Below are 69,424 nucleotides of genomic sequence, written 5' to 3'. Positions count from 1 at the left end.
GAATCAAACTGTACCTTGACTTGCATCAGACGATGGCTATATTGTCTTATTGCTTTCTGGCCCTATTCTATGTAAATGACCTGAGAATTACCATATGAATGTAACACCTGGAGGTTGCCTGGGAGAAGAGGAGGGAAGAAGGGGGAGGGGAAAATAAACACGGCAGTCTAGTCAGTCTTTGCCTGGACTGCGGACATCCCGGACCTAGTGTGTCTGTCTCTCTTCTTTTTCTTCCTAGTCCTTGTCCCCTATTTCAGGAACCCCAATCTGCGAACCCTGGTTTGCTGCCGGTTGGCCCCGGCATCTGGCGCCCGAACAGGGACCCTGAAAATCTGGGACGAAGGTGAAGGACCCCTCCCTGTGGTGAGTAACACATCGTAGGACTATTAAGAGAGTATAGTCAGGAGTAAAAATTATGGGTCAAGCTAATAGCCATGGGTTATTTCTACCGATCTTAACAGGCCTATTTGAAGCCCACGGAACGCGGGTGGAAAAAGGGGTGCTTCAGAGCTTCCTACAGTTTGTCGAGGAGGCATGCCCGAGGTCTATAGAGGAGGAATTCCAAAAAGCCTGGCAGCGGATAGGAAAAAGAATTCTAGATTATTATGATGTATATGGCCCCGAGAAGACCCCAATAGAGGCTGCTACTGTATGGAGTTTAGTAAGTGAATACATAGATCCTCTACATGAAAATGCTGAACTTAATCTTGAATTAAGGGAACTTTATGAGTTAAAGGACCCTTCTGAAAAACCTGAGGCTGAGCCATATGCCGCAGCCCAAGAGAGTCTAAGTGAGATCTTGAAAAGGGAACAACAACCAGTAGATATTGAGTATCAGAATTCAGGTTTGAATATCAAGGAGGAAAGTTATGATGAGTCAATGGAGGGCCGAATGGCTACGATGGAGAAGAAGTTAGAAGAAATCCTACATTTTCTATCGAAAATGGGGACAGAGCAGAGAGCCCCCCCAGAAGTAGGAAAGAAATATGACCTTCAGGCCACTATGGTGTCTGATTCTAAACCTTACCCCTCACACCCACCGCCTCCGGCTGCAGCCTTACGGCCTCAATCCCTTTCTCAACCTTTAGGCAAGCCTAAAGGCCCTAGCAACAAGTCCCTTTTAACAGGCACTACAACCAGGCACAGTGCATCGCAATTAAACCTGACTCAGGCTGCTAGAGAGAGGGAAGGTATTTCAGGGCCTCGATGCTTCCCTAGTTTAGTTGATTATGATGAACAAGTAAACCATCAACCTGTTCCTGTTAAACTATTACAGGATTTAAAAAATGCCTGCTCCCAATATGGGCCAACTGCCCCTTTTACTCAAGTAATATTGGAGGCCGCGTGTGCTGGTATTGCATGCCCAAATGACTGGAAGCGGCTTGCCAGAGCATGCCTTAGTGCGGGAGAGTACTTATTATGGGAGACAGAGTTCACTGCACAGTGTCGGGCTAAAATTGAAACAAATAGGTCTAAGAACCTGCCTTACACTGTTGATCAGTTGTTAGGAGAGGGAACCTATAAAAACACCAAAGATCAATTGGGTTATGCAAAGGAGGCCTATTTACAAATAAATGCTGCGGCGAGAGAGGCTTGGAAAAAGTTACGCAATTCCAATCGTACAAAAAATCTAGTAGAAGTTAAACAGGGACCAAATGAGCCTTATCTAGAATTTTTGTCTCGATTAATGGAGACTGCAGACCGCCTAGTACAAGATGAGAATGCAAGGGAGATTATAGTTAGACACATAGCCTATGAAAATGCCAACGCCGCCTGTCAGGCAGCTATCAGACCCCATAGGAATAAGGGAGGAATCACGGACTTTATTTCACTGTGTGCTGATATTGGACCCTCCCATGTACAAGGCCTTACTTTAGCCGCCGCTCCTCAAGGAAAGACTGTTACTGAGTCTCTAAAATATAGAGGTCAGCGGCATTCTCGGGCTGCTAGACCCCCAGGGCGTTGCTTCTCTTGTGGACAAATAGGACATTGGATGACGCAATGCCCACGCCAGGCCAGGCAAAAGAGAGAAAAATCACCTGGCACATGTCCACGCTGTGGTAAAGGGAAGCACTGGGCTAAAGATTGCAGGTCAAGAACAGATCGCAATGGCCGCCCGCTTTCGGGAAACTGGAGGAGGGGCCAGCCCCTGGCCCCGCAAAACCATGGGGCAGTCCCTCCCTCTTCTCGGCCACAAGTGCATCTTCTAACAACCCCCCAAGATCAGTCTCCGGCCTCCTCCGTGCCACCCCAGGAAGTGCAGGATTGGACCTCTGTTCCTCCACCTGCTCAGTATTGACCCCAGAGATGGGGACACAAGCTCTCCCCACGGGGGTCTTCGGCCCCCTTCCCCCGGGAGTGGCTGGATTGCTGTTAGGGCGAAGTAGCTCAGCCCTTAAAGGGATACAGATTACACCTGGCAAAATTGACCAGGATTTTACTGGAGAAATCAAAGTTATGGCCTCTGCCCCGAAACACGTGGTATCGATCCCAGCCGGTCAAAAATTAGCACAATTAATATTTGTGCCTTTACCTCCCGGGGAGACTGCTAATTCCCCATGTGGACAGAGAGGATTTAGATCTTCTGATATCTATTGGGTACAAAGCATAAAACAAGAGAGGCCTGAGATGACTATATTTATACAAGAAAAGCCCTTTAAAGGAATATTAGACACTGGAGCAGATGTGTCTGTGATATCTAAAAAACATTGGCCAGCCCAATGGCCCCTGACAACCTCTATGACTTCCCTACAGGGGGTTGGGCAAGCAACTGACCCACAGCAGAGCAGTGCGATCCTTGTTTGGAGAGATGAGGAAGGGCACTCTGGTCATTTTCAGCCATTTGTCTTGGATCATCTGCCAATTAATTTATGGGGTCGTGATATCATGGAAAAAATGGGAGTGTATATGTTTAGTCCTAGTGCTGCGGTCACTAAGCAGTTACTTGATCAAGGCCTCCTCCCCTTTAGGGGACTAGGCCGAGCAGCACAGGGGGAGCTAGAGCCACTCCAACCCCAGTCTCACCCTACGAGACAAGGATTGGGGTATCCCTTGACGGGAGCTGTCGTTTGCCCTCCCCCACATGCTGATCCCATAAATTGGCTCTCTGAACGACCGGTATGGGTTGAACAGTGGCCTCTTTCACTAGAAAAGATCATTGCAGTACAGCAGCTAGTACAGGAGCAGCTGGACTTGGGGCATGTGGCCCCTTCTAACTCTCCATGGAATTCTCCAATTTTTGTTATAAAGAAAAAGTCAGGTAAATGGAGGCTGTTACAGGATTTGAGAAAAATAAATGCCACAATGGAACTGATGGGGGCCCTACAGCCTGGCTTGCCTTCACCCATGGCAATCCCAAAGGATACTTATAAGATTATTATAGATTTGAAGGATTGTTTCTATACTATACCCCTGGCGCCTCAAGACTGTAAGCGCTTTGCCTTCAGTGTCCCCTCTGTTAATTTTAAAGAACCCATGAAGCGATATCACTGGCTTGTGCTCCCACAGGGCATGGCAAATAGCCCAACTTTATGTCAAAGTTTTGTGGCTAGAGCCATTTCTTCCACTCGTGAAAAATTTTCTTCTGTTTATATTGTTCATTATATGGATGACATCTTGTTGGCTTGTTCTGACCCTATCGTCGTACGACAAGCCTTTGGACAACTAAAGCAGGATCTGAGCCTCTTTGGCCTTGTAATAGCAGCTGAAAAGGTTCAGGAACACCCGCCTTTTACATATCTAGGCCATATATTAGGCCCACACTATTTTAAAAGCCAAAAAATACAATTAAAAACTTCACACTTAAGAACTCTTCATGATTTTCAGCAATTCTTAGGAGATATAAATTGGCTTCGGCCTTATCTAAAGCTCTCCACAGGAGAGTTAAAACCCCTCTTTGATCTCTTAAAAGGAGATACCAACCCTACATCCTTGCGCGAATTAAATCCTGACGCCAGGAGGGCCATCCAAATTGTAGAAAAGGCAATTTCCCAGCAACAAATGACCTATTGTGACTATTCTAAACCCTGGGGAGTTTACATTTTAGCTACTTCTCACTCCCCAACTGCTGTATTGTGGCAGGATGGCCCACTTTTATGGCTTTATCTACCATCAACACCCGGCAAAGTGCTGACCCCCTACTACGAATTGGTAGCTAATCTGATACACATGTGCCGAGTGGATTCCCGTAAATATTTAGGTCAGGAACCTCATTTTATCTGTGTCCCATATAATTTACAACAACAAGATTGGCTATTCGCCCATTGCGATCCTTGGGCCATTGCTTGGGCCAATTATACGGGAAAAATTTTGCATCACTACCCGTCTAACAAACTTCTCCAATTTGCTGCGTGTCATACGTTTCTATTTCCTTCCATAGTACAGGCCTCGCCTTTATCCTCTGCCGCTTTGGTATTTACAGATGGATCCTCAAATGGAACGGCTGCTCTGACCATTAATGGGAAAACTCAATCTTGGGTTACAGGTTTTTCCTCCGCCCAAGAGGTGGAGTTAGAGGCTGTTTTACAGGCACTCGTCCTGTTACAAGACGAGCCCTTTAACTTATACTCAGACAGTCAATATGTAATCCGTGCTCTTCAAGTCATAGAAACTGTTCCCTTTATTGGAACTACTAACTCCAATATTCAGACCCAATTTCGCCAAATACAAACTTTGCTTTGTTCTCGCAACCACCCCTGTTTTTTTGGCTTTGTTCGAGCTCACACTAATCTTCCTGGCCCTTTAAGTGAAGGCAATGCGGTCACTGACTCCGCCACCAGAGTTTACTTAACTCAGGTTGAACTTGCTAAGCAGTCACATGCCATCCACCATCAAAACAGTCGAGCCTTGCGCCGACAGTTCAAATTATCTAGGGAAGCAGCGAGGCAAATAGTCAAGACTTGCCCCAACTGTGTCCCTTTTTCACCAGCCCCCCATTTAGGTATAAATCCACGAGGACTGCTTTCTAATCACATTTGGCAGATGGATGTCACGCATGTTCCATCATTTGGCCGATTAAAATATGTTCATGTTACTGTAGATACTTATTCTAATTTTATCTTGGCCACCCCCCTTGCTGGGGAAGCCACTAAACATTGTATCTCTCACTGCATTCGATGCTTTGCTGTGATGGGGATTCCCTCGCAAATAAAAACAGATAATGGCCCTGGCTATGCAAGCCGAGCATTTCAATCCTTCTGCCGTTCCTATAATATCACTCATATTACAGGCATTCCTTACAATCCTCAAGGCCAAGGCATCGTGGAGAGAGCTAATGGATTATTAAAACATCAAATTGCTAAAATACAGAAAGGGGAGTCGTATCCCGCTACCCCTGTGAATATACTTAATCATGCTTTATTTGTTTTAAATTTTTTGAATTTGGATTCAAATAATTTATCTGCTGCTCAGCGATTCTGGGAAAAAAGAGAGCAGCGTGCTTTTGCCTTAGTAAAGTGGAAGGATCCCCTAACTGGTGCTTGGCATGGACCCGATCCTGTTCTAACCTGGGGTCGAGGGCATGTATGTGTTTTTTCACAAGGAGAAAATGACGCCCGCTGGCTGCCTGAACGCTGCGTTCGGATCGTGGAGAGTGACAGTGGCCATCCAAGCAGCGACTCACTGGGCCTACACCCCCAACCCTCCAGTGGTGCATCCTGCGACGTGGAAAGGACCTGAGTTATTTGTGCATGTCTATTGGGACTGCTACTGATCCACTTGTTCCACACATTCATATGAGCTGTGTTTCTCCTCCTTTTACTATTATGTAGGGACCTTTTAACATATTCATTGACTCTACACAATTTAATATGTGACATTATTTTGTCTTTACCATCCCTCTTCTTAATAACCTTTTTTATAAAAGATGCCCAGGTGAAAAGCAAAGGCCTCCAGAGGTAAGTAGAAGTCGGCCGACCCCCTGTATGTCTGTGTTTTGTTTTATTTTTTTTATTCTATTTTATTTAAAAAAAAAAAAAAAAAAAAAAAAAAAAAAAAAAAGGGGGTGCACTGTGGGCCTAAAATAGAGGCCTGGGTGGTCAAGGGACGCCTTGACCCCCCTTCCCCTTCTGAGTTTCTTGTCAATATCAAGGCATACCTGAGAGTCCCACCAGCAAGACATGTCTAAATCTAAAAATAACTGTTTGGTGAAAACATTCATTTGAGCTCATGTTTTTTGTGTTAAGTGTATCTGATTGAGTCCAATTTTCTTGTTATATGTCAATGTCTGATTATTTAAAAGTCTCCGTTTGTCTTGTTCGTGTTACATATTTTTCCTTGTCCAGTTTTGTCTTTAAAATTGGTACCATTTCTAAGTATGGATCCTTATGGTTTTTCTGTGCGTACTCAAGCACACATCCTTGTTATTTATTTGAACATTTCTGGGCCTGGTATGGCCCCTCCCAATCCGCTGCAGCTGAGGTGAGCAGAGGCCAGACAAAGCAGCTGCAGGCTTCGTTCAGTTTCCTTTTTCCTACAACCTGCTGAAGTGACAGTCTAGAGACACTTGGTGACAGGACACAGACTTGTCTTAGTTCTCCTAGGTTTAAGACTCCCACCCAACTTTCATCTGCAAAAAGTAATATGTCTGATATCAGAAACAAACTCTGGAAGAATAAATTTCAGCTAAGTTGCCTTGTTAGAAAGCTTTGTTTAAAAACAAAAACAACAACAACAACAACAAAAAACCTGGTTGTCACCTCCAAGAATAAGCTTTGCAAAAACAACAACAACAAAAACAACAAAAAACAACAACAAAAAAAAAACCCTCATGGTACTAAAATTTCCGGAAAATGAACGGCCGATATTAATTTTGCGCGCTTTAAGATCTTTGAGTATGAATGTGTGTACGAATGGGTGTGAGTGAACATGTTCAAGGTTAAATTGTCAGCATGCTGTATAAAACAATGGTTGAGCTCATTTGAAACACAAAAGCAATTGGGTAAATCTAAGTCTAAACTTCAAGAAAATTAGTAGGTTTGAATGTTTCCTATGTCTCAAAGGATTATTGCATTGTCTTAAAAAAAAACTGGTAAATATTTTTCTAGATCCTGAAATCTGCATTTTATTGCAAGGCATACAACTGTTTACATTGTAAACATTGTATCCTGTTTAGCACAGAGATGTTAGGGAATTTGGAATTTATTACTTTAAGTTAAAGTTTGGAAACATGTATTAGAGATTTAAATGTGAAATTGTTCATTAACGTCAGAAATTTTGCCTGTCTGTCTTTTCTTGCAAATCTGATGGTAAAATGTGGATAATGTGATTAGTATTTTAAAGGAATGTTTAAAGGTTTATCTCCATGCTATTGGGTGAAAAAAAAAAAAAAAAAAAAAAAAAAAAAAAAAGAGGAAACTAAGTCCAGACCTAGACTTTTGGTGCACTGATGTCTATAGTTCTTGCATTAGGGAAAAACTGTTATTTGAGTTTAAATTGTTGTTGGAGTTTAAGACAGTAATCTAAACTGCAAAAAAAAAAAAAAAAAAAAAAAAAAAAAAAAAAAAAGCCCTTTTCTAAAAGGCAAGAGGAGTGACTTGAGCCCTAGGGGGCCTGAAGGCAGAAGGAGTTCTTTGTGCCCTTAAAGGTTTTTCAATTGCAAATAAAGGCTAAGGTGTTGATTGTTTAAGCCAGTATCAGCAAAAGTTTTAAGAACATTGGAAATGGGTTTCTAAACAATATTTGAAAGTGAAATTGTCTTAAATGTTTAAAGAAAGAGAAAAAAGGAAAATCAGGACTACCAAAGTAATTGCTTAATTGCTATTTCAGCTTACTCTTGTAAGTTACTTTATAGCAATCTCCAGAAGGCCCATGGAGAAGGACAGCAGATCCTCATTCAGATGTAAGTTTGGCCCTCACCAAGTTCCAGGTAAGATCATGCTTAGAGACTATTTCTGTATTGACCACCTTGTTGCTTCTAATTGGAGTAAAGTGGCCTTTTGTAGACTCATTGATCTGAAAGCCACAGTTTTGAGCCTGCCCGGGCAAAGCAAAGTCCCTGTGAGACTGTGGTGTCTAATCTGCCAGCAGGATGCTGGGACAGAGTTGCTTTGGAGCTCGAAGTGGCAGAGTGATAGCTCTGAGCTGAAAAGCTGGGGGGAAGCACTCAAGCACCAAGCTCGGGACTCACAGTGGCAGGGCGCTAGCCTTGAGCTGGAGAGCTGAGAGACAGCGCCCAGACCCTGAGTTCAAATCCAGCAACCAACAAAGTGAATTGCCAATGGGATGTTTATCCCTGTGTGGAGAGACACTACCGGGACAGGAAAGCCTCTGCTTGGATGGCAGAGTTGGTGTCAGATCTTAGAGTCACTTGTGCTTGGCCATTCAAATTAATCAGAGCCGGGAGGTCATAGAATAGTTTGTAAGCATGCCTTACTAATGCCCGTGCCTTTCATAACTGGGCAGGAACTTGTCAATCTTCTGTGATAGTGGGTAGTCTAAAGTCCTAATTGAGCGAATTTTTTTTATTTTTGACACCAGCCACAAATTCAGGAAAAGTTTGTGGATCTGAAGCTTGTGTCTCTATTAATCTGTTTAGATCTGACAACTGAAGCATTGTTAAGGTTGCAGAAATTTAGTTCCCCAGACAATCAAGAAAAAGCCTTTGCAAACGGGTGCTAGGTAGGCTGCGCTGTTGTGGCCAAGGATGGTTTGTGCAGTTGTTGAATGTCAAGTATGATTTCTAGTTTGGAGTAGATTGTTGTTCCTGGTGTCTAATCCTTGCAACCCCTTGATAAAACAGGCTAGGCTTCTTAAGGTCCCTGGTCAAGCGTGGAGACGGCGCCCCTGAGTCAGCTTGAAGAAGTCACGGAAGTTGAATCTCCGCCCATCAAATCCCCGTTGGACCAAGGGACCAAAGTCATTTTTGGAAAATGTGACAGGATAAATTAGGGGTATAGAAAAGAGTAAAAATTGCACTTGTGTTTCTTTTAAAATAAAAAACGGGGGACATGTTGGGAGCCAGAGTGGAATCAAACTGTACCTTGACTTGCATCAGACGATGGCTATATTGTCTTATTGCTTTCTGGCCCTATTCTATGTAAATGACCTGAGAATTACCATATGAATGTAACACCTGGAGGTTGCCTGGGAGAAGAGGAGGGAAGAAGGGGGAGGGGAAAATAAACACGGCAGTCTAGTCAGTCTTTGCCTGGACTGCGGACATCCCGGACCTAGTGTGTCTGTCTCTCTTCTTTTTCTTCCTAGTCCTTGTCCCCTATTTCAGGAACCCCAATCTGCGAACCCTGGTTTGCTGCCGGTTGGCCCCGGCACCTTTGCCCATGGTTCTGGACACAGTGGCCAGGCTATGAGATGGTATTTGTTCCAGTCCTGGGGCTTGAACTTGGGGCCTGAGCACCGTCCTTGGGCTTTCCTCAAAGCTAACACACTACCACTTGAGCCATAGCACCATTACTGGCTTTTTTCTATGCATGTGGTACTGAGGAATTGAACCTGGGTCTTTGTGCATGCTAGGCAAGCACTCTACGACTAGGACACACTCCCACCCTGACGGGATGGTATTTGCCTGGTGTTCTGCTAGAAGGATATGTCTGCCTTGGGGACCCTGCAGGGGCTGCAGGGACTGGACAATGGCGTGGACCTGCCCAAACCCCAAGCTCCAGTCACCTATGACCTTCTAGATGCCTATGCATCATGGCCACAGTGTAAGTGGGGGCCAAGGCTGCACAGCTCTGCTGGGTCAGCAGACAGCAAACCACCCTGGGGCTTTAACACTACATGCCAGGCCCAATCTCCCCTGAGTACAGCCAGCAACCAGTTAACAAAACTGAGGCACAAAGCAAGTCACCAGAGCATGGAGGACACTCCAGAGCTGCAGTCCACACACACAGGGGCCAGTCCACATCTCCAGTCCACACACAAAGGACAGTCCACATTTCCAGTGCACACACACAGGGGCCAGTCCACATCTCCAGTCCACACACAGGTGAGAGTCCACATCTCCAGTCCACACACACAGAGGACAGTCCACATCTCCAGTCCACACACAGGGGCCAGTCCACATCTCCAGTCCACAGACACAGAGGACAGTCCACGTCTCCAGTCCACACACACAGGGGCCAGTCCAAATCTCCAGTCCACAGACACAGAGGACAGTCCACATCTCCAGTCCACACACACAGAGGACAGTCCACATCACCAGTCCACACACACAGGGGCCAGTCCACATCTCCATTCCACACACAAAGGACAGTTCACATCTCCATTCCACACACAAAGGACAGTCCACATCTCCATTCCATACACAAAGGAAAGTCCACATTTCCAGTGCACACACACAGGGGCTAGTCCACATCTCCAGTCATCACACAGGGGCCAGTCCACATCTCCATTCCACACACAAAGGACAGACCACATCTCCAGTCCACACACAGGGGCAAGTCCACATCTCCAGTCCACAGACACAGAGGACAGTCCACATCTCCAGTCCACATACACACAGGACAGTCCACATCTCCAGTCCACACACACAGAGGACAGTCCACACCTCCAGACCACACACAGAGGACAGTCCACATTTCCCGTCAACACAGACAGGGCAGTCCACATCTCCAGTCCACACACACATAGAGGACAGTCCTCATCTCCAGTCCACGCACAGAGAGGACAGTTCACATCTCCAGTCCACACACACAGAGGACTGTCCATATCTCCAGTGTACACACAGGGGACAGTCCACATCTCCAGGCCACACGCACAGAGGACAGTCCACATCTCCAGTCCACACACACAGAGGACAGTCCACATCTCCAGTCCACACACACAGGAGACAGTCCACATCTCCAGTCCACACACAGGGGACAGTCCACAACTCCAGTCCACAAACACAGGGGACAGTCCACATCTCAAGTCCACACAAAGAGGACAGTCCATATTTCCAGTCTACACACACAGGACAGTCCACATCTCCAGTCAACACACGCAGGGGACAGTACACATCTCAAGTGCACACACACAGAGGACAGTCCACATCTCCAGTACACACACAGAGGACAGTCCACATCTCCAGTCCACACACACAGAAGACACTCCACATCTCCAGTCCACACACACAGAGGACAGTCCACATCTCCAATCCACACACACAGAGGACAGTCCACATCTCCAGTCCACAAACACTGAGGACAGTCCACATCTCCAGTCCACACATAGACGACAGTCCACATCTCCAGTCCACACAGACAGGACAGTCCACATCTCCAGTCCACACACACAGGGACAGTCCACATCTCCAGTCCACACATACTGGGGACAGTACACATCTCCAGTCCACACACATAGGGGACAGTCCACATCTCCAGTCCATACACAAATGACAGTCCACATCTCCAGTCCACACACAGAGGATAGTCCACATCTCCAGTCCACACACACAGAGGACAGTCCACATCTCCAGTCCACACACACAGAGGACTATCCACATCTCCACACACCGACACAGAGGATAGTCCACATCTCCAGTCCACACACACAGAGGACAGTCCATATCTCCAGTCCACACACACAGAGGACTGTCCACGTCTCCACACACCTACACAGAGGACAGTCCACATCTCCTGTCCACACACAGAAGACAGTCCACATCTCCAGTCCACACACACAGGGGACAGTCCACATCTACAGTCCACACACACAGGGACAGTCCACATCTCCAGTCCACAAATACTGGGGACAGTCCACATCTCCAGTCCACACACAGGGGAGAGTCCACATCTCCAGTCCACACACACAGGGGACAGTCCACATCTCCAGTCCATACACAAACGATAGTCCACATCTAGAGTCCACACACACAGAGGACAGTCCACATCTCCAGTTCACACACACAAAGGACAGTCCACATCTCCAGTGCACACACACAGCAGAAAGTCCACATCTCCAAGCCACACACACAGAGGACAGTGCACATCTCCAGTCCACACACACAGAGGACAGTCCACACCTCCAGTCCACACACACAGGGGACAGTCCACATCTCCAGTCCAAACACAGGGGACAGTCCACAGCTCCAGTCCACAAACACAGGGGACAGTCCACATCTCAAGTCCACACACCGAGGAGAGTCCACATTTCCAGTCCACACACACAGAGGACAGTCCACATCTCTAGTCCACACACACAGGGGACAGTCCACATCTCCAGTTCACACACACAGAGGAAAGTCCACATCTCCAGTCCACACACAGAGGACAGTCCACATCTCCAGTCCACACACACAGAGGACAGTCCACATCTCTACTCCATACACAGATGACAGTCCACATCTTCAGTCCACAAACACAGGGGACAGTCCACATCTCCAGTCCACATACAAAAAGGACAGTCCATATCTCCAGTCCACACCCATAAAGGACAGTCCAAATCTCCAGTCCACACACACACAGGACAGTTCACATCTCCAGTCCACACACACAGTGGACAGTCCACATCTCCAGTCCACACAGAGGACAGTTCACATCTCCAGTCCACCCACAAACAGGACAGTCCACATCTCCAGTCCACACACACAGAGGACAGTCCACATCTCCAGTCCACACACACACATAGGAGAGTCCACATCTCCAGTCCAGCCACACACAGGACAGTCCACATCTCCAGTCCACACACACAGAGGACAGTCCACATCTCCAGTCCACACACACAGAGGACAGTCCACATCTCCAGTCCACACACACATAGGACAGTCCATATCTCCAGTCCACACACACAGAGGACTGTCCACATCTCCACACACCTACACAGAGGACAGTCCACATATCCAGTCCACACCCAGAGGACAGTGCACATCTCCAGTCCACACACACAGGGACAGTCCCCATCTCCAGTCCACACATACTGGGGACAGTCCACATCTCCAATCCACACACAGGGGACAGTCCACATCTCCAGTCCACACACACAGGGGACAGTCCACATCTCCAGTCCATACACAAACGAGAGTCCACATCTCCAGTCCACACACAGAGGATAGTCCACATCTCCAGTCCACACACACAGAGGACAGTCCACATCTCCAGTCCACACACACAGGGGACAGTCTACATCTCCAGTCCACACACAGGGGACAGTCCACAACTCCAGTCCACAAACACAGGGGACAATCCATATCTCAAGTCCACACACAGAGGACAGTCCACATTTCCAGTCCACACACACAGAGGACAGTCCACATCTCCAGTCCACACACAGAAGACAGTCCACATCTCCAGTCTACACACACAGGGGCCAGTCCACATCTCCAGTCCTTACACACAGAGACAGTCCACATCTCCAGTCCACACATACTGGGGACAGTCCACATCTCCAATCCACACACAGGGGACAGTCCACATCTCCAGTCCACACACACAGGGGACAGTCCACATCTCCAGTCCATACACAAATGATAGTCCACATCTCCAGTCCACACACAGAGGATAGTCCACATCTCCAGTCCACACACACAGAGGACAGTCCACATCTCCAGTTCACACACACAAAGGACAGTCCACATCTCCAGTGCACACACACAACAGACAGTCCACATCTCCAAGCCACACACACAGAGGACAGTGCACATCTCCAGTCCACACACAAAGAGGACAGACCACATCTCCAGTCCACACACACAGGGGACAGTCTATATCCAGTCCACACACAGGGGACAGTCCACATCTCCAGTCCACACACAGAGGACAGTCCACATCTCCAGTCCACACACACAGGGGACAGTCCACATCTCCAGTCCACACACAGAGGACAGTCCACATCTCCAGTCCACACACAGAGGACAGTCCACATCTCCAGTCCACACACACAGGGGACAGTCCACATCTCCAGACCACACACACAGAGGACAGTCCACATCTCCAGTCCACACACAGAGGACAGTCCACATCTCCAGTCCACACACACAGGGGACAGTCACATCTTCAGTCCTTACACACAGGGACAGTCCACATCTCCAGTCCATACACAGACGACAGTCCACATCTCCAGTCCACACACAGAGGACAGTCCACATCTCCAGTCCACACACAGAGGACAGTCCACAGTTCCAGTCCACACACACAGGAGAGTCCACATCTTCACTCCACACACACAGAGGACAGTCTACATCTCCAGTCCACACACACAGAGGACAGTCCACATCTCCAGTCCACACAAACAGAGAACAGTCACATCTCCAGTCCACACACACAGAGGAGAATCCACATCTCCATTCCACACACACAGAGGACAGTCTACATCCCCAGTCCACACACACACGGACAGTCCACATCTCCAGTCCATACACAGACGACAGTCCACATCTACAGTCCGCACACAGAGGGGACAGTCCACATCTCCATTCCACACACACAGGGGACAGTCCACATCTTCAGTCCACAAACACAGGGGACAGTCCACATCTCCAGTCCACATACACAAAGGACAATCCACAGCTCCAGTCCACACCCATAAAGGACAACCAAATCTCCAGTCCACACACACAGAGGACAGTTCACATCTCCAGTCCACACACACAGAGGACAGTCCACATCTCCAGTCCACACAGAGGACAGTCCACATCTCCAGTCCACCCACACAGAGGACAGTCCACATCTCCAGTCCACACACACAGAGGACAATACATATCTCCAGTCCACACACACACATAGGACAGTCCACATCTCCAGTCCACACACAGAGGACAGTCCACATCTCCAGTCCACACACATAGAGGACAGTCCAGATCTCCAGTCCACACACACAGAGGACAGTTCACATCTCTAGTCCACACACAGAGGACAGTCCACATGTCCAGTCTCCACACACAGAGGACAGTCCACATCTCCAGTCCACACACAGAGGACAGTCCACATCTCCAGTCCAAACATACAGAGGACAGTCCACATCTCCAGTCCACACAAACAGCAGACAGTCCACACACACAGGGGACAGTCCACATCTCCAATCCACACACAGGGGACAGTACACATCTCCAGTCCACACACAGAGGACAGTCCACATCTTTAGTCCACACAAAGAGGAGAGTCCACATCTCCAGTCCACACACACAGAGGACAGTCCACATCTCCAGTCCACACACACAGGGGACAGTCCACATCTCCAGTCCACACACAGACAGTCCACATCTCCGGTCTACACACACAGAGAACAGGCCACATCTCCAGTCCACACACACAGAGGACAGGCCACATCTCCAGTCCACACACAGACAGTCCACATCTCCAGTCTACAGACACAGAGAACAGGCCACATCTCCAGTCCACACACACAGAGGACAGTCCACATCTCCAGTCCACACACAGAGGACAGTCCACATCTCCAGTCCTCACACACAGAGGACAGTCCACATCTCCAGTCCACACACACAGGGGACAGTCCACATCTCCACACACAGAGGACAGTCCACATCTCCAGTCCACACACACAGGGGACAGTCCACATCTCCAGTCCACACACAAACAGTCCACATCTCCAGTCCACACACACAGAGAACAGGCCACATCTCCAGTCCACACACACAGAGGACAGTCCACATCTCCAGTCCGCACACAGAGGACAGTCCACATCTCCAGTCCACACACACAGAGGACAGTCCACATCTCCAGTCCACACACACGGGACAGTCCACATCACCAGTCCACACACACAGGGGACAGTCCACATCTCCACTACACACACAGAGGACAGTCCACATTTCCAGTCCACACACATAGAGGACAGTCCACATCTCCAGTCCACACACACAGAGGACAGTCCACATCTCCAGTCCACAGACACAGAGGACAGTCCACATCTCCAGTCCACACACACAGGGACAGTCCACATCTCCAGTCCACACACACAGGGACAGTCCATATCTCCAGTCCATACACAGACGACAGTCCACATCTCCAGTCCACACCTAGAGGACAGTCCACATGTCCAGTCCACACGCAGAGGACAGTCCACATCTCCAGTCCACAAACACTGAGGACAGTCCACATCTCCAGTCCACACACAGAGGACAGTCCACATCTCAAATCCACACACACCGAGGACAGTCCACATCTCCAGTCCACACACACAGAGGACAGTCCACATCTCCAGTCCACACACAGAGGACATTCCACATCTCCAGTACACACACACAGAGGACAGTCCACATCTCCAGTCCACACACACAGAGGACAGTCCACATCTCCAGTCCACACACAGAGGACAGTCCACATCTCCAGTCCACACACACAGAGGACAGTCCACATCTCCAGTCCACAAACACGGGACAGTCCACAACTCTAGTCCACACACACAGGGGACAGTCCACATCTCCACTACACACACAGAGGACAGTCCACATTTCCAGTCCACACACATAGAGGACAGTCCACATCTCCAGTCCACACACACAGAGGACAGTCCACATCTCCAGTCCACAGACACAGAGGACAGTCCACATCTCCAGTCCACACACACAGGGACAGTCCACATCTCCAGTCCACACACACAGGGACAGTCCACATCTCCAGTCCATACACAGACGACAGTCCACATCTCCAGTCCACACCTAGAGGACAGTCCACATGTCCAGTCCACACGCAGAGGACAGTCCACATCTCCAGTCCACAGACACAGAGGACAGTCCACATCTCCAGTCCACACACACAGGGACAGTCCACATCTCCAGTCCACACACACAGGGACAGTCCACATCTCCAGTCCATACACAGACGACAGTCCACATCTCCAGTCCACAACTAGAGGACAGTCCACATGTCCAGTCCACACGCAGAGGACAGTCCACATCTCCAGTCCACACACACAGAGGACAGTCCACATCTCCAGTCCACAAACACTGAGGACAGTCCACATCTCCAGTCCACACACAGAGGACAGTCCACATCTCAAATCCACACACACCGAGGACAGTCCACATCTCCAGTCCACACACACAGAGGACAGTCCACATCTCCAGTCCACACACAGAGGACATTCCACATCTCCAGTACACACACACAGAGGACAGTCCACATCTCCAGTCCATACACACAGAGGACAGTCCACAGCTGCAGTCCACACACAGAGGACAGTCCACATCTCAACTCCACACACACCGAGGACAGTCCACATCTCCAGTCCACACACACAGAGGACAGTCCACATCTCCAGTCCACACACACAGAGGATATTCCACATCTCCAGTACACCCACACAGAGGACAGTCCACATCTCCACTCCACAAACACTGAGGACAGTCCACATCTCCAGTCCACACACAGAGGACAGTCCACATGTCCAGTCCACACACACAGAGGAGAGTCACATCTCCAGTCCACACACACAGAGGAGAGTCCACATCTCCAGTCCATACACAGAGGACAGTTCACATCTCCAGTACACACACACAGGGACAGTCCACATCTCCAGTCCACACACAGAGAACAGTCCACATCTCCAGTCCACAAACACTGAGGACTGTCCACATCTCCAGTCCACACACAAAGGACAGTCCACATCTCCAGTCCACACACAGAGGACAGTCCACAGCTCCAGTCCACACACAGGGGACAATCCACATCTCCAGTCCACACACAGTGGACAGTCCACATCTCCAGTCCACACACAGAGGACCGTCCACATCTTTAGTCCACACAAAGAGGACAGTCCACGTCTCCAGTCCACACACACAGAGGACCGTCCACATCTCCAGTCCACACACAGAGGACAGTCCACATCTCCAGTACACACACACAGAGGACAGTCCACAACTCCAGTCCACAAACACTGAGGACAGTCCACATCTCCAGTCCACACAGACAGAGGACAGTCCACATCTCCAGTCCATACACTGAGGACAGTTCACATCTCCTGTCCACACACACAGGGACAGTCCACATCTCCAGTCCATACACAGATGACAGTTCACACCTCCAGTCCAAAGACACAGAGGACAGTCCACATCTCCAGTCCACACACACAGGGGACAGTCCAGATCTCCATTCCACACACACAGAGGACAGTCCACATCTCCAGTCCACACATAGAGGACAGTCCACATCTCCAGACCACAAAGAGAGGAGAGTCCACATCTCCAGTCCACACACACAGGGACAGTCCACATCTCCAGTCCACACATACTGGGGACAGTCCACATCTCCATTCCACACACAGGGGACAGTCCACATCTCCAGTCCACACACACAGGCGACAGTCCACATCTCCAGTCCACACACACAGGGGAGAGTCCACATCTCCAGTCCACACACAGAGGATTGTCCACATCTCCAGTCCACACACACAGAGGACAGTCCACATCTCCACTCCACACACAGAGAGGACTGTCCACATCTCCACACACCTACACAGAGGACAGTCCACATCTCCAGTCCACACCCAGAGGACAGTCCACATCTCCAGTCCACACACCCAGGGGACAGCCACATCTCCAGTCCACACACAGGGGACAGTCCACATCTCCAGTCCACACACACAGGGGACAGTCCACATCTCCAGTCCATACACAAACGATAGTCTACATCTCCAGTCCACACACAGAGGATAGTCCACATCCCCAGTCCACACACACAGAGGACAGTCCACATCTCCAGTTCACACACACTGAGGACAGTCCACATCTCCAGTGCACACACACAGCAGACAGTCCACATCTCCGAGCCACACACACAGGGGACAGTCCACATCTCCAGGCCATACACAAACGATAGTCTACATCTCCAGTCCACACACAGGGGACAGTCCACAACTCCAGTCCACACACACAGGGGACAGTCCACATCTCCAGTCCACACACACAGGGGACAGTCCACATCTCCAGTCCACACACACAGAGGACAGTCCACATCTCCAGTCCACACACAGAGGACAGTCCACATCACCAGTCCACACACACAGAGGACAGTCCACATCTCCAGTCCTCACACACAGGGACAGTCCACATCTCCAGTCCACACACAGAGGACAGTCCACATCTCCAGTCCTCACACACACAGAGGACAGTCCACATCTCCAGTCCACACACACAGAGGACAGTCCACATCTCCAGTCCACACACACAGGGGACAGTCCACATCTCCAGTCCACACACACAGAGGACAGTCCACATCTCCAGTCCAGACACAGAGGACAGTCCACAGCTCCCGTCCACAGACACAGGACAGTCCACATCTCCACTCCACACACACAGAGGACAGTCTACATCTCCAGTCCACACACACAGAGGACAGTCCACATGTCCAGTCCACACACACATAGAACAGTCACATCTCCAGTCCACACACACAGAGGAGAATCCACATCTCCATTCCACACACACAGAGGACAGTCTACATCCCCAGTCCACACACACAGGGATAGTCCACATCTCCACTCTATCCACAGACGACAGTCCACACCTCCAGTCCACAGACACAGGGGAACAGTCCACATCTCCAGTCCGCACACAGAGGGGACAGTCCACATCTCCAGTCCACACACACAGGGGACAGTCCACATCTTCAGTCCACAAACACAGGGGACATTCCACATCTCCAGTCCACATACACAAAGGACAGTCCACATCTCCAGTCCACACCCATAAAGGACAGTCCAAATCTCCAGTCCACACACACAGAGGACAGTTCACATCTCCAGTCCACACACACAGAGGACAGTCCACATCTCCAGTCCATACACTGAGGACAGTTCACATCTCCTGTCCACACACACAGGGACAGTCCACATCTCCAGTGCATACACAGATGACAGTTCACACCTCCAGTCCAAAGACAGAGAGGACAGTCCACATCTCCAGTCCACACACACAGGGGACAGTCCACGTCTCCAGTCCACACAGACAGGACAGTCCACATCTCCAGTCCACACATACTGGGGACGGTCCACATATCCATTCCACACACAGGGGACAGTCCACATCTCCAGTCCACACACACGGGGGCCAGTCCACATCTCCAGTCAATACACAAACGAGAGTCCACATCTCCAGTCCACACACAGAGGATAATCCACATCTCCAGTCCACACACACAGAGGACAGTCCACATCTCCAGTCCACACACACAGAGGACTGCCACATCTCCAGTCCACACACCCAGGGGACCGTCCACATCTCCAGTCCACACACAGGGGACAGTACACATCTCCAGTCCACACACACAGAGGACAGTCCACATCTCCAGTCCACACACAGAGGACAGTCCACATCTCCAGTCCACACACACAGAGGACAGTCCACATCTCCAGTCCACAGACACAGCAGACAGTCCACATCTCCAAGCCACACACACAGAGGACAGTGCACATCTCCAGTCCACACACACAGAGGAGAGGCCACATCTCCAGTCCACACACACAGGGGACAGTCCACTTCTCCAGTCCACACACAGGGGACAGTCCACAACTCCAGTCCACAAACACAGGGGACAGTCCACATCTCAAGTCCACACACAGAGGACAGTCCACATTTCCAGTCCACACACACAGAGGACAGTCCACATCTCCAGTCCACACACACAGAGGAGAGGACACATCTCCAGTCCACAAACACTGAGGACAGTCCACATCTCCAGTCCACACACAGAGGACAGTCCACAGCTCCAGTCCACACACACAGGACAGTCCACATCTCCACTCCACACACACAGAGGACAGTCTACATCTCCAGTGCACACACACAGAGGACAGTCCACATCTCCAGTCCACACACACAGAGAACAGTCACATCTCCAGTCCACACACACAGAGGAGAATCCACATCTCCATTCCACACACACAGAGGACAGTCTACATCCCCAGTCCACACACACAGGGGACAGTCCACATCTCCAGTCCACACACATAGTGGACAGTCCACATCTCCAGTCCACACACACAGGGGACAGTCCACATCTCCAGTCCAAACATACGGAGGACAGTCCACATCTCCAGTCCACACACACAGAGGACAGTCCACATCTCCAGTCCACGCACATAGCGGACAGTCCACATCTCCAGTCCACACACACAGGGGACAGTCCACATCTCCCGTCCACACAGACAGGACAGTCCACATCTCCAGTCCAGACACACACAGAGGACAGTCCACATCTCCAGTCCACACACAGAGAGGACAGTCCACATCTCCAGTCCACACACACAGAGGACAGTCCACATCTCCAGTCCACACACACAGAGAACAGTACACATCTCCAGTCCAAACATACAGAGGACAGTCCACATCTCCAGTCCACACACACAGGGGAGAGTCCACATCTCCACTCCACACACAGAGGACAGTCCACATTTCCAGTCCACACACACAGAGAACAGTCCACATCTCCAGTCCACACACACAGGGGACAGTCCACATCTCCAGTCCACACACAGAGAGGACAGTCCACATCTCCAGTCCACACACACAGAGGACAGTCCACATCTCCACACACCTACACAGAGGACAGTCCACATCTCCAGTCCAAACATACAGAGGACAGTCCACATCTCCAGTCCACACACACAGGGGAGAGTCCACATCTCCACTCCACACACAGAGGACAGTCCACATTTCCAGTCCACACACACAGAGAACAGTCCACATCTCCAGTCCACACACACAGAGGACAGTCCACATCTCCAGTCCACACACACAGAGGACAGTCCACATCTCCATTCCACACGCACAGGGGACAGTCCACATCTCCAGTCCACACACAGACAGTCTATATCTCCAGTCCACACACAGAGAACAGGCCACATCTCCAGTCCACAGACACAGAGGACGGTCCCCATCTCCAGTCCACACACAGAGGACAGTGCACATCTCCAGGCCACAGACACAGAGGACAGTCCACATCTCCAGTCCACACACACAGAGGACAGTCCACATCTCCAGTCCACACACACAGAGAACAGTACACATCTCCAGTCCACACACACAGAGGACAGTCCACATCTCCAGTGCACACACACAGAGGACAGTCCACATCTCCCATCCACACACACAGGGTACAGTCCACATCTCCAGTCCACACACACAGAGGACAGTCCACATCTCCCATCCACACACACAGAGGACAGTCCACATCTCCCATCCACACACACAGGGTACAGTCCACATGTCCAGTGCACACACACAGAGGACAGTCCACATCTCCCATCCACACACACAGGGTACAGTCCACATCTGCCGTCCAGAGACAGAGGACAGTCCATATCTCCACTCCTCTATAGAGGAGGAGGAGGAGGAGGAGGAGCTCTCCAGGAGGATGTTCTCTATAGAGGAGGAGGAGGAGCTCTCCAGGAGGGTGTTCTCCATAGAGGAGGAGGAGGAGGAGCTCTCCAGGAGGATGTTCTCTATAGAGGAGGAGGAGGAGGAGCTCTCCAGGAGGATGTTCTCTATAGAGGAGGAGGAGGAGGAGCTCTCCAGGAGGATGTTCTCTATAGAGGAGGAGGAGGAGCTCTCCAGGAGGATGTTCTCTATAGAGGAGGAAGAGGAGCTCTCCAGGAGGGTGTTCTCCATAGAGGAGGAGGAGGAGGAGCTCTCCAGGAGGATGTTCTCTATAGAGGAGGAGGAGGAGGAGCTCTCCAGGAGGATGTTCTCTATAGAGGAGGAGGAGGAGGAGGAGCTCTCCAGGAGGATGTTCTCTATAGAGGAGGAGGAGGAGGAGCTCTCCAGGAGGATGTTCTCTATAGAGGAGGAGGAGGAGGAGCTCTCCAGGAGGATGTTCTCTATAGAGGAGGAGGAGGAGGAGGAGCTCTCCAGGAGGATGTTCTCTATAGAGGAGGAGGAGGAGGAGCTCTCCAGGAGGGTGTTCTCCATAGAGGAGGAGGAGGAGGAGCTCTCCAGGAGGATGTTCTCTATAGAGGAGGAGGAGGAGGAGCTCTCCAGGAGGATGTTCTCTATAGAGGAGGAGGAGGAGCTCTCCAGAAGGATGTTCTCTATAGAGGAGGAGGAGGAGCTCTCCAGGAGGATGTTCTCTATAGAGGAGGAGGAGGAGGAGCTCTCCAGGAGGATGTTCTCTATAGAGGAGGAGGAGGAGCTCTCCAGGAGGATGTTCTCTATAGAGGAGGAGGAGGAGGAGCTCTCCAGGAGGATGTTCTCTATAGAGGAGGAGGAGGAGGAGCTCTCCAGGAGGATGTTCTCTATAGAGGAGGAGGAGGAGCTCTCCAGGAGGATGTTCTCTATAGAGGAGGAGGAGGAGCTCTCCAGGAGGGTGTTCTCCATAGAGGAGGAGGAGGAGGAGCTCTCCAGGAGGATGTTCTCTATAGAGGAGGAGGAGGAGGAGCTCTCCAGGAGGATGTTCTCTATAGAGGAGGAGGAGGAGCTCTCCAGAAGGATGTTCTCTATAGAGGAGCAGGAGGAGGAGGAGCTCTCCAGGAGGATGTTCTCTATAGAGGAGGAGGAGGAGGAGGAGCTCTCCAGGAGGATGTTCTCTATAGAGGAGGAGGAGGAGGAGCTCTCCAGGAGGATGTTCTCTATAGAGGAGGAGGAGGAGCTCTCCAGGAGGATGTTCTCTATAGAGGAGGAGGAGGAGGAGGAGCTCTCCAGGAGGATGTTCTCTATAGAGGAGGAGGAGGAGGAGCTCTCCAGGAGGGTGTTCTCCATAGAGGAGGAGGAGGAGGAGCTCTCCAGGAGGATGTTCTCTATAGAGGAGGAGGAGGAGGAGCTCTCCAGGAGGATGTTCTCTATAGAGGAGGAGGAGGAGCTCTCCAGAAGGATGTTCTCTATAGAGGAGGAGGAGGAGCTCTCCAGGAGGATGTTCTCTATAGAGGAGGAGGAGGAGGAGCTCTCCAGGAGGATGTTCTCTATAGAGGAGGAGGAGGAGGAGCTCTCCAGGAGGATGTTCTCTATAGAGGAGAAGGAGGAGGAGCTCTCCAGGAGGATGTTCTCTATAGAGGAAGAGGAGGAGGAGGAGCTCTCCAGGAGGATGTTCTCTACAGAGGAGGAGGAGGAGGAGGAGGAGGAGCTCTCCAGGAGGATGTTCTGTATAGAGGAGGAGGAGGAGCTCTCCAGGAGGATGTTCTCCATAGAGGAGGAGGAGGAGGAGCTCTCCAGGAGGATGTTCTCTATAGAGGAGGAGGAGGAGCTCTCCAGGAGGGTGTTCTCCATAGAGGAGGAGGAGGAGGAGCTCTCCAGGAGGATGTTCTCTATAGAGGAGGAGGAGGAGGAGGAGGAGCTCTCCAGGAGGATGTTCTCTACAGAGGAGGAGGAGGAGGAGGAGGAGGAGGAGCTCTCCAGGAGGATGTTCTCTACAGAGTAGGAGGAGGAGGAGGAGCTCTCCAGGAGGATGTTCTCTATAGAGGAGGAGGAGGAGGAGCTCTCCAGGAGGATGTTCTCCATAGAGGAGGAGGAGGAGGAGCTCTCCAGGAGGATGTTCTCTATAGAGGAGGAGGAGGAGCTCTCCAGGAGGGTGTTCTCCATAGAGGAGGAGGAGGAGGAGCTCTCCAGGAGGATGTTCTCTATAGAGGAGGAGGAGGAGGAGGAGGAGGAACTCTCCAGGAGGATGTTCTCTATAAAGGAGGAGGAGGAGGAGGAGCTCTCCAGGAGGATGTTCTCTATAGAGGAGGAGGAGGAGCTCTCCAGGAGGGTGTTCTCTATAGAGGAGGAGGAGGAGGAGGAGGAGCTCTCCAGGAGGATGTTCTCTATAGAGGAGGAGGAGGAAGAGGAGGAGGAGCTCTCCAGGAGGATGTTCTCTATAAAGGAGGAGGAGGAGGAGGAGCTCTCCAGGAGGATGTTCTCTATAGAGGAGGAGGAGGAGCTCTCCAGGAGGGTGTTCTCTATAGAGGAGGAGGAGGAGGAGGAGGAGGAGGAGCTCTCCAGGAGGATGTTCTCCATAGAGGAGGAGCGGGAGAAGCTCTCCAGGAGGACGTTCTCCCTGGAGGCTGGGGGAGGAGCTCTCAGGGAAGCACTTCTCCTGGGATGAGGAATGTTCATTCAGCACCAGAGCCGCTTGCCCTCGGGCTGTCTGCAGTCCGCCCTGGGACTGTGTGGATGGAGAATCAGCAGAGTTGGGGGGCTGGAAGGTCTAGGGGAGGCCCTGGCTGCTTCCCTTGTTTCTGATGATCTCACCTCACCCCCAGCTGACAGAGGTTCAGCAGCTCTTGGCCTTTTTTTTTTTTCCAGTCCTGGGCTTGAGCTCAGGGCCTGAGCACTCTCCTTGGACTTTCTCAAGGCTAGAGCTCTTCCACTTGAGCCTCAGCACCACTTCCAGCTTTTTTTTTTCTATGTATGTGGTACCGAGGAATTGAACCTGGGTCTTCGTGCATGCTAGGCAAGCACTCTACCACTAGGCCAAGCTCCCGGCCCTCTTGGCCTCTTTTCTAAGAGCACTGACCCCATTCCTGAGGCTCCACTCTGATGGTCTTATCACCTCCCAACCCACCCTTACACACCCACATGCACACACCTGTGTGCACACACCTGTGTGTACACAGCCCTGGGGTTACGATATCACATACAGACTTGCGGGTGACCACAACAAGAAGCATACACACTGCACACCTGGACACGCCCACCCACACACCCCCTGTCCCCACACAAGGCTGCCCACCCCTCTGACTGAGGGCTGGGAGGGTGGCTGAGCACCCCGTCTAGGTAGAGGATCCCTTCCGTTCTCACCCAGCCAGTGCCTCCTGGGGAGAGCAGGAAGGCCGCTGCCTTCACTGCCAGCCAGCCTGGCCAGGTGCACCTGCCTCTCCTCCGAGCCCTGCACCCTCCCTGGAGTGGGCTGCTGGGCGGGGGGAGCTCCCTCATTCACCTCCTTTCTGGAGCTTCAGGGACTCAGGAGCACCCCTGCTTCTGCACACAGCCAGGGTGAGCTCGGGACAAGCAGGAGAGGGAGGAGAGCTTGAGGAGCCATGGCCTTCTGCGCTTCTCTGCAGAAATGCAACAACCACATCTCCATCCAGAGAACCGGGAGACCCCAGCATCTGCTCTTCCAGCACCCTGGGTCCCCTGGCCCTGGACCCCACCCCCAGACCCCACTTGCCTCCCCGACTGGGATATCCAGCTAGCCCAGAGGCCCCTGAGAGGCCCACCAGCGACCTTGGTCAGTAGGCAGATCTCAGGCCCAGCTAGACCCTGCCATCCCCAAGGAGACCAGAAACCAGCTCCCCCGAGGGAGAAAGGGGTCGGGCAGTACCCACCCGGCAGCATTTCTCCCAGAAGCCTCTCTGGATATCTGAGGACAAGTCTTGGGGATTTTGTCCCCAAGTCACAGATACGGGGGTGCGTAGGGAAACTTTTTTTTGCCAGTCCTGTGGCTCGAACTCAAGGCCTAGGCACTGTCCTTGGACACTTTTTGCTCAAGGCCAGTGCCCTGCCACTTGAGCCACAGCGCCACTTCTGGCTTTTTTCCTGTATGTGGTACTGAGGAGTCGAACCCAGGGCTTCCTGCATGCTAGGCGAACACTCTGCCACTAGGCCACACTCCCAGCCTGGGTAGGGGAACTTCACCTGCCCAACATCAGCCCAGGGGCTGCTCGGGCCAGAGACTTCGCCCTGCCTCTGCTCCTACCCTTGCTCCCCTCCCGGGCCAACCCTGCCATCCAGGCCCTGCCAGGTGCGCCCTGCCGCCAGCCCGCTGCTGCTGCAAATTCCAGGGAAACAATCCACCTCTATGTGGCTCAGGCCCAGCTCGTTCTGCCACTTTTCAGGAGATGGCCGAACCTGTAGGGCGACTTGGGGCAGTCCCTGCCTCCTTTCCGCTCCTGGCTGGGAGAATCAGAAACCTGTCAAGCGGGTTTGGCCAAAATCCTGCCTTGTTGCCTTACAAGTTCACACTGCTCAGTCCTATCTCTCCTGGGTGGGGAGCGCTCAGACCCAGGCCCCGGAGGTCCAGGCAGGTCGAGGGCTGTGTGAGTACCCAGAGCCGCCAGGCAGGGCTGCTGAAGGAGAAGGTGGGCTGGGGTCACCCGGGCCTCTTACCTCGGGGACTGGAGTGTTCGGATCCTGGCTCTGTCAAGGGAGGCGGGAGGCGGGAGGCCGGGGATGGGCTGGCCAAACCTACCCGCTGTGTGGCATGAGAGACTCATCGCCACCTGTTCTGGAATCCCTGGTCCCACTGATGGGCAAAGGAGGAACCTTCAGTGGGCTTCCTGGGCGGAGGCCTGACCACAGAGCCACAAGGCCTGGCCTGGTATGGTGGCCTGTGGAAGTTTCCACGGTCCGCTGAGGGGCTCTAGGACACAGGAATGGGCCGGTGAGCACGCAGGCCATCTTAGACCTCCACCAGCCCAGCTCCTGGTGGGGTGGGTTTGGTGGGTGCAGATAGGGAGCTGAGCACCAGACTGGGGGCCCTGGGTTGATGTGAAAGGCAATGCTCCGGCTGGCCTGCTGGGCCCCCACCCCCAGGCCCTGGAGGCTGTGGGGGCCCAGCTGGCCTGGAGGAGTCGGTTTGCAGGGCCTCTGACTGGAGCTCAGAGCAGCCTCATTCCATTCCTCCGTGCGTGTGCACTCGCTCACATGTGTACACATGCCGGCAGGCAGAAGTGTGTGCAGGCAGATGGAATCTCCAAGCGTGTGCCTGAGTTCAGCTGTGTACACGGCCTGTGCAGCTGCACATGGGCATAGAGAGCCAGACAGGCAGCACTTCCTCCGGGGCCCCACGAGGCTCCAGTGCACCCATGCCCTGAACTGGGCACACAGTAGGTGGGCCACAAACAGTTAACAAGCTCTGTGTCCTGGAGCAGGAGAAAGATGGGGGCCACCGAGGTGGGGCTGGCCAGGCAGTTATGCTGAGCTCAGCCTCTTAGGCAAAACTTCTGATGGATTTTAGCACCTCCACACCTGAAAACCCCTGACCCAGTGCCAGGAGCCAGTCCCAGCCTGCATGGCCGTCACCACGGCTATGTGGAGTGGGGGACAATCAGGCAGACTGACCAATGGCCTCTACCTGAGTAGAAGGAGAAGCAGAGTCCCTCAAAGGGACTAGTACAAGGAAGGAGCAGAGGTGCAGGGCAGTCGGCTGGGAAGATATTCCTGGGGTGCTCATTTTGTGCCCACCCGAGGGCAGGGCAGGGCTCAGGATCTGGCTGCTGCCCCAGAGCACAGGATTCAGTCTAACCTCAGAGGCTGCCCCGGAGGCCAGATGGCCCCAGTGACCCTCCCAGGGCCACCCACAAAAATCTGTCATTGCTGCAGGGGTCCGCCCCAGCCCTCTGACCTGGAAGGGAAAGGAGGACTTGGAAAAGGCCTTTTCGGCTCTGCAACTTGAGCTTCTCCTAAGAGGAGGGATCCCGCAGGCTGGGCTGCCAGCCACCTGGCAGCTGTGGGGAGGGAGGCAGCCACAGGTGCAGGGTCCACTCTGCTTCCAGGCCCCAGCCACCTGCCCTGCCTGGGTCATGTGATAGCTGTGGGAGCTTTGAAGCAACCTGACAGGAGGCCAGGACTTAGCATTTTCCCCAGATTTTAAACGAAAAAATAAACCAGTCTCAAGAAGTACTGTAAGTTACCAAGACTGAACAGAGGATAAAGGCTATCCAAGCTGGCATCCCAGTTAGCTGGGGGGTGCCCTTCCCTCTGAAACAGAGACCCCAGCCTCTGAGAGGCTACCCCAGGGGCCTGTGAAGGATGAGGGTGGGAAGTAGGTGAGGATGTAGGGTTGGCCCCAGCCGGAGGCCAGAGTCCAGGAAGGCAGGTAGACCTGCAGAATGGGTCCTTCCTGGTAAGGCACAGAGAGGAGGCTGTGCCACCAGCCCTTGATTCAAGATGGCGCTCTCTCCTGGCTGTGTGCATTGTTTGCTGAAGCGCAGAGGCACTGCTTCCCAGCAGCACCAATGGGATGTGGTGAACTGTGGGCCAGTCCTGGCTCTGCCAGCTGTGACTCCAGGCAAAGCCTCACTTCCAGGCCCTGTGTCTCCCTCCACAAAGGAAGGAGAGAACAAGGCCCAGAGTGTGGCAGGCTCTGAGGAGGAGGCATCTGTTATCCACCTCTTTCTCCCCACTGCCAGACTCCAGAGGCCTTCTGGTTCCTCCTTCTGCTTCCTGGGTCATCAGAGACCTTCCAGCCTGAGCTTCCAGACCTGGAGGTACCTCTCAGCCTGCCTTAGCACCCTCATACACAGCGTTCAGGTTTCTGCCCTCCTCCGCCCTCCCTGCCCTGCGCCACCCCTCGACACCCACCTCCTGCCCCGGTGTCCAGCTCCCCCGCCCCCACCCTCAGCGTTCCTGCGCTGATAGGGCCCCTGGCCACCTCTGGCAAGCCCTAAAGCTAGACCAGGCCTGCTGGGGAGAGCTGGCTTGCTGGGCCCTGGCAGGAGGCCCATCGCTTTTGAACCAGGCTCAGTCGACCCACAGCAAGCACCAAGGCTCAAGGATCTCCCCCACCCCCAGGGGGCCCATCTCCTTCCGCCTCCTACCCTGGAACCCTAAAACGCCAGGAGGCTGAAGCTAGGGACGAGGCCACCCCAGAGGTGGCTGGAGACGGGCGGCCACCTGGCTCTGGACCAGTGCGTGTCCGCCACCTGCTTGCCCGGGAACGTCACGTGATCGCCTTGGGAATGTCAGCCACAGGCTGGATAGCTTTGCCCAGGCACAGTGAGTCCGGCTGCCGCAGCGCCCCAGCCGGCACACAGGAGTGTTTCCTGCTGTCCCCTGGAGCCTGCAGAGGAGGCCTGGCAGCCCCAGGGGGTAGGATGTAAGGGACAGGGCTCAGAACAGGGAACCCAGCCCACCACGCGTGGCCGCAGGTAGGCCTCTCCCAGGCCTGTGGACACCCTTGGAGCCTCCTGCATGGGCGTCAGCCCGGCCAACATAGACAGGCTGTGGGAGCCAGGGCAGAGCTGTGGGCCAGTTAGGGTGGAATTTCAAGTGCTGCCGTTCAGCTCCTTCCCCACCCTCCTCTGCCCAGCTGCCAGTGGCCTAGGCCAGAGCTCCCAGCCTCCATTTTACCTCTCACGCCCCTTGGTAAGGCAAAGCCAGCACAGCTGGGCTGTCAGGAAATATCTCAGGCCCCACAGGGGACACACACAGCACACACGGCCCCAGGAACAGAGTTCAAGTCTAGCCTCCGCCATCTCCTGATTCGGATGGGGACATGACTTCTTTAAGCCTCCGTTTCCCCATCTGTAGAGAGGTTCCTTGAGATGTGGCCAGGGTGTCTGCATGTGTATGTGTGTTCACATCAGCTGGGCATGGCCTTACAGATGGTGTGTGTGTGTGTGTGTGTGTGTGTGTGTGTGTGTGTGTGTGTGTGTGTGTGTGCCTGGCGTGGTGTACACATATGAGGGATCAGACTCCAGTCTTCTGGGAGTAGGGACACCTCTGGGGGCCAGGGCAGCTCACCCCCGAGGCCCCCTTGGCCCTCTCCTCCCACTTGGCCCCTGCCCAGGTCGACCAGCCACCTGCCCCTGAGCTACACCCTGTCCCCTGCACACGCTGCCCCAGCTGGCCAACACCACCTGGGCATGGCCACCGTGCAGACCCGGAGCTCTCCTGTGGGCCCTGGCTGAGCCTCCTAAGCTACAGCTCTCCCCTCTCCTCCTTGACAGGCTGAAGCCAGGGGGCAGCAGAGGCCTCTGCCAGCCCCACCCACCCAGCAGAGCAGCCCAGGTGCAGCGCCATGGAGAGCTTCCTGGAGTCGCTGAACAGGCTAAAGGATGTCCATGAGAAGGAAGTCCTGGGTGAGTGGCCAAGCAGCAGAGCCTCACCACCCTCACCTGGGCTACTGTCCTGAGGGCACACGGCAGTCCAGAGAGAGCCATGCATCACCTTACTTAATTTGGGGAACCATCTTCCTGGCCCAGGAAGAGGACTCCTGACTCAAGGGCTGGAGCTATGAAGCCACCAGAGGCCCAATCTGCATCCAGACCCCCTGCCAGAACTGCTGGCTGTCTTCTGACCCAAGCAGGGAGCCTGGCTCAGCCAGGAGGGATCCCCTTGACATCTAGGACACCTGAGCGTCCCTGCTGACTTCTCCCAGATTGGGCTGCAGAGGCAGAAACAAAGTACCAGTCGTGAAGCTCCTTGCCAGGCGCCTGCACAGAGCCCATCCCCTTCTGTTCCAGGGCCTGAGCACTATCATTTTGCTTTTTTGCTCAAGGCTGACACTCTACCAGTTGCGCCACAGCTGTACTTCCAGCTTCTTGGTGACTAATTGGTAATGAGAATCTCCCAGGCTTTCTTTTCCTGGCTGGCTTCAAAACACTATCCTCAGGTCTCAGCCTCCTGTGTGGCTAGGATCACAGGTGTGAGCCTCTAGCGATGGAATCTTGGCTTCCCAGGACTCCAGACTGTTCCAGGGATAGAGTCGGCATCCAGGCACGGAACTGGCATCCTCTTCCATTCAGAATCGTCATCCCTAAGTGCTGACTCCTGTCCACCATCTCCATCCTCTACCACACACACACTCACACTCACACACTTGTAACACATCACACTCACACTCATACTCTATCACACACACACTCCACACACACACACACACACATATACACAGTAGTTCCAGCCTGCCCCTGGGGAAGTCTCTCACGTTCACAGCAGCCCGTGGCCCAGGGGTCCACTGCTCCTTAAATACTGAGAGAGATGGGGAGGCCCGGGCCAGAGCAAGTCCCAGCCAGGTGATGAGAGAGCGGTCTCAGCAGGTGATGAGAGGGGTCCCAGCCAGGTGATGAGAGGGGATCCCAGCCAATTGATGAGAGGGGGTCCCAGCCAGGTGATGAGAGGGGATCTCAGCCAGGTGATGAGAGGGGATCCCAGCCAGGTGATGAGAGGGGACCCCAGCCAGGTGATGAGAGGGGATCCCAGCCAGGTGATGAGAGGGGATCTCAGCAGGTGATGAGAGGGGATCCCAGCCAGGTGATAAGAGGGGATCCCAGCCAGGTGATGAGAGGGGATCCCAGCCAGGTGATGAGAGGGGATCTCAGCCAGGTGATGAGAGGGGATCTCAGCCAGGTGATGAGAGGGGGTCAAAGCCAGGTGATGAGAGGGGGTCAAAGCCAGGTGGTGAGAGGGGATCTCAACCAGGTGATGAGAGGGGATCCCAGCCAGGTGATGAGAGGGGATCCCAGCCAGGTGATGAGAGGGGATCCCAGCCAGGTGATGAGAGGGGATCTCAGCAGGTGATGAGAGAGGATCCCAGCCAGGTGATGAGAGGGGATCCCAGCCAGGTGATGAGAGGGGGTCCCAGCAGGTGATGAGAGGGGATTCCAGCCAGGTGATGAGAGGAGGTCTCAGCAGGTGATGAGAGGGGATCCCAGCCAGGTGATGAGAGGGGATCTCAGCAGGTGATGAGAGGGGATCCCAGCCAGGTGATGAGAGGAGGCTCGGCAGGTGATGAGAGGGGATCCCAGCAGGTGATAAGAGGGGATCCCAGCCAGGTGATAAGAGGGGATTCCAGCCAGGTGATGAGAGGGGATCTCAGCCAGGTGATGAGAGGGCATCTCACCCAGGTGATGAGAGGGGGTCACAGCCAGGTGATGAGAGGGGATCTCAGCAGGTGATGAGAGGGGATCCCAGCCAGGTGATGAGAGGGGATCTCAGCAGGTGATGAGAGGGGATCCCAGCCAGGTGATGAGAGGGGGCTCGGCAGGTGATGAGAGGGGATCCCAGCCAGGTGATGAGAGGGGAATCCCAGCCAGTTGATGAGGGGGGATCCCAGCCAGGTGATGAGAGGGGCGTCCCAGCAGGTGATGAGAGGGTATTCCAGCCAGGTGATGAGAGGGGATCTCAGCCAGGTGATGAGAGGGCATCTCACCCAGGTGATGAGAGGGGGTCACAGCCAGGTGATGAGAGGGGGTCACAGCCAGGTGATGACAGGGGATCCCAGCCAGGTGATGAGAGGGGCGTCCCAGCATGTGATGAGAGGGGATCCCAGCCAGGTGATGAGAGGGGATCTCAGCCAGGTGATGAGAGGGGATCCCAGCCAGGTGATGACAGGGGATCCCAGCCAGGTGATGACAGGGGATCCCAGCCAGGTGATGAGAGGGGCGTCCCAGCAGGTGATGAGAGGGGATCCCAGCCAGTTGATGAGAGGGGATCTCAGCCAGGTGATGAGAGGAGATCCCAGCCAGGTGATGAGAGGGGATCTCAGCCAGGTGATGAGAGGGGATCCCAGCCAGGTGATGAGAGGGGGTCAAAGCCAGGTGATGAGAGGGGATCCCAGCCAGGTGATGAGAGGGGATCTCAGCCAGGTGATGAGAGGGGATCCCAGCCAGGTGATGAGAGGGAGCTCGGCAGGTGATGAGAGGGGACCCCAGCAGGTGATGAGGGGATCCCAGCCAGGTGTTGAGAGGGGAATCCCAGCCAGTTGATGAGAGGGGATCCCAGCCAGGTGATGAGAGGGGCGTCCCAGCAGGTGATGAGAGGGTATTCCAGCCAGGTGATGAGAGGGGATCTCAGCCAGGTGATGAGAGGGCATCTCACCCAGGTGATGAGAGGGGGTCACAGCCAGGTGATGAGAGGGGATCCCAGCCAGGTGATGAGAGGGGCGTCCCAGCAGGTGATGAGAGGGTATTCCAGCCAGGTGATGAGAGGGGATCTCAGCCAGGTGATGAGAGGGCATCTCACCCAGGTGATGAGAGGGGATCCCAGCCAGGTGATGAGAGGGGATCCCAGCCAGGTGATGAGAGGGGATCCCAGCCAGGTGATGACAGGGGATCCCAGCCAGGTGATGAGAGGGGCGTCCCAGCAGGTGATGAGAGGGGATCCCAGCCAGTTGATGAGAGGGGATCTCAGCCAGGTGATGAGAGGGGATTCCAGCCAGGTGATGAGAGGGGATCCCAGCAGGTGATGAGAGGGGATCCCAGCCAGTTGATGAGAGGGGATCTCAGCAGGTGATGAGAGAGGATCCCAGCCAGGTGATGAGAGGGGGCTCGGCAGGTGATGAGAGGGGATTCCAGCCAGGTGATGAGAGGGGATCCCAGCCAGTTGATGAGAGGGGATCTCAGCCAGGTGATGAGAGGGGCATCCCAGCAGGTGATGAGAGGGGATCCCAGCCAGGTGATGACAGGGGATCCCAGCCAGGTAATGAGAGGGGATCCCAGCAGGTGATGAGAGGGGATCCCAGCCAGTTGATGAGAGGGGATCTCAGCCAGGTGATGAGAGGGGATCCCAGCCAGGTGATGAGAGGGGCGTCCCAGCAGGTGATGAGAGGGGATTCCAGCCAGGTGATGAGAGGGGATCCCAGCCAGGTGATGAGAGGGGATCTCAGCAGGTGATGAGAGGGGATCCCAGCCAGGTGATGAGAGGGGATCTCAGCCAGGTGATGAGAGGGGATCCCAGCCAGGTGATGAGAGGGGCGTCCCAGCAGGTGATGAGAGGGGATTCCAGCCAGGTGATGAGAGGGGATCTCAGCCAGGTGATGAGAGGGGATCCCAGCAGGTGATGAGAGGGGATCTCAGCCAGGTGATGAGAGGGGATCTCAGCCAGGTGATGAGAGGGGATCCCAGCCAGGTGATGAGAAGGGCGTCCCAGCAGGTGATGAGAGGGGATTCCAGCCAGGTGATGAGAGGGGATCTCAGCCAGGTGATGAGAGGGGATCCCAGCAGGTGATGAGAGGGGATCTCAGCCAGGTGATGAGAGGGGATCTCAGCCAGGTGATGAGAGGGGACCCCAGCCAGGTGATGAGATGGGATCTCAGCCAGTTGATGAGATGGGATCCCAGCAGGTGATGAGAGGGTATCCCAGCAAGTGATGAGAGGGGATCTCAGCCAGGTGATGAGAGGGGATCCCAGCAGGTGATGAGAGGGGATCCCAGCAGGTGATGAGAGGGGATCCCACCAGGTGATGAGAGGGGGTCCCAGCCAGGTGATGAGAGGGGATCCCAGCCAGGTGATGAGAGTCTCAGCAGGTGATAAGAGGGGGGGTCCCAGCCAGGTGATGAGCGTCTCAGCAGGTGATGAGAGGGGGTCTCAGCAGGTGATAAGAGGGGGTCCCAGCCAGGTGATGAGAGGGGGTCTCGGCAGGTAATGAGAGTCTCAGCAAGTGATAAGAGGGGGGGTCCCAGCCAGGTGATGGGAGAGAGTCTCAGCAGGCGGATCCACCACAGAAGCACCAGAAATGAGAGGGAGCTGGGAACAGGCAGGCCTTTCCTATGACTTAGGAGCCATCGCTGACCAGACAGAGGCGAGGCTGCTCCTGGAATAAAGGGAGGAGCCCGCCCTTGTTGATTGCTGGGCTGGGATAGCAGTAGGCTGTGGTGTAGCCTGGAGGACTGGGTGTTCAGAAGCCCAAATGGGGCTGCAGCAGTCGGGGTACAGGGGTTGAGGTCTTCAAGCTGCAGCAGCGGCCAGCCAAGCAGGAAGAGGCCAGCACCAGACAGTCAGTATCTGCACGGGCAGAATAGACTTGACCCAGAGCTGCACCCCTTCCAGATGCCACCAGATACCCGTGGTCTCTGTCATCCCAGCACTAAGGGGCTGAGGCACGTAGATCATGAGTTTGAGGCCAACCTGGGCTACATGGTGAGGCCCTGTCTTAAAAATGAATCATTGTTTTAAATTAGTCAAGTTCCCTCCCAACAGATCCCAAAGCCAGCGGCCCATGGTAGGGAACAGACCGCAGCCTCAGGCAGCCACAGACAGGCCAGGGGCTCAGGAGAGCCCTAAGCAGTGAGCCCAGCCAGGGAGCCCACCGTGTGCCAGTCAGGGTAGGAGAGGCCACCAGGGAGGGACTCATTGTGGCCTGGGCCCCTCTCTGCCTTCTAGGCCTGCAGAGCAAGCTTCTGGAGCTGAATTCCGAGCGATGCCGGTGAGTCAACTTGGCTGGGCCAGAAAGGAATGGTCAAGAAAGCCAGCTCAGCCATAGCCACTAAGACAGCTCCAAAGCCTCAGGGTGCCAGCCCTGCCCCCATACAGAGGTAGAAGGGAAACTGAGGCTGGCATAGGAGGGAGATGAGTGCCTTGGGCAAGGAGATGTAGCATGTAGGTGATGGAGCTCAAGCAGAGAGGACAGGGCCCTCTCCACCAGGAGCTCCACAGGGGCTCCAGCCAGTGGGGGGAGGGGGCACAGAGCTTCTCGTGAGGGGAAGGGGTGTGGCCTCACATGCTCCTAGCTAGACAGCAAGGCAGCTCCCCACGTTCCGTCTCCAGGCAGGGTGCAGTCTGCACGCACAGCAGCCACAGTGGCGCAGAGGTTCTGGGAGCAGCTGGCGTTGGGTGCAGGGCTTGGCCTGGCCTGACAAGATCCCACCTCCAGGCGGGTCCTACATGGAGGAGGCCTGGGACCCACCCACCCGAGCCCCGGCTGTGAGGCCTCAGGTCAGTCACCTCCACCACGGCTGGTCCCCACAGGGAGGCCCAGCGAGTGGAAGAACTGTTTGCCAAGAACCAGCAGCTCAGGGAGCAGCAGAAGGTGCTGAAGGAGAACCTGCGGGCACTCGAGAACAGGTGAGGCCTCACAGGGGAGGCTGGGAGCCATCGGCACACACCAGCCCCGCCTTCTCAGAGCCTTCACAGGGTGGCATGCTCAAGACTCCTTTCCAAAGTGTCCCAGCTGAACGGGGGACACTAAGCCTGCGGGGGGGGGCCAGGTCTGGGGACTCAAGGAACACAGCCTGGGAGATGTCCTGGAAGCAGGGTAGGGAGGCCCACAGCCTCCACTCAGCCCAGCCTCTCACCTCCCACCCCAGGCTGAGGGCTGGCCTGTGCGACCGCTGCAAGGTCACCCAGGAGCTGGCCCGGAAGAAGCAGCTAGAGCTGGAGAGTGCACATCTGCAGAGCCTGCAGCACCTCTGTGTTCTCAGTGAGTCCCCGCCCACAGGCCCGGGCCCCTCCATCCTCAGGGAGCCCCCTGCCCTGCAGGCCTGGGACCCTCCATCCTCAGTGGGCCCCCTACCCTGCAGGCTGGGACCCCTCCATCCTCGGTGGGCCCCCTACCCTGCAGGCTGGGACCCCTCCATCCTCAGTGAACCTCCTGCCCACAGGCCAGGCCCCTCCATCCTCAGTGAGCCCCCTACCCTGCAGGCTGGGACCCCTCCATCCTCAGTGAACCTCCTGCCCGCAGGGCAGGCCCCTCCATCCTCAGTGAGCCCCCTACCCTGCAGGCTGGGACCCCTCCATCCTCAGGGAGCCCCCTACCCTGAGGCTGGGACCCCTCCATCCTCAGGGAACCCCCTACCCTGCAGGCTGGGATCCCTCCATCCTCAGTGAACCCCTGCCCGCAGGCCTGGACCCCTCCATCCTCAGTGAACCCCTGCCCACAGGCCCAGGCCCCTCTATCCTCAGGGAGCCCCCTACCCTGCAGGCTGGGACCCCTCCATCCTCAGTGGGCCCCCTACCTTGCAGGCTGGGACCCCTCCATCCTCAGGGAACCCCCTGCCCTGCAGGCCTGGGCCTGGCCAGCCCAACATGGGGCCAAGGAAAGAAAGGAAAGGCACCGAACCCCACACTGTGGGAAGCCCCACCCCACCCCCATTCTCAGAAACACCATACGAAGCCCCTGGAAGCCTCCCATGTCATTCTGCGGGCAGGGCATCCTGACCCGTCTGTAGGGGCAGAAGGTTGGTGATGAAGGACAAGGCCCCTTCTGGAAGGAGCCCCCAAAACAAGCCAGAGGTTTTGCTTCACTTCCCAAATCTCCAGGCAGGCTCTGTTTATTCAGTAACATGGCATGGGAGCCAAGAGCTGTGAACATGGCAAAGGGAAAGCAAGTAGTGGTAACCCCTCTGCCCGCTGCCGGAGCCCCTCTGCCCACCCCTCTCTCTCCCCTCCCTGGCTCCACTGGGAATTTCTGTCCTTTGCAGCAAATGAAATGAACGGGTTGAAGGAAGAGAACAAGACGCTGAGGGAGGAGGTGAAGCGCCTTCGCAGCCTGGAGTGAGTGTGAAGGGTGCCAGGCCCAGACCCTGCACCACCTCCGGGGGAGCGGGAGGCCGTGTCTCCCTGGGACCTGGGTCCCTGGAGAAGCCAAGTGGTCTTCGTAGGATGCCCTGGACCTCTGGGGCCAGTGGCCTGGCCTTTCCTCACCCTAGGCCTTTGCCTCCCCCCCAGAGACAGAACGGTGGCCCTGACCAGGGAGGGCAGCGCAGACCCCCCATCCCCGCTGCTGCTCCCCTCCCCCAGCAGCTGGAAGATGGGCCCTGAGAAGGCACCAGGAGGCCTTGAGGAGACTGAGGAGGACTACATGGATACAGGTCTGTGAGGAGAAGGTTCTGTGAGACGGGGGAGAGCTGGGGTCTGGACACCCATGGGCCCCTGCCCACTCCAGCCTAGGGCTGGGCTGCTAGCTCTGAGCCACACCCTAGCCCTCATTCTGCTATGCTTCCCACAGAAAAGCCAGCAGGCTATAGGACATCGCCAGGGACTAAAATCTCCCCAGGTGCCAACCTGCCTGAGCCGCGCCCCCCAGACATGGTGAGGATGGGGTCCACTCCTGGGGGGCAGCCAAGCTCTGCTGTGCGCCAAGCACTGTGTGGTAGCTTCATACCAACAGGGCTGTTCCTGCCAGCCAGGGACACTGAGCGGCGCTGGCCACAGAGCAGGGCAGGCTGGTGGGCAGGGGGACCCCAGCCCTGCCAGGCTGATCGGCTCACCCTGCACAGAGCCCCCAGCGCATTTCCAACCAGCTACATGCAACTGTTGCTGTGGTACGGCCTGGGTCCCGGGCCTGCTCTGTGGACTGTGGGCACACCAGTGCGACTCCCCCACCCACGACCAGCAGAAGCCACCCACCTAGCCCAGTATTTGAGCACAGCGCCCCCCTGGACAGGTAAGGCCCCCATTCCCACGGCCAGGGGTGTCTCTCCCTCCCAGACCCCTGTGCCACCCTCTGGTGGGGGACCAGCAGCCCAGGAAGCCCCGGCATGGTCCCCCGGGTCCCCCGCCTTTCTCTAGCTGGCTTGTCTGGATGTCCTTCCTGGTAACGCGTTCTCATGTGGACAGCTAGGTGTCCAGAATGGGGGGGTGGCCACATCCAGGAAGGGTCCTCAGGGAGGCCTGCGAAGCCTGGTCTGTGGTCTGGGTTAGTAAGTAGGGCTGCGGAGGGTAGCAGATGCTCCTGCTAGGGTTATGGAACCTCAGGCAGCTCGCTTCACGTCACGGGGCCTGTTTCCTCCCCTTTGCAATGGAGAGGGAACTTCCCCTCTCTCCCTCTGGGGGCTTACTCACTGCTGGTCACTGCTGACCACGAGCCACAGTCCTGGGATTTTCCTCCCCCACAGCTTCCTGCAGGCCTCACGGTCGTGCGCCGCCTTCGAGTCCCTAAAGCGCTCCCTTCAGGCCGACCGCCTCTGCCTGCTGAACCGCCAGCGGTCCCTGCGCCTGCGTGGCCCCCATGGAAGCCCCCTGGCTTCTACCGGGGCACCCCACAGCCCTCAACCCCAAGGTCTGAAGGCCCAGGAACCAGAGGCCTGGGAGGAGCCCACAGGCCTGCTGGGCCTGCCCAGTGCCCTGGTGGGCATGCAGGACCCACGGCTGGAGGGGGCACTGCATCTGCTTCTGGCCCAGCAGCATCTGTGGGCACAGGCGCGGACGAGCAGGATGAGGGACCCCCCTACACCAGGAGAGGCGCCAGCTTCACCACCGGCTGGCTTAGGCGTGGGGAGCCCCAGGAATGAGGCACTCAGAGCAGGTGTCGGCACCCCCGGCCCTCCAGGCGGGTGGCACCCTCAACCCACTGGCCCCAGCAGCCTCCAGAGAAAAGAGGGCACAGCTGCTCAGGACTACACTGCAGACAAACCCCTGGACCTCTCAGACCCAGCCCGCAGCCGGGACTCCAAGGCCCCCAGCCAACCCAAACCACGCAGCCCTGCGGCTGAGCCACAGGGAGGAGCAGAGCCTGCCCTGTGCAGTCCCCGGGCACTCAGCAACGGCATTAAAGGGACCACAATGACAGAGTCGGAGGAATTGTTTCCCACGGTAAGGGCTGTGGGCTCTGCCTCTGCTCACAGCCTCTGTGCTCCCCAACTGTACTGGCATCCATACTAGTTTTGCACTGCCCTCTTTCCTCATCCCACCCAGTCAATACCAGAAAGCACCAAGTGCCTCATCGCCATCAGAAAGGCCAGAGTTGCCCACTGGCCTCCTCACTACTCTGGAGGCTGAGATCTGAGGATCTCTGTTCAAAGCCACCCCAGGTAGGAAAGTCCATGAGACTCTTTTTTTTTTTTTTGCCAGTCCTGGGCTTGAGCTCAGGGCCTGAGCACTGTCCTTGGCCTTTCTCAAGACTAGAGCTCTACCACTTGAGCCTCAGCACCACTTCTGGCTTTTTTCTATGTATGTGGTACCGAGGAATCGAACCCGGGTCTTCATGCATGCTAGGCAAGCACTCTACCACTAGGCCCATGTCCATGAGACTCTTATCTCCACATAACCACCTATGAGCTACAAGTGGAGCCAGCCTGGGCTAGGAAGTCTGTAAGCCTCTCATCTCCAATAAACTACTCAGGGGAAAAAAAAAATAAGTCTGGAAACAGTGTTATGGCTTAAGTGGTAGAGTGCTAGTCTTCAGCAAAGAAGCTCAGGGACAGAGGCAGTGCCCTGAGTTCAAGACTCAGTACTGGCACAAAAAAAAAGGGGGGTGGGGACTGACCCTCCAGCTACAGCCCCAGATAGGGAGCATTCAGGGTTGAGAGGTGGAAAATGACCCTCCAAATACTTAATCCACTTACTTGCCTCCTCTAGGATGCCTCCTCACCTTCTGGTCCAGCGTCCCCCCACAGACTGCCCCTTCCTAGCAACATGGAAGGTGAGTCTGGAGGAAGACTGAACTCGGTGCCCTGCCTGCAGAAGACTGATGGTGACTGGTCCCCAGGGAGAGTGAACCCTCTGCCTCCGTGGGTGGGGGTGCAGTGGCCAGTCACTGGCCCAGCTGGCCATGCCCCACTCCCAGGGCTGGCTCCTCCCACCTGGGAACGTGACAGTGCCCAGACACACTCAGCAACCAGAGGGCCGTTCTCAGGGGCCGTCCTTGCAGGGACACTGCAGGCTAGGCCTGCCTCTGATCAGCAGGAACCCTAGGACAGGCCACCTAGCCCCTCAGTACCTCCTGTCCTGGCCACTAGCCCAGCTGCCCCCATCCGCATCTTCCAGAGTCCAGCCAGGCTAAAGTGCAGAGGCCAGAATCGGATGAACGGGATGAGCCTGCTCCCTTAGACAGCCAGGTGAGTCCCGCCCACCCCCGCTCCCCTGCTGGCTCTGGTGCTGCTGCCTGAGCAGGGTACTTATTCCTTGACCTAAGTCCACCCACTCTGCCCAGGCGGACGCCAGCTCTGAGGCAAGCACCAAGCCAAGCGTGCCAGGGAAGGGACCTCTGCAGGATCCCCAGCAAAAGAGGAAGTGGGCCCTGGAGAGCGGGGACGAAGGTGCGTCTTCACTGGGCAGGCAGGGGCTCGCCCGCCACTCCCAACCCCTCTCCCTGGGCCAAGGTTACCCTTTACCAGTCCTGACCACATGGTCCTCGCTCTGAGCCCTCAGCCTGTCCTCCTCTGGGAGAGGGCTGACAACCAGAGCTCTGGCTTTCGGTGGACTGGGGGGAAGGCCCTGTAGGGTGGAGGCTCAGAGAGGCGTTAGGGGCCACCATCACCGCTGTCCAGGAGTGAATCACAAGCCTGCTGCTGGGGTCACATCACCAGCCCTCAGCATGCAGCACTCACCTGGCCACGCACCACACAAGCCTGGCACTGGCCAAACACCATCATGTGTTGGGCAGAGATGGAAGGGCCCGGTCAGCAGTGCCCTGCGGCCACAAGCCTTGCCCAGCAGGTAGATCAGCACTGCCTCCTAGTGGAAGAGGTCAGGTCACAAAGTCACAGGGCAGTGTGGGGACTGGTTCTTGGGCCAGCCCAGACCCTCTGCAGGGCAGTGAGGGTAGCTCAGCATCTGAGAAGAGCCACTCTTGCCAGATTCTCACGGTCCTCTCTCCCATGCCTCCCCTCTGCCCCTCTGGCATTTGTGGCTTCCAGGAACAATGGTAACTGGCCAGCTTCACCAAGGTGGGCTCTCCTGAGCTAAGTCACCAGCTTTCTCTGAGAGCCAGTCTCCTCCAAGGAGGACACACAGGCCACACACATGCCTCTGCCTGACATCAGTCCATTTTCCATAGCTTCCAAGAAGCCATGCCGAGGGAAGAAACCCAGGGATCCCCTGACAGCAGCAGAAGAGTCTGAGAGTCCACCAAGTCCTGAGGACCACAGCCCGGCCCCTGGAAACAATGGCTGGGAGATCTAGCCGGGTCAGAAGCAGGACATTCTCTCAGATGTGGCTTCTGCAACTATACCAATCAAGTCGTTTCACCAGCACAGCCCTGGGCCTGGGTCCAAGTGGCCCTGCCCCAGGCCCAGGCCCACACCTGCTTCCCTGGAAGGGCACGCCAAGGAGCAGAGGGCAGGGACTGCTGCTCAGGCCCCTGTGCAGACCTGCCCTGCTGCCATGCGAGCAGCGCCCCCAACTGTAAATGCTGTGAACCATGCCAGGCCCCAAAAGCCACCTCTGCCAGCCCTCATGACCAGGCATGCAGCTCTGAAGAATGGTCTCGGGTGCCCCCTCATGGAATCCAGGGAAACAGACGTGTCTTCCTAGACCTTGGAGAATAAACCTGTGAAAAGAGACCTTTTGATACCTCACAAAGTTCTGCTTTATAGATAAGCAGCCACCACCCCAGGCGCCAGTGCATCACATCTGTAATCCCAACGACTCTGAAGGTTTAGATCTAAGGATCAAGGTTCAAAGCCATCCCAAGCAGGAAAGTCCATGAGACTCTCCAATTAAGCACCAGAAAAGCTGGAAAGAGAGCTGGGGTTAAAGTGGTAGAGCTAGAGCCTTGAGCAAAAAAGCTTAGGGACAGCATGCATGCTGTTCAAACCCCAGGACTGGTATCAAATAAATATATAATCTGCCTTCCTAAGATTTCAATCAAAATGGCAGTCATCAAGAAAATAACAAGCCCAGCAGGGGCAATGGCTCACGCCTGTAATCCTAGCTACTTTGGAGGCTGAGATCTGAGGATTAAGGTTCAAAGCCAGCCCAGGCACGAAGGGACCTGAAACTCTTTTTTTTTTTTTTTTTTTTTTTGCCAGTCCTGGGCTTGGGCTCAGGGCCTGAGCACTGTTCTCGGACTTTCTCAAGGCTAGAGCTCTACCACGTGAGCCTCAGCACCACTTCCAGCTTTTTGCTACGTATGTGGTACCGAGCACTCTACCACTAGGCCAAACTCCTGGCCAAGGGACCTGAAACTCTTATCTCCGATTAACCTCAAGAAAATGAGAAGGGGAGCTTGGCTCAAGGGTCGGGCAGTAGCCTTAAGGTGAAGAGCACAGGGACAGAGCCCAGGCAGAGTTCAAGCCCTGTGACCCATCAAAGAAAAAGAAAGACAGACAGACAGACAGACAAGCCCAATTGGTGAGGTGGCTCCCACCTGTCATCCTAGCCACTCAGGAGGCGGAGACCTGAGGATCACAGTTCAAAGCCCGTCCAGGCGCTTTTCTCCAATTAATCTCTAGAAAACTGGGGAGTGGTGCTGTGGCCCAAAGGGTAGCCTTGAGCAGAAGGGACAATGTCCAGGCCCACAAGAAAAAGAAAAAGAAAGAAAAGAGAAGGGAAAAAGGGGAAAAAAGAGCTGACAGAGGCAATGCACTAAAAACAAAAGTGCCGCAGGACCCCTCATCATACCGGTCCTGGGCATATCCCCAGAGAGGTTACCGCCACGCGAGGTGCCCGGGACCCACCGGCCCAGGGGGGAAACTGAGGCCCGCACCGTGCGGGGGCTCCACGCGCGCGAGGGAGCCCGGCCGGCCGGCCCCGGGCGCCCCAAGCTCCTCGGCGCTAGACGTCCGAAGGAAGCTCCGGCGGGAAGGGAAGTGGCCCGCGCCCCAGCACCGAGGCCGCCAGGGCGGGGCCCCGCCGCGGGGTCCCGGCGCCCTCGCAGCCGAGCCGCTCTCGGGCCTGGAGGAGTTCCGGGACCTGGCGCCCGCCCAGCGGCGCGGCTCGAGCCAATGGGCGAGCGCGGCGACGCCTCATTTGCATCTGGGCGTGCCACGGCCAATAGGCGGGCGCAACGGCGCTCTATTTGCATGCAGGCTCGGCGCGGCCAATAGGCGACGGCGAGGCGGCGCGGCGCGGCGGCGCACTCGAGCATGGCCGCGGCCGCGGCGGGAGGAGCTCCGGGCCCGGCCCCCGGCCCCGCCAGGCCCGCGCCCGCCGCCCGCAACCCGCCGCCCGCGCCGCGGAGGCGCGGGGACTCGCGGCGCCGCCAGGCCGCGCTCTTCTTCCTCAATAACATCTCCCTGGACGGGCGTCCCCCGAGCCTGGGCCTCCGAGGCGAGAAGCCCCCGCCGCCGCCCCCGCCGCCGCCGCCCCCGCCGCCCGCCGAGGCCCGCGAGCCGCCGCCCGCCGAGGCCCGCGAGCCGCCCGCGGCCCCCGCCGGCCTCCCGGGGCCGCCCGCCAGGCCCGCGCCCCAGGGCCTGCTCAGCCCCACGACGGCGCCCGCCGGCCTCGGCCCGGACGGCCAGCGCCCGAGGTGAGTGTCGGCCGGGGGGGCCGGGCCCGGTCACCGCCACGCCGCGGGGCCCCGGGTCGAGGTCAGGCAGAGCCGGACGGATGCCCAGGCCCCGCCGGCCCGACGGCGCGGCCCGCCCGCGCTCCCGGGCTCTGGGCCCGCCTGCCGCCTGCCTGCCCGCCTCCGCGGCTCCCGCATCCCACCCCCGAGGCTGCCCCTGTCCTGGGCCAGGGGCCCGTCCATGCCTGCGGGGCTCTGCCCCGGGCACACGGGAGGCACGCGTGCCACAGCTCGGTTGGGCTCTCGCACCTGGGGTTTCTTGGAGGTCATAGGCTGGCAGGTGGCGCCCAGAGTGGACCATTGTCTTCTGAGATCCTGGCCTCAGATCCTGCCTGTTTCTGAGTGGCCAGGGGATGGGTCTGAACTTGCTGAGGTCACCAGCCTGACTTACCTGGCACCTGACCCAAGGGGTGCCTGCTGGCCCTGCACCTTTCCACAAGATTCCCCCACTTCCCTGAAAGGCATTACAAGAGCTACCCTGGGGTCAAGGGATCCAGTTACCCCAAATGCAGCAGCCAGGCCTTGTGCACTTGGTGTGCACGGCCCCTCGGACTGTGACAGAGAACAGTTCTCTGCGGGGCCAGTAACACCCCCCCCAAAAAAAGCCCCCCATCCCCCTGCATCCCAGCACAGCTGTATGGTGGGTTTGTGCTGAGCCCTTCCTTCCTTCCTCAGCCCCAGTGCTGAGATGTGTCACAGCCTCAGCAGAGTCCTGGCACTGCTCTGTGTGCAGCAACCAGCAGGCGTTCCGTTATCCCATGGGGCGTTTGGAGTGAGAAGGCGTGGGATGGAGGCCAGGGTGACATATGAGGAAGATGTGCAACCTGCTTCCTGGGGTGTGCTGGCGGGGAGGTAGGGGGAACTCTTGGCTGTTCTTCTGGTCCCCCAGAAGTGTCTCCTCTCTCCTCCCTGGCCAGCCTCCCCGAGCCCCCGCTGTGTGGATGCCCCCCACACCTGTCATGCGGAAGTCATCCCTCCTTAGGCTCTGCTGCCAAGTTAGTCACCGCCCTGGTGTCCTTTGCTGATGGGCACAGGCCCTTAGGAGGACTGTTGTCCTGCTCCCCCCCCCAGGAACGAGTGGGCTCATATGTGGCACCTTCTGAGGCCAGATCATGCCAGGGGTTCAGTGAGCCTGTTCATGGTGCCCACACAACCTGGGGCTCGTTTCCTGCTAAGCCGGTACTGGAAATGAGAACCCTTGTCGTCACATGAGAATTTCTGGCTTCACTTACCGTTGTGATCAGCCAGCACCCCAGAGCACACTGATCTCTGGACCCTCTGGCCAAATGTGGGCAGACGTTCAGGTGCCCGGCCTGGCAGCTGCCTCGCGGCACTCTGGCTTTGGTCCACAAAGCTCAGGTGAGTCTTGAGGGTGCTGGATTCAGCTTGCTCCCAGCTCCGGAGCCAGTGTGAGGGCGCAGCCTGTGGTGCCTTCCTGCCTCTTCCGGCTCCCTCGTCGCTCACTGAGGCTGACACTGCTCCTGGGCTACATGCCAGTCTTCTAGCTTCGCTGCTCAGCCGCCCAGCTCCGTGACCCCATCCCCGGTGTGTCCCTTTGCCTCCTCGACTTGGGAGGACACAGCCATCGTCCTCTCTCGATGACCGCTGGTGGACTGTTCCCAGCGCCTGCCTGTCACAGGTTCTGGAGTTAGGACCTTGCTTTGTCTTTTTGGGGACATTGGTTCCACACACAGCATTGTTGCTTACGTGCCTATAAGTGCCATTGTGCTAGTGTGCGGCGCCCGGCACCCCTGACCAGCAGGGAAGAACGGACACCACCCGAGGATCCTTCTCGTATCACGCTTTTAATGAAGAGCAACTCGGTTATTGTACAGCTCAAGCGGAGGGGCGCGGGGCAGGGAAGTGCAGCTGCTTATAAACAATCAAAGAACGCGGGACTTTTTCCATTGGCTGCTGTGCTGCTAAGGTCATTTTAAAACTCGGGATTGGTCAGGCCTCTGACGTCATACGCGCAGACGCAGCGGAGCGAGCAAAGGCTCTGCACTCACACACCCACTAAGGGGAACTAAGAAATTTGTATACAATGAGCGAGGCAGGGGACAGGCGCCGTCTTGGCTGCTCCGGCTCCCCACACTAGTGGAGGGGAAAAGGTGACCCCGTGGGGAGAAGGACTGCCCTTGCAGTCAGAAATGCCCCAGCAGAGCCCTGGTGCCGCCTGAGGCCCCCGGGCGGCCCTGGGATGCCTGGTCTGGGGCAAAATCCAGAGTCAGCCAGGAGTCCTTGGTGCCCAGCAGCCATCAGTCCAAGGGAGCCCCTTGAGCCTCTGCTGGCACCTTGTTTAGCATGCTGAGGGGACTTTGTGGCCCTTTATTTGAAAACAGCAAAGGTGTTCGGCTATGGCTGGATGGCAGGATACTTCTCCATGGCATCTCAGAGGCGTGGCTGGGACCAGGGCCAGGCCCTGAGGCTCCTCCCAGCCCTGGCCCCTGGGTGTCCTTGTGCTGAGTGAAGTGTAAAGCTGCAGACCTCTGCTGGGCAGTGCAGATACTGGGTGCCTTTGCTTTGCCTGAGCCCTGCGGAACCCTGTATGGGGGCTGAGTGTCCATGATGGGCCAGGCATGGTGCTCAGGCTAGGAGTGGAGTAGTGGGCTCAAGACAGAAGTCCTGCCAGGCTTCCCTGCCCTTGGGGCTAGCCTGTGGCTGCAGGGTGACCGAGGGACTTGCTTTATCACGGGTATTTCCACAGCGCCCTCGTGTGGCCTCCAGCAGGTAACTCCAGCCCGTGCCTGCCTGGCAGGGTGGTTACCCTTGAGTCCTCAGCCTGGAGGCATGACTCTGCCCCAGCTTTTGCTGGCTCTCTGGTGCCACTAGAAGCAGTAAAGGTAGAGGACCTGCCTGTGGCCTGGCCAGGAGGCACTGTCAGCAGCAAAGGCACCAAGGGACAGCAGGCCAATCCAGTTGCCCAGTCATCTGTGCCGAGAGGCTTTGGGGTACGTGTGCTTGTTTTGGGCTTTAGGCAGAACTCTCAAGAGTGGCCATGCATTGGCACAGGTACCATCCATGCAGCCACCCCTGCTTCTGGGGCCTCCTCCTGCCCTCCTCCACCTCCCCGCCCAGACTCTGACTCATGGCGTCTCGGGCATCTGGCTGTCCTTGCCCTGGACATCTGGCACCTCCATACCCCTGCTAGCTGGCAAGTGTGCTGCTCCTGTGGGCCAGTTCAGGTCCCACTACCAAGGGACCCTGTCCAGCAGGCCCATCTTCAGAGTGCTGGCCTATGCACACTGGCCCCTCTTACCAGGCAAGTTGCTGAATGGCTCTGTGCCTCAGTTTCTCCCTCTATAAACTTCTTAGTGGGAGCAGTACCCAGGTGGTAGAACTGTGGGATAGCGTTTGCAAAGGAAGCGCTCAAGAGGAAGGAGGGAGAAGGTCTGTGCGCCGTCTGGGAACAGATTGTATGAGCTGAGAAGAGCACATCGTCCCCAGAGGGACCAGGACATAGCTAGTGAGCCTCCGCCCACAGCGCCTCCATGGCTGCCTCTGCAGCCTGCCAGTGAGGCCCCAGGAGTACAGGTGCCCTGGGGCATTGCCAGGGCAGTTGCGAGAACAGGCGAGGACTCCAGGCTGGCCCTCCCCAGGAGGACCTCAGGCCTCAGGTTGGTGTGCCAGGGTGTGGGCGTGGGGAGGTGTCTGCCTGTCTTCCCCCCCCCACCCCAGGCCTCCGTGGCCTTTGCGGGATGGTGGGGGATCATGTGAGAACAGACGGGGCAAGCTTCTTGGCAGAGGTGCTCAGCTGAGCGTCCCACTGGGCAGGGCTTTCCCTGGGAGCTGCCAGGAAGACAGACCTGGCCTGGGACCAGCAGCCCAGCTCCCAAACCTGGTCCTCGGTGAGGGTCTTTCCCAAGACCCTGGCCTGGCTCACCGCGAGTTACGTGGTTCCTGCTGAGCCACTGGCAGCCCATTTCAGGACAGCGAGGCGCCCACGGCCTGCCCTGATCTCCTTACCCCACAGATGGGCTCAGCAGAGGCGGCACGGAGCCGACCTCTGCGCCCCTTCTCCCTCTCAGCGGCTGTGTGTTGGACCCTCAGGCTCCTGGCCACCTGTTGAGTGGGTGCTTAGGGCTGTAGAAGCTGTGCAAAAGTCACCTCACTGATGAACTGGCTTGCAGCCCCTGGGTCAGGTCGCAGAGAGGAATGCCTGAGACCTGCCTGGCTCAGGCACGGGAGACTCTGCGCCCTCCTCAAGGCCAAGCCCACATGCTGGGTGTGTGGCTTTCCTCCCCCACCCTCCCCTCATGTGGCTGTCCCTTTATGCGTGCTTGTCGTAAGCGCCTATTAAAGGATACCAGTGGCCCTGTTAGGCCCCAGCCCCGTGACCTCGTTTTACCTGATCCCTCTCTGAAGACCCAGTCTCCAAATGTGGTTAAACTTCACCATGTTGAATCTGGAGGGGCCGTGGTTGAGCTCATGCCCGCACCCCAGCAAATCTACGGGTACCCACGTGGAAGGCCACGGGGCTCTTGCATCTAGAAGTTTCTGGTCAAGGGGCCGAGGCTTGAGCACAGAAGATGGTGCCAGGCTCCCTGCATTGCTGTGCCTCAGCACTCCCGTGTCCTCCCGTTTTCAGCCAGCTGTCTGCTTTTCGTGATTTGCGCTGTGGGGGTGGGCAGGGAAGTTGCCAGGTCTTTCTGGAGGGCTTGCAGACCAGGCTTCAGTTGAATCATGTGCACATGGGAGCAAAGTACCTGTGTCTCAGTGTAAATAAACCTCCCCGGGCCAAGACCAGCAGCACAAGCCTGTCATCTCAGCTGCTGGGGAGACAGACATCCAAGGATTGCAGGGTGAGTCCAGCAGGGCATGGAGGCTCATGGACCCCCTCACTCTCTGGCTGGGTGCAGTGGCATGCCCTGCTGGCCCAGCCACAGGGGAAGCACAGGAGGACGGGAGCCCAAGCCAGCTGGGCCATAAAGTGAGACCCTACCTGGACATAGCCAAAGCAAAATGGCTGGAGGCAAAGCGCGCACGCACATACACATACACACACACCCCAGCTCCTTCTTTTCTTTCTTTTTTTTTTTTTTTTTTTGCCAGCTCTGGGCCTTGAGCTCAGGGCCTGAGCACCATCCTTGGGCTTTCTCAAGGGTAGCACTCTAGCACTTGAGCCACAGCCCCACTTCCAGCTTTTTCTATGTATGTGGTACTGAGGAATTGAACCCGGGTCTTCATGCATGCTAGGCAAGCACTCTACCCCTAGGCCAAACTCCCGGCCCCACCCCAGCTCCTATATAGATAGCTGCTGAAAGACAAGCTTGGCCCCTCACTGGTCCTAGTGCCCACCAAGGTGATAGGGAGCTTTCAGAGCAAGTACTGCCTAGGGTCAGCGATGGGAACCGACTGGACCTTACACCTGGACAGCACAGGACCCTGAAGGAAGACATCGTGCATTCTGAACTTAGGCCAGCACTGCAGCCTGGGGCTCTGCTTGCCAAGTTCCTAGAAGGTCGTTGGCTCATTACTGTGATTCCACGTACCTGTGGCTGGCCTTCCACAGCCCCAGGTGGCTCCTGTAATGCTCTGTACCTCACTGAGTAGTAGAAAAAGCAGCAGAGTAAGCGGCAGCATGCCACCCCTGGCACCGACACCATCGCCCGCCTCACACACCATCACCAACCACCCCGTCACCACCCTTCATCTGCAGCATCCTCAGGTGGTTTTTCTGATACTGCCAGATTACAGCATTCTGGCAGGAACGTAGCCTAGTGGTAGAGTGCTTGCCTAGCACCCATGAAGACGACCTGGGTTCAATTCCTCAGCACCACATATACAGAAAAGGCCAAAAGTGGTGCTGTGGCTCAAGTGGTAGAGTGGTAGCCTTGAGAAAAGCCCAAGGACAGTGCTCAGGCCCTGAATTCAAGCCCCACAACTGGCAAAATTTAAAAAAAAAATCATGGGGGCCACTGTATGTATCTTGGCTCCTGGTACAAGGAAAAGAGAGAAGCTTGGCAGTCTCTGACCTAGATGCAAGTCTGGTGTGGGTTTTGCCTCTTATCCATCCAGCCTTGAGACCCATTTGTCCAGTTTGAGCCCGTACTTCAGAGCAGATGACCCTGGCTTAGTCGTGCGAGCTGTGATACAGCAGCACAGCTCCTTGAGGGAAGTCCCCCTGCAGGCATTACTTAGTGAACCTTGAGTTCAGCTCTGCTGCAGAAAATGCTGCAACTGTTACTGGGGAGCGTGTGCTTGTCTGTGTGTGGCGGGGTCGTTCGTAGGGGTCTTCACTTCCTGTGCCCACACCTCATGCACCCTTCCAGGAATCTCCCTGCAGAGTAGTCGGTGCAGAGGAATGAGGTGTTCTGAGCAGGCCTGCGTTGTGCGCAGACAGCCACTTCCAACAGGGAAGGATGAGAGGTGCTGAGGGCCAGTGGCAGCTTGGCAGACAAGGGCACCCCTGGGGTGCACGAGGTGCTGGTTTGCCTGGATGCTCAGCTCCAGGAAGCCTGGAACTCTGTGTTGGTGTGACCCATTCGTCCTGTGATTCCTGCTGACATGGCACTGGCCTCGGGGTGGAAGCCAAGGTGCTTGCAGAGGTGGCCTTTACCAGGTTTGCTGCTCTGTAAGGTCTATCTAGCTTTTTTTTTTCTTTTCTTTTCTTTTCTTTTCCTCCCATTCCTGGGGCTTGAACCTGGCCTGAGCACTGTCCTTAGGCTTTCTCAAAGCTAGAGCTCTATCACTTGAGCCTCAGCACCACTTCCAGTTTTTCTATATATGTGGAACCCGGGAATCGAACCTGGGTCTTCAAACATACTAGGCTAGCACTCTACCACTAGGCCAAACTCCTGGCCTTTTGTAGCTTTTTCTGTAAGGAATGTGTATCATTTGTCTAATAGAGGGAGAATGGAGCTGAAAAGCAAAGCCCTCCCTAGCCTGGGTGTGGCCCCATGATGGAGCCATGCCATCTTCATGCCCACAGGATGGTCTCAGCACAGGCTCTCATCTCTCTCCTTCCAGCGGGGTTCTAGCTCAGATGCCCAATGGACAGCTTGGGACAGCTCTTGCCCTAGTAGCCAGCAGAGCCTCCTGGCTGCCCCCCATGACCTTGGCCTCCGGGAGATGGCCTTGATAGCACAGGAGCCTGGATGGTGTGGGCCATGGCCTGGGGCTGGGCTGGTGAGGGCCGGGGCTGCCTTCCGCAGCTGTGCCCCGGGCAGCTGGCCGGGTCTATCCTGGGCGCTCAATGGCGTGGGCAGCCCCGAGGACAGTGGCGTGTGTTCTGAGGTGCATTTCTTCCTCACAGGAGGCGGGTCACCTCCCAGCGCTGCTCCCTGGAATTTCTGGAGGATGCAGTGGGCTGCACCTCAGTGCAGAGGTATGCACCCCGCAGACCCCGCCCGCCCCAGCCCACCCCCACCCATAGCCCCAGAGCTACCTGCTTATCTACCTTGCAGAACCAAACACACCTCTGGGTCACCAAGACACAAAGGCCTGAAGAAAACGCACTTCATCAAAAATATGAGGCAGTATGATACAAGGAACAGCAGGTAACAACACAGGGCCCTGCTGGGTCCAGGCTGGGTCCGGGCTCCATGACTGTGGCCCCCTCCATGCAGGGTCCTGAGCTCTCTGGCAGGTGGGGACCACCAAGGCCAGGCCCTGGAGTGCCTGGGCGTCACAGCGGTAGGCTGCCTCTATTTGCACAAGAGGCCTCCAGGCCCAGGTGTGGTGGGCCTGGGCACCTGGGCAGTGTCCCAGGTCCAGATCCATGAAGGACAGAATTCCCACCCCGCCCTGACCCTCACCACCCCCCAGGATCGTGCTCATCTGTGCCAAGCGGTCCCTGTGTGCCGCCTTCTCCGTGCTGCCCTATGGAGACGGCCTGCGGATCAGGTAGGCACCCACCTGGGCATGCTCCGGGCGGCAGCTAAAGGTGGGACGGGTGCAGTGCTGAGGGCAGGCAGGCGGACTGTGTCTAGAGTCCCGGGACAGCACACGAGCTGCTGCAGGGTCAGAGCCCCCCATCGCAGCCCCCGTTCCCAGGGCCATGCACCTGGGGAAGCTGCCCATATCCAGGTTGCCCCTCTAGAGACACACTAACCAGCCCTTGTGGCCAGCTGGGCCCTGCGATTTCAGTATCATTCAGGGAAGGAAACAGCTATGGGGGTGGCGTGGCAGAGGGCCTCACAGGACGACATAGTGAAGTGGGCCTGGGTTGGGGTGTGGCCACGGGTGAAGGGTTAGACACCAGGAAGCAAATTTGGGCATAAGAAGTGCAAGTAGTAGGGCCAGGAGTTTGGCCTAGTGGTTAAAGTGCTTGCCTAGCATGCATGAAGTCCCGGGTTCGAATCCTCGGTACCACATATAGAAAAAAAGCCAGAAGTGGTGCTGAGGCTCAAGTGGTAGAGCTCTAGCCTTGAGAAAGTCCAAGGACAGTGCTCAGACCCTGAGCTCAAGCCTAGGACTGGCAAAAAAAAAAAATTAATTAAGATTGATGTTTCTGAGGCCAGGAGTTTGGCCTAGTGGTTAAAGTGCTTGCCTAGCATGCATGAAGACCCGGGTTCGATTCCTCGGTACCACATACATAGAAAAAAAGCCGGAAGTGGTGCTGAGGCTCAAGTGGTAGAGCTCTAGCCTTGAGAAAGTCCAAGGACAGTGCTCAGGCCCTGAGCTCAAGCCCAGGACTGGCAAAAAAAAAAGAAGTGCAGGTAGGTGCTGAGATGTCCTAGAGCTGTCGGCTGGCAGACAGGGTCTGAGACAGGGCAGGCATGAGACGTCCGCGTGCCCGCTTTTCTTCGGCAAGGCCTCCACAATGGGCGGCAGTCAAGCTGAGCTTCCCGGGCCAGGGGTCAGTGCAGGCCTGGCTCCTCCAGCGTTGGCAGAGCGGTTGTAACCTCCTCCCTTCCTATGCATTGCAGTGACCTGAGGGTAGACAGCCAGAAGCAGAGGCATCCGTCCGGCGGTGTTTCCGCTTCTTCCGAGATGGTCTTTGAGTTGGAAGGCGTGGAGCTGGGAGCCGATGGCAAGGCAAGAGGCCGCCTGGGGCATTAGCCCTGCCACAGCTAGGTTGAGAGGCCGCGTCCATGCCCAGCTGAGGGCAGGGTGTCCCTGCAGAATGCCTGCCGCCTTCCTCACCAGCCGCCCTAACCCATGCCCCTTGTGCCTGGGGCCCCACCTCGGGGCTGAGAGGCAGCCCTCGGTGGGGTTGAAGGGGTGTGGGCAGCATTGTGGCCCCGCACATCTTCTGTGGGTGTGGTGCCTGCTGGACCTCAGAGCAGGACTAATGCCCTGTGGTCGTGTTTCCAGGTTGTGTCTTACGCAAAGTTCCTGTATCCTACCAACGCCCTAGTCACACACAAGAGTGACAGCCACAGCCTGCCACCACAGCCTCGGGCCAGCATCCCCCGGGCTCCCCCAGGGGCCAGGCACAAGCCTGCCCCTGCCCAGTCAGCGCCAGCCGGCACCGAACTAGGTACTCTCCTCACCTTGCTGGACTGCAGGGTGACACCCAGCACCAGCATGTCCCTCTCAGCTCCATTATGCAGCCCAACTCAGGAGAGGGGGCTGTGGACTGCACAGGCCAGGCTCTGCCCAGCTAGGCAGGAGAGAGGAGCCAGAAGCCCAGGCTGCTGCCTGGAGCGGCCTGGCAGGATATTTCTCTGTTCACCCAGCCCTGGGCCCCAGGAGCTATGCTCGATGCCTCCCCTCATGTCTCAGGGGTGGCGAGGCTCCACGGGTCAGGGACTGGCTCTGTTTGCAGGGAATGACGGGGGAGACGCACTGGAGTACAACCCCAACCTCCTGGATGACCCGCAGTGGCCCTGTGGGAAGCACAAGAGGGTGCTCATCTTTGCCTCCCACATGGTACGTGCCCTCCGTGTCCACACACACGCGCAGCAGCAGGGCAGAGCTGAGCCCAGCACCTTGCCTGGGGCCCTCGGGCCTTGCAGCCTAGGTATCCCCGCCCAGGACAGAGGTAGGACCCCAAGCCACTGTCTTCAGAGACTGGAACACCTCTTGGAAGCCTCGTGTTTGTCTCTAGTCCCAGGCCGAGGGGTTCGGCCTTTGAGATGCCAGCCCACCCTCACCCACTTTCTTCTATTGCAGACCACAGTGATCGAATATGTGAAGCCTGCAGACCTCAAGAAGGACATGAATGAGACCTTTAAGGAAAAGTTCCCGCACATCAAGCTGACGCTGAGCAAGATCAGGAGGTAAGGGAGAGCCACAGAGGCCCCAGGCCCTGCCCCCTGGAGTGGAGCTGCCCCCAGCACCCTTCCCCACACTCTAGGCCTCCAGCTTACTAGACGTGCGCTACCACCCGAGCCATGCTGCACTTAGGCTCTCCCATGTTTGCTCTGGTTGGCCTAGAAGTCCCCTGCATCAGGGGACTTTTCAGACAGCTCGAGGATATACAGCCTGGTGGCTGATGCCTCAGTGCAGCCATGCTGGCCCCCAGATCTGGCTTCCCTCCCACCGCAGTTTGAAACGGGAAATGCGGAACCTGTCAGAGGAGTGCAGCCTGGAGCCCGTGACCGTGGCCATGGCCTATGTGTACTTTGAGAAGCTCGTGCTGCAGGGCAAGCTCAACAAGCAGAACCGCAAGCTGTGTGCTGGCGCCTGTGTGCTGCTGGCTGCCAAGATCAGCAGCGACCTCCGCAAAAGCGAGGTGAAGCAGCTCATCGATGTGAGTGAGGGCGCAGGCCGGCACGAGCAGTGCAGACACTGGGTGTGTAAAGTGGCTAACCTGCTGCTCTTTTCTCCACTGCAGAAACTGGAGGAAAGATTCCGGCTCAACAGGCGAGATCTTATTGGGTTTGAGTTCACTGTCCTCGTGGCTTTGGAACTGGCCCTTTACCTCCCCGAGAACCAAGTGTTACCTCACTACAGGCGCCTCTCGCAGCAGTTCTAGCTGACGCCATCTCCTGGGCCCCACCCACACCTGCCCTTCATAGTCCACACTGCTGGCACAGACTCCCTGGAGAGGGGTGTGGCCTTCATTCCAAAGCCCTGCCCCTCCAAGGGCACTGAAGAGAACTCCCCTGGCATGAACACGTGGGCTTGACTGAGACCGGCGTGGCACCAGGATCTTTGGTTTACGAAGCATGGTGGTGGATCACGGGTCCCAGCTTGGCTCCCCACTTCACCCTGTCTTTGCAAACCACCAGAGCCACGAAGGACCAGGTGTCCAGACGACACACATACTCTGATGTTGCCAGCTTTGACTATGGGAGCCTCCATCTCGGATATTTCCTTCTAGATGTGGCGTTTCTTGGCACAGGAACCCAGTTCCCTGCTTCTGTCTCAACAGTCGCTGGCCCATGCTCCCCACGTCAGCACCGGTAGCCTGGGGGATTAAGCCACCAAGAGCAGACTTCTAGTCTGTTCCAGCTTCGTGTCACTGTGAAATCCTCATGCTGTGGGCCCAGCAGACAGCAGCCCACCTCATGCCAGGACCCAACCTCTGCCTCTTGCCAGAAAAAGCTGCTTACTTGTGACATTGAACCTTCAGGAAAATGACTCTTGGCTCTTGATTTACCCTAAGCAATATTGTAACTAAACAACCTATTTATTATTTAGGATTTGGATCTTTAGGTCTCTAAGGGAACAAAAACTGGTTTAGAGGTCTGCCAAATGGGTGACTGGCAGCTCAAGACCACCAAGCCAGGCAGTCAGCACGTAGATGCCATCCAGGCAAACGTGGCCATGCAGCAGTCACTCATGCCCCTCCCCTTCCCTGGCCCATGTGGCACAGCTTCTCCAGGCTCACTTCTTGTAGTAGCACTGAGGAACTCACACAGGCTTTTCCTTACTGAGTCAAGTTGTCTTCCTCACAAACCATGCCCCTGGAAGATGGCTCTGCCACTCACAGCACTTGGCAGAGGCACAGGACAGCTTGCTAACACAAGCCTGCATCCATCCTCACCACCTCAGCCCAAGGCTGCAGAGTGCAACTCTTAAGTCAAATGGTCCCCTGAAAGTATAAGCATGCCCAGTACATACACCCTGCCCTGTGAAAAGCACCCAGTCCAACCACCAGAACACAGGGTCACTCCCAGCATAGGCACTGTAAAATGACTTTTTAAACTGCTTCAGTCTACCACCTGCCCCCAGGGAAGACACGTCTCCTTTGGATAGGTATTAATGTTAAGATAGCTAGTATGCAGTAATAACTCATGTATTTGTGTGGTAGCATTTAGTCCTATGCCAGGCTGGTCTGTTTGAAAGAACAGCCACTATGCAGTACCCGCAAGCTGCTACAATAGAGCCAGTACTTAAACGACACCCTGAACCTGCAGTCCACTTGACCAAGAGCAGTGTCTACAGCATCCAGCTGCAACAGGACTGAAACCTCATTGAAGAACTTGCTCAGCACCCAGCAATGATGTGGATGTTTGTGTGTGTGCAATTATCCAAGCCTTGTCAGTGTTTTCAAATGGGTGTTTCTTAAAGTAAAATCTTGTTTTGCAATATACTTCACAATTTGACTCTTTTCAGCAAAATACCATCCCCGTTTCCCGCCCCGCAGGAATATGCCCCATCCATGCACAAAAGGAACCAACAGATGGTTTCTCGCAGTTTATTTATGACAAACATTACACATTCCAAATCTCCAACTCTCAGAAGTTCCTGCAAGGGAAAAACAACAAGATTCAAGCCATATTTTGGGGAAGTCCCAGACCACTGTGCCCAAATGCCAGACCCCTACTTACTTTGAGACAATGCCATCGCACTTGGCCAATCGGAGAATGGAGTCATCTGACTCGCCCTTTAAAAAAAAAAAAAACGGGGGAAAGGTCCTGAGTATTCCCAGGAGGGCTCCCAGAGCGGGCAGGGGATCCCGCAGTAGACCCCCTGGCTCTGGGAGACGCCAGCAAGTTCCCAGCCCAAGGCAGGGCCCCCCCCCAGGGAGAGGCAGCCCAGACGGCAAAAACGACGGGCGTGAGGGCGGAGGAGATGGCAAGTTCCAAGGCCTAACCAGTGGTCCAGGCGTTGGGCACAACTCACCATCCTGCGAATGGCCCCACAGATGGCGTACGTCTTAAACTGGCCGTTAAACCTGCCTGTGGCCTTGTCGACCTAGAGAGATCGGGGGTCCGCTCAGGCGCGCAGCTCGACCCCGGGCGCCCGACCTCCTGCCCCCAGGGGTGCCCGGCTCACCTCGGCCACGTTTATCTGGATGGACGCGTGGTCCTTGGCTCCGATGATGCGGTTGCTGGCGGAGCTAAGCGCAGGAGGGCGCAGTGAGTGGGGGGAGCGGGGACGGGGGGGGGGGCGGCGGGAGCGGGGGGGACGGCGGGAGCGGGGACGGGGGGGGCGCGGCGGGAGCGGGGACGGGGGGAGCGGCGGGAACGGGGGGGACGGGGGGGCGGCGGGGACGGGGGGGCGGCGGGAGCGGGGACGGGGGGGCGGCGGGAGCGGGGACGGGGGGGCGGCGGGAGCGGGGACGGGGGGGCGGCGGGAGCGGGGACGGGGGGGGGCGGCGGGAGCCGGGAGCCGGGACGGGGGGGGCGGCGGGAGCGGGGACGGGGGGGGGGCGGCGGGAGCGGGGACGGCCCGACACTCACCACTTCCGCGGCACGTACAGGTCCACGAATTCGCCGGCGTCGTTCTGCATGTCGAAGCCGCACCTGCGGAATCAGCGCGCGGCGCCGTGAGCGCGACCAGGCCGCACAGCCCGGAGCCCGGACGGCAGGCCCGGCCCGGCGCACCCCGCCCCGGCCCTCGGCCCTCGGCCCCCGGCCCCCGGCCCCGTCCGCGCCGCGCGGCCGACCTGCTGCTGCCTCCGAGACGAGCGCGAGCGCGGAAAGGAAGTGGTGAGTCCCCCGGCAGCGGTATCGGCGGGCGGGGCGGGGCCTGGGCGAGCGCTTCCGGGCCACGCGGCCGCGCCGGGCCAGCGCGGCGCCCTCCTTCCGGCGTCCAATCGGAGGCGGTTCTGCTTCCGCTTCCGGCGCGGAGGGCCGCCGTGCGGCCGCGGCGCGGGGCGAGGCCGCGGCGGGGGCGGGGCCGCGGCGGGCTCCGCCCTCCCCGGTGGTGCCCGCCCCCCGCGCCTCGGAGGTACCGAGACCCCCAGGTCCCCGCCTGGACTCCGCCGCCCACCGGGACCGGGAGCGGAGGCAGCCGCGCGCCGCGGCCCGAACCCCGATCCCCGATCCCCGGAGGACCCGGGTGGGTGGGCTCTGGGCGGCCGGGGCCTCGGCCTGCGCGGAAAGCCCAGGTGTTCTCCTCTCGACTTGATCTCCAACATGGTGAAGGTGGCGCTGTGGCCCACGCGGAAGAGGGCTAGCCTGCAGCACGGAAGCTCAAGGCCCAGGACCCACCTGGAAAGAGGAGAGGAGACTCCCCGGACTCCGTGGACCCTGGAGGGTACGGGCAGTGGGTCTCTATGGAGCTAGCCAGCCCCCCTCCGGCTAGGACCTGATCACAGCGTGGCTGCTTCTCCTTGGCCCAGCCCGCCTCCCATTGTCCTGTTCTGGGCTCTCCAAAACCCCTTCTGCAAGATCTGCGTGCCACCGAGCAGCAGGGTGCCTCTGTCTTCCCTGGTGCACTCACCTGTGGCCCAAGACACCGGCTGAGTGGACTTGAAGCCCTCACACCCTCTCTGAACTGCCCTCAGTTTTGTTTTGTTTTGTGGGTCATGGGGCTTGAACTCATGGGCTGGGCGCTGTCCCTGAGCTCTTCAGCTCAAGGCTACCACCCTACCCCTGGAGACACCGTGCCACTTCTCTTTTTCTTGCGATTAGTTGGAGATAAGAGTCTCATGGTCTTTAGTGCCTGGACTGGCTTTGAACTGCAGTCCTCAGATCTCAGCCTCCAGAATAGCTACCATTACAGGTGATTGCCACCACGCCCAGCTTAGTCCTGGATTTCAAAGGACTGAGAGGATTTACCACCTGAAGTCCGGGGGTGCTGAGATTGAAAAATTCCCCCGCCCACACCCACATTACATGCCTGGAAAGGAGTGCGTCCAGCAAGCATTCAAAGTGACATCACAAAAGCCACCGCAGTCCTTGGGAATTGGGAAGGCAGTTCTGTTCCTGCAGGCCCTGAGGCCTGAGGGCTTTCCAGAAATGCCAGTGGGTGTAAGGGATAACTTGTTTGTGTTTGTGTTCATGGTTGGGGATCTGCAGCTGGGCTGACTGAGTTAACCCCACAAAGCAGTTTATCCTGATCTAAATGTTACAAAATGGATACATTTATCAAATATAACTGGGCATTTTATAAACATGTATAGTTTCTTACATATAAAATTTTTTAAACCTTCACAAATCCAAGGGATTCTGCTAACTCCAAGATACAACACAAGCAAAAAGAAAAACTGGGCTGGGAGTTTGGCCTAGTGGTAGAGTGCTTGCCTTGCATTCATGAAGACCCAGGTTCAATTCCTTGGTACCACATACATAGAAAAAAGCCAGAAGTGGTGCTGAGGCTCAAGTGGTAGAGCTCTAGCCTTGAGAAAGTCCAAGGACAGTGCTCAGGCCCTGAGCTTAAGCCCAGGACTGGCAAAAAAAAAAAAAAGAAAAGAAAAACTATACCAAGGCTACTTGCTCAAAACCAGTAATAAAGAGAAAATTAAAACTGAATGCCAGCAGTGCATGCCTGTAATGTTAGCTACCAGGAGGCTGAGATCTGAAGATTGGGGTTCTAAGCCAGTCCAGGCAGGAAAGTGAGATTCTTAACTTCAATTAGCCACCAGAAAACCAGAAGTGGTGCAGTGGTAGAGTGCTAGCCTTGATCAAAAGAACTCAGCCCAGACCTTGACTTGAAGCCCCCACAACTAACCAAAAAACAAAAAAGTGAAGCTGTGGCTCAAGTGATAGAGCACTTGCCTTGAACACAAAAGCTCAAGGACAGTGCTCAGCCCTTGAGCCCCTGCGTTCAAGTTCCTTCCCCCACCCCCGCAAAAAAAAAAAAAGAAAAGAAAAGAAAAAAGGAGAGAAAGTTATGCTGTAACAAGGACCTTGGATTATAAAGAGAAAAATTACAAAGGGAACCAGGAAACAGAATGACATATTGCTTGCATGCAGAAACAGGGCCAGTAAGAAAGCTAGTGAACCATAATAGATCAAGCCTGGTGCAGTGGCTCACACCTGTAATCCTAGCTACTCAGGAGGTGGACATCTGAGGTTAAAAGCCAGCCTGGACAAAAAGGGACCTGAGACTCCAGTGAACCTCTAGAAAACAGAGGTGGGCTTGGCTCCAGGGAGGATCGTATCCTTGAGCTCAGGGACCGCGCCCAAGCCCAAGTTCAAGCCCCATGATCCACCAAAAAAAAAAAAAAAAAAAGGAAAAAAACTAGGTCAATCAGTAAATGAACAGATAGTTTATTAGCAGGTGACATGATCACTTACATAGAAAATACAACCAGATCTAACAAAAAACTACTCAAACTAATGAATATATTTAGTAAGAGTGCAAGATACAACAGCAGTGTAAAAAAAAACAAAAACAAAAACAACTCAATTGTGCTGAGAGTATAACTCAAGTGGTGGAGAGCTTGTAAGCATCAGGCTCGGAATCCAAACCTCAGTGGTGTCAGAAGAGTAGATAGCCAGGGGCTGGTGGTTCCTGCCTGTAATCCTGAGATCTGACACCTCAGCCTCCTGATCAAAGCCAGCCTGGGCAGGAAAGTCCAAGAGACGTCAAGTCAGAAATGGAAGTGTGGCTTAAGCGGTAGAACCCCAGCTTTGAGTGAAAAAGCTAAAAGACAGCGTCCAGGCCCTGAATTCAAGCCTCAGTACCAACACACACACAGGCACACACACGCACAGAGGAATACTACGGTTTATGTGAAAATACAACAATAAGCTCACTGAGAAAACCTGCGGATAGAACCCCAGGCCCCCGAACAGTGTCATCAACAGAGCCTTTAGGGGAGATGGCCGCTCAGTGGGGCCAGCCTGGGGGAAGTCTTCCACATTCCCGGCATTATCCCTGGAGGCCACGAGGGGGCCCCCGAGAGCCACACTCCAGCAGGGCAGGTCGCGCCTGCTCCTGGCTGGCTTTGCCGGCTCTGCAGCCTCACCCTCAGCCTACTGCCCTTGCAGGAGTGGCTGACAGTACTTCCTGTCGGGACCCACGAGTGGGAAGGAACCAGAGGCCAAGTGGGGCGTAGTGGAGCGGGCCCGTCCACACTGAGGGGTGCTCCAGAATCCCAGGGCAGCTCGGGGGCTCAGATCCACAGCCGCCTTGGCAGGGCAGAGCCCTGCGCCCTGCACCCCCAGAGCGCCTGCTCACCTGCTCACCCTGGAGCCCCAAGTGCCTAGGGGCTGGCCTGGCACCTCCTCTGCACAGCTAAAGGCTGTGCGGGGCCATCCACCAAGTGGGGTGATTGTAGTCAGGCCTGCCGGGGGCCAGAGTTGTCTACGATGGAGTCATCACTATTACGACTGTGATAGTGATGAGGAGGTCACAGTGATGGTGGTGACAATAATGACAATGGTGGTAGAAATGAGGGGGGTTATGGTGATAATGATGAGGAGGTGACAGTGATGGCTGTGATAGCCGTGTGAGGATGTGACATTGATGGTGGTGAGGGTGAGGAGGGGGGTGGTGAGGGTGAGGAGGGGGGTGAGGGTGAGGAGGGGGTGGGGTGAGGGTGAGGAGGGGGGTGGTGAGGTGGTGAGGGTGAGGAGGAGGTGGGGGTGACTGCAGTGGTGGGAGGGTGGACTGGGTGGTAGTTGTGATGAATACTGGTGCACTGAAAGCCTCTGAGTGCCTATTCTGACTATGCAACAGCTGCCATGGCCATCACCATCTCTACCTCATGTCCACCACCGCTGTTGCTGGCACCCTTGGGAACTCTGGAAGCCTCGCTGTGAAGCCAGCCCCAGCCCTGCACAGGTCTCCATTCCCCACTTGTCATCTGCAGTCCTCAGTACTGGTAAACTGAGGCTTTTGTGGAGCCGTGGCGCAGCCTTGGGAGAAGCCATGTCCCCTCCACAGAGCAGCTGTGTGTAGGCCGGCCTGAAAGGAATGGTGTGGAGAAAGGACGGGACAAGGAAATCCTCTCTCCAGGCCAGGATCCAGGGTCAGGACGACTGGCAGATCAGGAAGGCCAAGGGACAGGCCTGAAACCACAGCTCCTCCCACAAAGGCCGAGCTCAGGGGATCCCTGTCTCAGAGCAGGGTCCCCCCCCCCCGCCCTCGTGACAAAGGGAGTCACAACCCTCCTGGGAGGCCCCACGGGGCAGCCCCCCAGATGGAGCCCAGGAATCCCCCAGATCAGCCTTGGGGACCCAGGGGGCCCTGGACCTGCTCTCCTTTCCACTGCAGTCCACGTGGTTCCACTTTGTATTAGGCTAGGTGTGCTACGTGTCTCCCGTGCTCTGGACACGCAGCAGGGGGCTCTCCCTGCAGACCGTGCTGGGCACTGGTCAGGTCCGGCTGGGCCAGCTGCGCCCCACCTGGCTCCCCTAGCCCAGTCCTCCTCCTCCTTCCCAGGCAATGTGTGGAGTGGGCAGAGGGCTGTCAGGCACTCAGGCTTGTCCTGGCCTCAGGAACAGGCGCCACCCAGAGGCACTTGGCCTAACAGAAGCCCCGGTGAGTGTCCATCTCCTGACCCCGCATTGTGGCTGAGTGCTGCAGAGGACAATGGCCCAGAGGCTGCTGCTGGGACGGGCCCCTCACAGCCCGCCTGCCGCAGCCTCCGTGAAACCTCAGCCGGCTGGGTGTGCCGGCAGCTGTCTGAGCACGCTGAGCAACAGGCCTGGCTCTGAAAGCCAGGTGGAGTGATGGGATCCAGATTCTTGCCCCGGTGTGTCGCCCAGGCTTGTCTCCCTTGGCGCCTGGCTCCTCAAAGCTCCTGCCCCACCCAGACCTGTCTGTAGCTCCAGGGCCCAGAATGTTCCAAGACCCAGGACAAGTCCCCAGGGACTGCCCAGCCAGAGGCACCACAGCCCCCCCCCCCCTCCGGGCTGCACAGGGGGCCACAGCTCAGCAGGGCCCCAGGCCACCAGGAGCGGAGGATCAGACTTCTGAACACTTGTGCTGAGCCCTGGGAGAGGGCAGGAGGGAAAACGGGTCTGGGCGAGGGGTGTACCCCTAGCCTGGCCATCACAGCACCCCCTGGCTCCGCTGCTGGGGACCAGAGAGCACCATCCTGCAGGCCCAGAACAGTGTCCACAGACCCTACCATCCAATGCCTCTCAGATGGGCTCCTATGGGTACCTTGCCCATTTCCCTGGGGCCCCAGGACCACAAAGCTTGTGCAGTTGAATCCCGAAACCCCGACTCCCACCCCATCCCACCCCCACCCCTGCGTAAGCTGAGGTCAGACCTGGGCCAGGCTTACTTCCCAGAAAGCCCTGTATGGCTGACAAAACAGGAGACCCTGTGATGCCATCCCCCGGACCTCATCACAGCGAGAGTGAGTGCCACTGACCTCAGTGGGCAGAGGCTGGGCTGCTGCTCAGGGCATCTCCCACCTGGAGAGGCAGGGGGCCAGCCAGCCAGCCAGCAGACCTGTGGACGTCTAGTTTGGTTTGGTACGGTGACGGGGCCCAGAGCCTCTCACATGCTAGGCAAGCCGGCAAACTTAGAACTTGTCCAGGCCTCTGGAAGGTGAAGAGTTTGGAAGATGACAGCCCAAAAGAAGGGGTCATACATGTGGACTCGTCAGAGAAGGCCTCTCGGGGTGAGCAGAGCCTGGACAGAGCTATCTACCGCCCTGCGGCCTCTGGGGAGATGGGGCTGGGAGCACTGCCTGGACTGGGCATGCTGGCAGCGCAGGCTTGTGAGGCAGCCTGCCTGGTGCCAGGCTGGAGGGGGGATTCTGCACCCCTCCCTTGGGCCCCCCAGGCCCCTTGCATTCCTCCACCTGGGTGGGCGGGGGGTGGGGGGTCTAGGAACATTCCTGGCAGAGATAGCAGCCCACAGTCTGCACGGGTCCCGGTGTGATTGATGTGCAGGTCTGGCTGAGCTCCAGACAGGGAGCAAGGCAGGGGTCTCACCCAGGACGCCTCAGGGTGGCCTCGGCTGCACAGAGGGGGCACATGTCCTGCACAAGGCCAGCCCACAAGGTCAAGAACCCCCAGCTCACAGAGCTTTGCTGACTGGTGGTAGAGTAAAGCTGTGCCAGCTGGCACCTAGTGTCTAGAGTTGAATGGCTCAGTCCAGCAGGCCTGTGTGTCCTGTCTAGTCTGGGTTTGGTGTCTGTGTCTGGTGTGAGAGGGGCCACACGGCAGCTCCTCTCCCCTCCCGGGGCCGAGCAGCCCCTCAGCAGCATGCCCGGAGGGGTCCAGGAGGACAAGGGACAAAGGTGAGGTCCCAGGGCGACGTCTGCCTGATGGCGCACAGCAAGACCCATGGAGCATGGCGGCAGCCAAGCACCATGCCCTGGACCCAGCCACCTTGGAGGCCCTGACCTGGCTGCTAGGGACACCAACGCCATGCAAGAAGGACCTGAGCTAAGTGGCCCTGTCCCCTCCACGGACAGCAGGAGCCTTCCAAGTCTCCTGTTTACATTCCTCGGAAATACTTCCCCAGAAGAGCCGCAGGACAAATATTTTGTTAATGTCGAAACTCAGGGCAAACGGAGCCGGAGAGGGGCCCTGGCCTCCGCGGGTCCTCCAGTGGGGCCGTCCTCACCTGGCCCATCCTGGACTCCCAGTTGGCCAGGGCTAAGCTGGAAGGTCCCTTGGCCTGGTTAAGAGCAGGTGAGGCAGCCATGGACCCTTTCTGGAGGAGACACTTCCCGGTCTGATCCTGGTGGCCTGGATTCCTTCCCAAAGCCTCCCGGGCCTCGGTGTTCTTAAACCTGCCTCTGTGAACATGGGGACAGTAGATGGGAGAGGCACTATGACCCTGCATGGCCCTCGTCAGGTCTCCCTCCCATGGGACAGGAAGTGACAGGGTCTGAAACAGGCCAGGAGAGTGGGAGTGTGGCTCCCTGTTCCTTAGGTCTCCAAGGAGCCTTGCTCTAGGCTGAGTCAGCATCGTGTTGGGGGTTGGGTGGCCTGTGTTGATGGCCCGTGCCTCTCTGTGTGTGGGGACAGGGCCCAGCTGGTGTTGGCAGGCTGGATGGGTGGCCTGCAGGCGCTGGGAGGTCACCCTGCCACTCCTGACTGCATGATACCGCTCCAGTGCCCATCCTGGCCATGCCAGCCTCCATCTCCCCTGTTCGGTTCTGTGACCCGGCCTGGTGTGTTGGTCTTTCCCCAGTTAAGCATCTTTCTGACCCAAGGAGAGCCATGGTAGGCCCCGAGCTATCCACACCTCGTTGTTGGGCAGCTCCTCAAAGAGCTGGTCCTCAAGGCCCACTGCCAGCCCGGCGCCAGTGGCTCATACCTGTAATCGTACTCAGGAAGCTGACATCTGCAGATTGCAGTTTGAAGCCAGCCCAGGCAGAGAAGCCCATAAGAAGCTGGGCACGGTGACTCACGCCTATAATCCTAGCTACTCAGGAGGCCGAGATCTGAGGATCAAGGTTCAAACCCAGCCTGGGCACTAAAGAACTGAGACTCTTATCTCCAATTAACCACCAGAAAATGGGAAGTGGGGCTGAGGCTTCAGGGGTAGGGCGGTAGCCTTGAGCTAAAGAGCTCAGGGCCAGCGCCCAGGCTCAGAGTCCAAGCCCCACAACATAAATACAAAAAGGAAAGAAGAAAAAGAAAAGCCCATGAGACTGTCTGCAATTCACCAGCAAGGAGTGGCTCAAATGGTACCAGCTGTGAACAAAAACTGCTGAACAGGAGCACAAAGCTCTGAATTCAAACCCTAGTACTGGCTCCCGAAATTAAAAGAAAGTCCCTCAGCGGAGAGGAGCTTGGGTCTTTCTCTGGTCCACTGAGGGTGGCCGTGGGCAGATGCAGTCCTAGGCCCTTCCTGGCACCCAGGCAATATGTCAGCTTACTGTTGAGAAGAGCAGACCCTCACCCCTGACCCAGGAGCCCTGTCTCCTGGGAGCCCCTGTTTCTGGGAGCCCCTGGTGGTGTGAGGTCCGGGGCGGGCTGTGCTGCAGATGCATCCTTACTGCCAAGGCTGGATGACGACTTCATGGAGCACAGGGGCCAGCCTGGGCCTGCAGGGTGCATCCCCACTGGGTGCAGAGCACGCTGAGAAAGGCGGCAGGCCCCAAAACAGAGCCGCAGGGCCTGGTAGCCCCGCCTTTCCCTTGTCCTCACCAAAACGCTGCCAGGCTTCCAGGGCACCGCAGCCCCCCACGTCAGTCCTCCTCTGTAGAATGGGAAGGGAGAGGCTCTGTGCCACTGGAGCCGCCTGCACAGTGCCAACTGGCGGCGGGGACCCTGTTCCCCCTTCATATCAAGGCCAGCACCAGGGAGGAGCTCGGCAACGCTGCAGCTGGGGGTGAGCTGAGCATGGTCAAGAGGGCAGGGAGGGCCCCGGGGTGGGGGGCGGGGAGGCCCTGGCGCCACCTCACTGTACCCACCGCCATGTGGTGGCTGCAGAGCCGCAGCTGACACCACGGTTCAGGGCACCTTTGCCCTCCAGCCAAGCCCTGCCAGGCCGCGCAGGACTCTTCCTGACAGCTGTGAGGCAGGGGGGACAGAGAAAGACAGAGATCAGGAGAAAGGGAGGTGAGGGTGACTATGAAGAGGTGCAGGAGTGGAGGGGTGGTGACCCTGCCAGGGTCCACATGGTGCAGGGCCACTGGACGCAGGCAGAGGCAGGAACCCTGGGGGTCAGTGTGATCTGAGGCCAGGCCAACCTCCAGTCTCTGCCCTTGCACATGGAAAACCTGTTCCTCCCAGTCTGGTAAGGGCTCTCCCTCCTCTTGCGCCTCTACCAGCTGTCCTACAGCTGGCAGGAGCCTGTGAGGCGGCTCCCTTTGGGGGGCCTGGGAGACCAGGTTTATGGCTCTTCAGAGGTTTTGAGCTGGTGGAATCCTAGCTCTGCCCACTGGGCTGTCTCAGAAACTAACATTCCTCCAGGCTCCAGGCCTCTGGCCATATAAGGCTGCCCTTGGGCACCATTAAGAGAAGCTCAGAGTCCTCACCCCCGCCTGCACCACGGGAACTGGCTTGGCCAGGAGATGGAAGGGGAATGCCAAAGCCTTGGTACTATTGGGAAAAGGCCAGAAGTCTGGCCCAGGGTGCTTGGGTGCCATCAAGCCCCCATTGTGCAGAGAGCCCCCCCTTTCTGGCTCTCCATAAGTCTGACCCACTCAGGAGGCTGAGATCAAAGCCAGTGTGGGACTGAAAGCCAGAAATGGAGCTGTGGCTCAAGTGGTAGAGTGCTAGTCTTGAGCACAAAAGTTCCAGGACAGCATCCAGGTCCTGAGTTCAAACCTCAGAACTGGCATGCATGCACATAGACACACACACACACACACACACACACACACACACACACGCACACTACAGAAACATGGCTGGCCAGTGGGAGATGCTGGGGTATGGGCTGGGCTGTTTCCATGGCCTGTTGCCCTCTCCCGGGTGAGGGTGGGAGAGCTGGGCCATGGGCTCAGCCCCCACGTGCTGTGGAGGCATCACTGCAGGACCATACCCTCTCTCAGTTGCATCTCCAGGGTTCCCAGGATGCATGCTGTTATCTCCTGGGAGTCCCTTGGCTTGGGAGGACCTGACACTTGTCATACAGGCCAAGGGCTGGGTCCAGGGAGGTGCTCTCAGGAGCCTGGCAAGTGAGGGCCGACGTCTCTCCCAGATGCAGCCCCCTTCCCACTCCCTCCTCCTTCGGCTTCCCAGGACCCCAGGTTGGGGAGCCTGAGGACTGACAGGACAGCAATGAGTAACAGAGGTAAGGGACTCCCCTGGGGAGTGGTAAGTGTCCTCTAAGCTGCAGGGCCCAGGGTAAATGACCTCCAGGGGCTGGTCCTTCACTCCCTGGGGTTTGGGGGCCCCTTTCTGCTTCTGGGCACAGCCTAAGACTGCTTAGACTTCATAGATGGACACCTCCAACCCAGCAGGGCAGGCCCGGACTCCTGAGGGCAGCCTCTGGGAAGGGAGGGAGCAAGGAGGCAGCCAGACCCAAAAGGCCCCCCAGCTCAAGTTCAGGGTGGAGGCCATAAGGTCAAATCCCAAAGGAGAGAGGTCAGGAAGGTGGGAGGGCCTTTGTGGGCACACAGAGAGACACAGGAAGTTGGGTGGTGGATCCCCATTCTCAGCCAAAGACACCAAGGCGAGGGGAAGGGGCTTCTAAGCTGGAACCTGGCTTCCCAACTCCTGACCACTGCACTGGCTGCATGGAGCAGCCCAAGTCCAAGTGTTTGTGAGAGCAGGGCCCCAGACCCGAGCCACACAGCAACCTTAGGGAGAGGTGCCCCCACCCCCATGTGTGTGACCCCTGACCTCTGATCAGACCGCAGTATGCTGCAGGCTGCTCAGGTGTCTAGTGTTCGGCCTGGAGGCTCTGAGGAGCCAGGGGCACTCTGGGGGGCTGCAGAGAGTGGTGTCTGGAGTCAGAAGCTTTGACAGTCGGCCCATGGTCAAACCCTCCATTCCTGGTTGGCCTCAGTCCAGGGCCTGGCCCTGGGATCACCAAGAGCCCAGTGAGTCCTAGAGGGGCTGTAGCCCTCAGAGAGAAGCACCCTTCTTCCACACCCTTCTCAGGCAGGAGATGCCCTGGCTCCCGCCCTTTGAGAGCGGGAAGTTGAAGAAAGGCAGCTGCCGTGGGGAGAGGGGGGGTCGAGGGGGGGCAGAGAGAGAGACAGAGATGCCCTACCCTGGGAGGAGAGGTGCAGAGCCTGCCCTGCGGGCCAGCGTCCAGCCCCTCCAGCTCCCTGGCTCTGGGCTGGTCTTGCAGTGACCTGAAGACCTCTTCCAGAGCTGTTTTGCTGAGTAGCACAGTGGACATCAGAGCTCTCCCCACCCTAGGGGTTGATACTGCTCTGATAAGATGTTTTCCTGGCGGAGTCCTCCCGGTGTCTGGCTAGTCTGTGTTCTCTTCAGAGGACAGAACTGGACCATCCTGACACAGAAACCAGTCACAGCCCTCATTCCACTTCCTGGCTTCTCTGCTCCATGGACAGAAATAGAAATTTCGCCACTGCTAGCTGGAAGGCTTTCGGAGCTGCCCTGAGAAAGGAACATGGCCGCTGATATCCTACCAACTTTCCCCAGGACTAGGGCAGGATCCTGGAGGGCTCTG

The 69,424-nt window shown here is 56.5% G+C and overlaps 3 protein-coding genes across 5 annotated transcripts; 2 read left to right on the top strand and 1 right to left on the bottom strand.

The window, feature by feature from the left end:
* Window positions 1–28,963: 28,963 nt before the first annotated feature.
* Rbbp8nl (RBBP8 N-terminal like) lies at window positions 28,964–42,444 on the top strand. Its single transcript, XM_090352614.1, has 14 exons — window positions 28,964–29,004; window positions 30,466–30,597; window positions 35,620–35,662; window positions 36,205–36,300; window positions 36,543–36,655; window positions 37,656–37,728; window positions 37,903–38,045; window positions 38,183–38,265; window positions 38,454–38,620; window positions 39,072–39,768; window positions 40,534–40,668; window positions 40,944–41,012; window positions 41,108–41,213; window positions 41,954–42,444. The coding sequence occupies exons 2-14, from the start codon at window positions 30,537–30,539 to the stop codon at window positions 42,076–42,078; spliced, it is 1,911 nt and encodes a 636-aa protein (XP_090208740.1). The 5' UTR covers window positions 28,964–29,004; window positions 30,466–30,536; the 3' UTR covers window positions 42,079–42,444.
* Window positions 42,445–43,979: 1,535 nt separating this feature from the next.
* Cables2 (Cdk5 and Abl enzyme substrate 2) lies at window positions 43,980–56,831 on the top strand. 2 transcript variants are annotated; one of them, XM_090352613.1, is made up of 10 exons: window positions 43,980–44,365; window positions 51,660–51,731; window positions 51,811–51,903; window positions 52,172–52,249; window positions 53,275–53,383; window positions 53,663–53,828; window positions 54,117–54,220; window positions 54,464–54,570; window positions 54,839–55,043; window positions 55,128–56,831. In XM_090352613.1, the coding sequence occupies exons 1-10, from the start codon at window positions 43,983–43,985 to the stop codon at window positions 55,266–55,268; spliced, it is 1,458 nt and encodes a 485-aa protein (XP_090208739.1). In that variant the 5' UTR covers window positions 43,980–43,982; the 3' UTR covers window positions 55,269–56,831. The 2 variants fall into 2 exon arrangements, with proteins under 2 accessions (XP_090208739.1, XP_090208738.1); XM_090352612.1 differs by having other exon boundaries at window positions 43,983–44,365; window positions 54,084–54,220.
* Window positions 56,832–56,922: 91 nt separating this feature from the next.
* Rps21 (ribosomal protein S21) lies at window positions 56,923–58,233 on the bottom strand. 2 transcript variants are annotated; one of them, XM_090352610.1, is made up of 6 exons: window positions 58,131–58,231; window positions 57,925–57,987; window positions 57,518–57,581; window positions 57,365–57,436; window positions 57,070–57,125; window positions 56,923–56,986 (listed from the first exon to the last, which is right to left on the bottom strand). In XM_090352610.1, exons 2-6 carry the CDS (start codon window positions 57,972–57,974, stop codon window positions 56,977–56,979), a joined length of 252 nt encoding a protein of 83 aa, XP_090208736.1. In that variant the 5' UTR covers window positions 57,975–57,987; window positions 58,131–58,231; the 3' UTR covers window positions 56,923–56,976. The 2 variants fall into 2 exon arrangements, with proteins under 2 accessions (XP_090208736.1, XP_090208737.1); XM_090352611.1 differs by lacking the exon at window positions 56,923–56,986 and having other exon boundaries at window positions 57,066–57,125; window positions 58,131–58,233.
* Between the last annotated feature and the right edge of the window lie 11,191 nt (window positions 58,234–69,424).

Source organism: Megascapheus bottae, chromosome 18 (assembly GCF_031878675.1).
Source record: "Megascapheus bottae isolate mThoBot1 chromosome 18, mThoBot2.hap1, whole genome shotgun sequence".
Classification (NCBI taxonomy): domain Eukaryota; kingdom Metazoa; phylum Chordata; class Mammalia; order Rodentia; family Geomyidae; genus Megascapheus; species Megascapheus bottae.
Note: the sequence above shows the minus strand (reverse complement) of the source record. Positions and strands in the feature narration are given on the sequence as shown.

Excerpts from the sequence above, each read along its gene's own strand:
- Cables2 (XM_090352612.1), top strand. The coding sequence starts at position 43,983 with ATGGCCGCGGCCGCGGCGGGAGGAGCTCCGGGCCCGGCCCCCGGCCCC. Across the intron at positions 54,221-54,463 it reads TCATCTTTGCCTCCCACATG|ACCACAGTGATCGAATATGT; the intron begins GTACGTGCCCTC and ends CTTCTATTGCAG. Across the intron at positions 54,571-54,838 it reads ACGCTGAGCAAGATCAGGAG|TTTGAAACGGGAAATGCGGA; the intron begins GTAAGGGAGAGC and ends CTCCCACCGCAG.
- Rbbp8nl (XM_090352614.1), top strand. The coding sequence starts at position 30,537 with ATGGAGAGCTTCCTGGAGTCGCTGAACAGGCTAAAGGATGTCCATGAG. Across the intron at positions 38,266-38,453 it reads AGCCGCGCCCCCCAGACATG|AGCCCCCAGCGCATTTCCAA; the intron begins GTGAGGATGGGG and ends CACCCTGCACAG. Across the intron at positions 40,669-40,943 it reads GTGACTGGTCCCCAGGGAGA|TCCAGCCAGGCTAAAGTGCA; the intron begins GTGAACCCTCTG and ends CATCTTCCAGAG.
- Rps21 (XM_090352610.1), bottom strand. The coding sequence starts at position 57,974 with ATGCAGAACGACGCCGGCGAATTCGTGGACCTGTACGTGCCGCGGAAG. Across the intron at positions 57,582-57,924 it reads CTGTACGTGCCGCGGAAGTG|CTCCGCCAGCAACCGCATCA; the intron begins GTGAGTGTCGGG and ends TCCTGCGCTTAG. Across the intron at positions 57,126-57,364 it reads GTGGGGCCATTCGCAGGATG|GGCGAGTCAGATGACTCCAT; the intron begins GTGAGTTGTGCC and ends TTTTTTTTAAAG.